General features: G+C 44.2%; 1 protein-coding gene, 1 long non-coding RNA gene and 1 pseudogene across 3 annotated transcripts; all 3 read right to left on the bottom strand.

Annotated features, from left to right (window-relative positions):
* Positions 1-16,025: 16,025 nt before the first annotated feature.
* On the bottom strand, positions 16,026-23,056 carry LOC121555280 (annotated as a pseudogene).
* On the bottom strand, positions 22,705-57,609 carry LOC121555272 (activating molecule in BECN1-regulated autophagy protein 1). Of its 2 annotated transcripts, none has more exons than XM_045223556.1 (18): positions 57,192-57,609; positions 47,108-47,351; positions 46,683-46,741; positions 46,354-46,537; positions 45,800-45,972; positions 45,497-45,563; positions 43,679-45,390; positions 43,209-43,295; positions 42,805-42,990; positions 40,868-41,049; positions 40,343-40,453; positions 39,580-39,768; positions 38,031-38,185; positions 29,638-29,777; positions 29,131-29,241; positions 28,705-28,898; positions 28,329-28,463; positions 22,705-24,895 (listed from the first exon to the last, which is right to left on the bottom strand). In XM_045223556.1, exons 2-18 carry the CDS (start codon positions 47,240-47,242, stop codon positions 24,255-24,257), a joined length of 4,461 nt encoding a protein of 1,486 aa, XP_045079491.1. In that variant the 5' UTR covers positions 47,243-47,351; positions 57,192-57,609; the 3' UTR covers positions 22,705-24,254. The 2 variants fall into 2 exon arrangements, with proteins under 2 accessions (XP_045079491.1, XP_045079492.1); XM_045223557.1 differs by having other exon boundaries at positions 28,329-28,460.
* Positions 57,610-58,237: 628 nt separating this feature from the next.
* On the bottom strand, positions 58,238-60,675 carry LOC121555297. Its single transcript, XR_005997872.1, has 3 exons — positions 60,496-60,675; positions 59,917-59,980; positions 58,238-59,145 (listed from the first exon to the last, which is right to left on the bottom strand). It is a non-coding gene; the product is annotated as an uncharacterized LOC121555297 (long non-coding RNA).
* Positions 60,676-64,824: the final 4,149 nt, after the last annotated feature.

Raw genomic sequence — 64,824 nt, 5'->3', positions numbered from 1 at the left:
CGTAGTACTTGTTGGAGCGTACATTGGTCACCTTGACTTTTTCTCCAACCGATGCTCTGCAGCGGCGCGCCTGCTCCCTCCAGAGACAGACCTTAATGGAACTTGTTTTGTCTCATCCTATTTTGACTACCTTCCCTTGCTTTATTGCCAAGTTGCCCACAGCTTTTCAGATGTGCGATGGGCATAATCAAGGCGTTTGATGCATGCTGAGATCGAAGAAGAGGATTACCCTTGTTGCTTTTCCCTCTCCCTTTCCTCCCTGGACCTGGTGCTGACACTTCATCCTCGGATTTGCCCACATATTTTCTATTCTGTCCATTTGCTGCAGGTGGCTCATTTTCAGATGATTCAATTGTTGGGTTCTTAGGCTGTTCTTTTTTGCAGTTCTGAACAAAGGGACGCAGGAGGCCCTGAACAGCAGAATCATTCCTTTGTATCTCCCCCATCACTCTCTTAATCACTAATCACATTAATAGACGTATCCATTCCCAAGTGGTTAATGATAGTTCTAGGCATGTCTACTCTCACGGTTTTAGTCTTTTTACCATGTGTAATTTCTTTCAAAAGGTGAACCATAATTTTGTACTCTTCCTTTGCCAGCTCATCTAAAATGCCAGTGAGCGCTGTACGCCATTCATGCTCTGCATCACTTGAAGTCATCTCTGGGAAAAGGCAAAATACAGTCGCTAGTGAGTCTACACAACCCTTGCACAGTCTTCACATTTTCCTGCCTTAAAATTAAATTTAACAAGGGAATAAATTCAATTTTTTCCCCTATCGATCTACACAACCTACCTAAAATTATGGAAATCTGTCCAAATTAATTTAAAAAATAGAAATGTAAACGAAGATGTCTTGATTGCGTATGTATTCACACCCCGGAGTTAATACTTGGTGGAAGTTAATACACATTTGGCAGCCATTAAAGCGCAGAATAATTTTGTATAAGATTCTACCAACTTTGCAAAACCTTTAGGGCAACATTTATCCATTGTTTTTGTCAAAATTGCTCAAGCTCAGTAAATTTAGTTGGGAATCATTGATGGACAGCAACATTCAAACCTTCTCTGATTTTCAAGCAGATGTAAGTCAGGACTGAGATTGGACAATTCAGGAACACTCAACACCTCTTGGAAAGCCATTCTGGTGTGTCTTTGGCATTAACATTTCGTTTTTTACTCTATCCCAGGGTTAGGTTTTGAGAAAACTGAGGCAGGTTTTTTTTTTTCTACTCATTTGTCTCCCCAATTTCATGATATCCAATTGGTAGTTACAGTCTTGTCCCATCGCTGCAACTCCCGTACGGACTCGGGAGAGGCGAAGGTCGAGAGTCATGCGTCCTCCAAAACACGACCCTGTCAAGCCACACTGCTTCTTGACACACTGCTTGCTTAACCCAGAAGCCAGCCGCACCAATGTGTCGGAGGAAACGCCGTACAACTGGCGAACGTGTCAGCGTGCATGCGTCCGGGCCGCCACAGGAGTCGCTAGAGCGTGATGGGACAAGGACAACCCGGCCGGCCAAACCCTCCCCTAACCCGTATGACGCTTTGCCAATTGTGCGCCGCCTCATGGGTCTCCCGGTCATGGCCGGCTGCGACACATCCACATCCTTTTTACCTCATCATTGCTCCTTTCATGGTTCTTTTGATCCTGACAAACTCCCCAGTCCCTGCCAGTGACAAGCATACCCATAACATGATGCTACACAATATTTAGTAAGACTTGGGCAATAAAAATTTTCATGCTCATTAAATCTCAATTACACAATCATTTATTGAATCTTAGGCTAAATTAAAAAGTCACTGGGTCAATAATACAACAAAATGTATCAATACATTTTATTATGGTAAAGTAAATAAATCAAATAAACTCCGTACAGTTGTTTCAGGTATGCCAACTAAACATGCTGTCCCTTTGTTTTAAAATGGAGGAGCTCATCTAGATGCGGCACTCCTAGTGGCCAGTGATTTTAATGCAGGAAAACTGAAATCCGTTTTACCTCATTTCTACCAGCATTTCACCTGTGCAGTGCATTTCACCTGTGCAACACACACAGAGACACATAAAAAGCCTACCAAACTGGCTAAATGCTTTCAATGCTCGCTTCGAGGCAAGCAACACTGAACCATGCGTGTGAGCACCAGCTCACACAGTCATCCAGCTCTCCGTAGCCGATGTGAGTAAGACCTTTAAACAGGTTAACATTCACAAAGCCGCAGGGCCAGACGGATTATCAGGACGCATACTCAGAGCATGCGCTGACCAGCTGGCAAATTTCTTCACTGACATTTTCAACCTTTCCCTGACCCAGTCTGTAATACATACGTTCAAGCAGACCACCATAGTGCCCAAGAATGCCAAGGTAACCTTCCTAAATGACTAAATGCTTTGAAAGGCTGGTCATGGCTCACATCAACACCATCATCCCAGAAACCCTGGACCCACTACAATGTGCATACCGCCCAAACAGATCCACAGATGACATAATCTCTATTGCACTCCACACTGCCCTTTCCCACCTGGACAAAGAAACACCTACGTGAAAATGCTGTTCATAGACTACAGCTCAGCATTCAACACCATAGTGCCCTCCAAGCTCATCACTAAGCTAAGGTCCCTGGGACTGAACACCTCCCTCTGAAACTGGATCCTGGACTTTCTGACGGGCCACTCCCGGTGGTGAGGGTAAACAACGATACGCTGACCCTCAACACGGGGGCCCCTCAGGGGTGCGTGCTTAGTCCCCTCCTGTACTCCCTGTTCACCCGCGACTGCACCTCAACAACAGTGGTAGGACTGTTCACCAATGACGATGAGACAGCCTACAGGGAGGAGGTCAGAGACCTGGCAGTATGGTGCCAGGACAACAACCTCTCCCTAAATGTGGGCAAGACAAAGGAGCTTATCGTGAACTACAGGAAACGGAGGGCCAAATTCACATCGACGGAGCTATAGTGGAGCGGGTCGAGAGCTTCAAGTTCCTCAGTGTCCACAACGCTAAGGATCTATCATGGTCCAAACACACCAACACAGTCGTGAAGAGGGCACGACAATGCCTCTTCCCCCTCAGGAGGCTGAAAAGATTTGGCATGGGCTCTCAGATCCTCAAAAAGTTATACAGCTGCATCATTGAGAGCATCTTGACTGGAGCATTCCCGCTTGATATGACAACTGCTCAGCACCCGACCGTAAGGCGCTACAGAGGATAGTTTGTATGGCCCATTACATCACTGGGTTCCAACTCCCTGCTATCCAATACCTCTATACCAGGCGGTGTCAGGGGAAGGCCCTCAAAATGGTCAAAGACTCCATCCACCCAAGTCATAGACTCTTCTCTCTGCTACCGCACGGCCACTCTAAAATGTGCAGTTTTGTCACACAATACAATGCCACAGCTGTGTCAAATTTTGAGGGAACATGCAATTGGCATGCTGACTGCAGGAATGTCCAACAGAGCTGTTGCCAGATAATTGAATGTTCATTTCTCTACCATAAGCTGCCTCGTTTTAGAGAATTTGGCAGTACATCCAACCGGCCTCACAACCGCAGACCACGTGTAACCACGACCAGGTGCTCCACATCCGGCTTTGTCAACTGTGGGATCGTCTGAGGAAGGGGGGTGCTGAGGAGTATTTCTGTCTTTACTAAAGCCCTTTTGTGGGGAAAAACTAATTCTGATTGGCTGGGCCGGGCTCCCCAGTGGGTGGACCTGGCTCCCAAGTGGGAGAGCCTATGCCCTCCCAGGCCCACCCATGGCTGCACCCCTGCCCAGTCGTGAAATCCATAGATTAGGGCCTCATTTATGTATTTCAATTGACTGATTTCCTTCTATGAACTGTAACTCAGTAAAATCTTTGAAATTGTTGCATGTTGCGTTTATATTTTTGTTCAGTATAGTTAACCAAATAGCTATAGCTATCTGCATTGACCCTTTTTGCACTAACTCTATTTGACTATTTTTTGCACTAACTCTATATCAAATCAAATCACATTTTATTGGCCACATGCGCCGAATACAACAGGTGCAGACATTACAGTGAAGTGCTTACTTACAGCCCTTAACCAATAGTATATTTATTTTTAATAAAAAAGTAAAATAAAACAACAACAAAAAAGTGTTGAGAAAAAAAGAGCAGAGGTAAAATAAAATAACAGTAGGGAGGCTATATATACAGGGGGGTACCGGTGCAGAGTCAATGTGCGGGGGCACCGGCTAGTTGAGGTAGTTGAAGTAATATGTACATGTGGGTAGAGTTAAAGTGACTATGCATAAATAATTAACATAGTTACACTGACACACTCACACATAGTTACACTGACACTCCAACACATACACTCACACATAACACATACCCACAGGCACACATTCGCCACACACACACTTACACACGCTGCTGCTACTGTCTATTATCTATCCTGTTGCCTAGTCACTTTACCCCTACCTACATGTACATATCTACCTACATTTCCTCGTACCCCTGCACATTGATTTGGTACTGGTACCCCATATATATAGCCAAGCTATCATTGCTCATTGTGTATTTATTCCTTGTGTAATTTTGTTTTTTCTATTATATTTTGGGTATTCTGCATTGTTGGGAAGGGACCGTAAGTAAGCATTTCACTGTTAGTATATACACCTGTTGTTTACGAAGCATGTGACAATTAAAATTGTATTATAAAAAAATGTTTAAACACACACACACAGTATTGTATAGCTAACCTCGTGGGGATACACCATTCAGTCCCATTCAAAATGCTATTTTTCCTAACCCCTAACCCTAACCCCAACCTTAAACCGAAAACCTAACGTTAACCCTTAACCTAGCCATAGCTCCTTTATTTCACTTATGTATAAATCGATCTGTGGACACCGTAGATCAAAATGGCTTGAATTGTGCGATAGCCCTGGTTCCCACGGTGTGACGTAAGTGTGATGAGTGTGATGGAAAGGAGTCAGGCGCAGGAGGGTTATCACCGAATACAGAGTTTATTCCTTCGTAGACACACAAATGCGCTCAAATAGCGATCAACGAAACAGGCACAGGGGAAACCATCATCCCTGGCAAATACACTGTAACGGATATCCAATAATACATAGGAACAGGGGAAAATCTACCCTGGCAACAATATGTTACGAGTAGCTCCACCGAGCTACACAACTCTCACAAATCACAATCACCCACAAGGACAAGGGGGCAGAGGGAACACTTATACACAGACTAATTAGGGGATATGAACCAGGTGTGTGTGATTGACAAGACAAGACAATTGTGATGATGATTGGGGCGGCAGTGGTTAGTAAGCCAGTGACGACGAACGCCGAAGCCTGCCCGAACAAGGAGGGGAGGCAGCCTCGGCCGAAGTCGTGACAGTACCCCCCCCTTGACGCGCAGCTCCAGCGGGACCAGGAGGACGCGGAGCAGGGCGAGCCGGATGGCGACGGTGGAAATCCCGCAACAGGGAGGGATCAAGGATATCCCTCACCGGGAACCAGCACCGTTCCTCTGGACCGTACCCTTCCCACTCCACGAGATACTGAAGGCCCCCCACCCGACACCTCGAATCCAGGATGGAACGGACAGAGTACGCCAGGGCCCCCTCGGGATCCAGAGGAGGTGGAGGAACCTCCCGCACCTCAGACTCCTGGAGTGGACCGACCAACCACCACCGGCCTGAGGAGAGACACATGAAACGAGGGGTTAATACGGTAATCAGGGGGAAGTAATAACCTATACGTGACCTTGTTGATTCTCCTCAGGACTTTGAACGGCCCCACAAACCGCGGGCTCAGCTTCCGACAGGGCAGGCGGAGGGGCAGATTCCGGGTCGAGAGCCAGACCCGAAAACCCGGTACGAAGACCTCACTGCGGGGCCTCACTGCGGTGACGGTCAGCGTTGGCCTTCTGGCGATGCACTGCGCGCTGGAGGTGAATGTGGGCAGCGTACCCAGTCATCTACCGCAGGAGCCTCTGTCTGCCTCTGGTGCCACGGTGCCAGAACCGGTTGGTAACCTAAAACACATTTGAATGGTGTTAGGTTAGTATAGGAGTGGCGGAGAGATTTCTGGGCATATTCTGCCCATGGCAAGAACACCGACCACTCCCCCGGCCCGTCCTGGCAGTAGGACTACAGGAACCTACCCACATCCTGATTTACCCGTTCCACCTGCCCATTTGACTCGGGGTGAAACCCAGAGGTCAGGCTGACAGAGACCCCCAGATGTTCCATGAACGCCTTCCAAACCTTGGACGTGAACTGGGGACCTCGGTCAGACACTATATCCTCTAGCATCCCGTAGTGCCGGAAGACGTGAGTAAACAGGGCCTCCGCAGTCTGCAGGGCCGTGGGGAGACCGGGCAGAGGAAGGAGGCGGCAGGACTTGGAGAAGCGGTCCACAACAACCAGGATAGTGGTGTTACCTTTGGAGAGGGGAAGATCAGTCAAAAAATCTATACTAAGGTGAGACCATGGTTGTTGTGGAACTGGTACAGGTTGTAGCTTACCCGCTGGGAGGTGCCTAGGTGCCTTACTCTGGCGCACACCGAGCAGGAGGAGACGTACACCCTCAAGTCCTTAGCCAAGGTAGGCCATCAGTACTTTCCGATCAAGCAGCACACTGTACGACCGATACCTGGGTGACCAGAGGAGGGTGACGTGTGCCCAGAAGATCAGACGATCACGGATAAGAGCAGGCACGTACCGCAGCCCAGCTGGACACTGCGGTGGAGATGGATCTGTGCGTAATGCCTGCTCTATATCCGCGTCCATCGCCCATACTACCGGCGCCACAATGCAGGAGGCCGGGAGTATGGGGGTGTTGTCTCTGGGCCTCTCCTCTGTGTCATACAGCCGGGACAGTGTGTCTGCCTTCACGTTCTTCATACCCGGAATGTATGACAGTGTAAAATCAAACCGGGTGAAGAATAGGGTCCACCTGGCCTGGCGAGGATTCAGCCTCCTCGCTGCCCGGATGTACTCCAGGTTACGGTGGTCCGTCCAGACGAGGAAAGGGTGTTTCGCCCCTTCGAGCCAATGCCTCCACACGGTCAAAGCTCGGACAACAGCCAACAGCTCCCGATCACCAACGTCGTAGTTCTGCTCCGCCGGGCTGAGCTTCTTAGAGAAGAAAGCACAGGGGCGGAGCTTGGTGGCGTGCCCGAGCGTTGGGACAGGACAGCGCCTATCCCTACCTCGGACACATCCAACTCCACTACGAACAGTAGTGATGGATCGGGGTGGGCCAGTACCGGAGCTGAGGTGAACAGACCCCGCAGTCTCCTGAAGGCCAGGTCAGCCTCAGCAGACCAGCGGAGCCGGGACGGCCCACCCTTCAACAGGGATGTAATGGGAGCTGCAACCTTGCCAAAGCCCCGGATAAACCTCCGATAGTAGTTGGCAAAGCCAAGGAGGCGCTGCACCTCCTTAACCGTGGTTGGAGTCGGCCAATTACTCACGGCTGAAATGCCATCTCCCTCAATCTCCACACCTGAGGTGGTAATGCGGTATCTGAGGAAGGAGACGGACTGCTGGAAAAACATACACTTCTCTGCCTTGGCATAAAGGTAATTTTCCAACAGTCGGGCCAGCACTTTGCGAACCAGGGACACATACTCGGCGCGAGTAGCGGAATACACCAGGATGTCATCGATGTAGACCACCAGACCACGACCAAGCATGTCCCGAAACACCTCGTTCACAAAGGACTGGAAGACGGATGGAGCATTCATCAAACCGTAGGGCACCACCAGGTATTCATCATGCCCAGGAATGAGGGGGAGAGGATAACTAAATCTAATCGTCTCCTTGTTCAGTGATCGATAATCAGTGCACGGGCGCAGACCGCCGCCTTTCTTCTTCACAAAGAAGAAACTCGAGAAGGCGGGTGAAGTGGAGGGACGTATATACCCCTGGCCCAGGGACTCGGAGACGTATGTTTCCATAGCCTCCATTTCAGCCTGCGACAGGGGTTACACATGACTCCTGGGAGGTAGAGCGTCTACCCAACGGTTTATCGTGCAACCCCCAGCCCGATGAGGTGGTCATTTAGTCGCAAATCAAGGTTTTTGGGGGGAATGCGCACGGTGGAGGTACCGTCTGGACTTTCCACCGTGGTTGCACCAACGGAAACATCTAGACACCTACCCTGACACTCTCGCGACCACCCCGTGAGAGCCCTCTGCGGCCATAAGAAGGTGGGGTTGTGGAGTGCTAGCCAAGGGATACCTAATTCCACAGGGAAAGCAGGAGATGCAATAATCGAAAAAATAACCTGCTCATAATGTGTCTCCTGGGTGATCATGGTGACTGGTATGGTGACTTCCGTAACAAACCCGGACCCTAATGGTCGACTATCGAGTGCTCTGATGGGGAGTGGAATGGATAGGGGAACCAATGAAATGCCTTGACGGCGTGCAAATGCCCTGTCCATAATGTTCCCAGCTGCGCCTGAATCGAATAGCGCCTTACACTGGGGAACTACCATGTGATCGGGAAAGTGGATAGGTAGGGTACAGTGCGCAGCAGAGGGCTCTGAACAAGTGTGGGTGTTCGATACCTGGGGTGATGTGAGAGTGCCCTGCCTGCCGCCTCCAGAACCAAAAGAACGTTGACTACTACGTGTGGTGTACTGTCCCTTCGTGCCACCAGAGTAGCACTGTCGCTGTCCTCCTCCGCTCTCTCGGCCGGCGGCTCCACCCAACTCCATCGCCTCGGGATACGAGTCATCCGGGGTGGAAACGGGAAGACCCCTACCAGGACGTCCTCTGGCTGCCAGCAGGTTGTCCAAACGAACGGCCATGTCCACCAGTTTATTGAAGGACAACATGTTGTCCCAGCAGGCTAGCTCCCGTCGGACGTCCTCCCACAGATGGCCCCGGAAATGGTCGATCAGGGCCCGCTCGTTCCACCCGGACCCCGCTGCCAGCGTCTGAAACTCCAACGCGAAGTCATGCGCGGTCCTCGTCCCCTGCCTCAGGTGGACCAGCCGCTCACCCACCTCTCGACCCTCGGGCAGGTGATCGAAGACCGCCTGAAAGAGGCGAGCGAACTCCCCGTAGTCCTTCAACGTGGCTCCTCCTTCGTTCCACACCGCGTTGACCCACTCCAGGGCTTTCCCACATAGGCAGGAAACGAGGACGGACACCTTCTCCCGCTCCGATGGCGCCGGCCTGATGCTGGAGAAGTACAGCTCCATTTGGAGGAGGAATCCCTGCCACAGCGCCGCCGTCCCATCAAACGCCCGTGGTCGGGATATCTGGATCCCTCCGGGTGCTGGGGTGTAGGTGGTTGGATCCGGTTGGCCAGCTGGTCTCGACAGATCGGGTCCCCTCCTCTCCAGGCGTTGGACGACCTGAAGAACCCGATCCATCGCGTCCCCCAAGCTGGCCAGCATCGTGGAATGCTCTTGGACCCCTGCCACGACTCCAGGCATGCGCTCTTCTCCCGCTGACTCCATATCAGGTGGGTGATTCTGTGATGATTGTGATGGAAAGTAGTCAGGTGCAGGAGGGTAATCACCGAATACAGAGTTTATTCCTTCGTAGACACACAAATGCGCTCAAATAGCGATCAACGAAACAGGCACAGGGGAAACAAATACACTGTAACGGATATCCAATAATACATAGGCACAGGGGAAAATCTACCCTGGCAACAATATGTTACGAGTAGCTCCACCGAGCTACACTACTCTCACAAATCACAATCACCCACAAGGACAAGGGGGCAGAGGGAACACTTATACACAGTCTAATTAGGGGATAGGAACCAGGTGTGTGTGATTGACAAGACAGGACAATTGTGATGATGATTGGGGCGGCAGTGGTTAGTAAGCCGGTGACGACGAACGCCGAAGCCTGCCCGAACAAGGAGGGGAGGCAGCCTCGGCCGAAATCGTGACAGTAAGATGTGAAATCTGAAACCACTTGAAGTCGGGATGTCACCCCTACCATTTCATTCGGTCTTTCGTTTATCCATCAACTCCTGGCTGAACTCTACGTCACAGGCTTTTCTAGTGTTAACTATGGAATGCCGTTTGGGTCTTTGCGTGTCAAAAAAAGATATACGTCAAATAACACTATTTGACGCGTCAAATTAGCTTTTAATTTGACACGTCAAATAATACAATTCTATTATAGAATATTGTGTTTGCTGAATTTGCATGTGCAAGCCAAGCGCCACCACTACGATCAGTAGCACTGTCAAAGCTGGACAAAAAAAAAAGTCTGCAAACAAGCACACACCGGCCACCAACGATGTGTTTACGTTGGTAATAATGCATTATTTGTTCGACCGAATGGGAAAATGTCTGTGTGAGCATTTGAAATAAGATCAGGATCAAACGCGCAGGATCAGAAATGTTTGCAAATATCTTTGATACAGATGTTATTAGCAACTTCTGGGGTAGCTAGCTAGCTAGCTTTAGCTTGGTAACGTTACCTAGCTAGCACCAATGCAACTAATGTTAGCCTGAAAACAATGACCAATAGAAACTGCAGTCATTTTCAATATTCTTAGCAATGATTTAGGAATCCATGTGAGTAAGTATTAGCTAGGTAGCCACTTGAACTTGAAATGTAACTTCAGTTCATGAAAATAACTAGCTAGCCAGCTACTTAACACTGTTGCCCAAAGCTAATGTTATAAGCAGCCAGTAAACTTCATCTGGCTGGTGAGGCTTGTCACCGGCAGTGTTGCCAACTCCTCAGTAAGGAAAGTAGCTATTGGCTGTCCTAAAAGTCGCTAAATGACGTCATCACCTAATTTGCATGATTGGCCATGTGCATGTAATTGTGATGGACGCTGTAGGAGAGACGAATAACGTTGTGGGAGAGACAAAAAATGAGTAAACAGCTGCGCGAGGACTGGGCCGCCAGTGAGTGCTTTGGGACGGGAGTGGGGCCCGCAGCACCCGCTGCTCGTTGAGAAGAGTAAGAACGATACGTGCTTTCATGTCAGAGTCTCCAATAACACAGGAAAAAGTTGCTAGATTTGACGCTAGTCGCTTTATTTAAAATGTGTCGCTAGATGGGTCTGAATACTGGCTAAATATAGCGACAAAGTCGCTAAGTTGGCAACACTGGTCACCGGCAGTGTTGCCAACTCCTCAGTAAGGAAAGTAGCTATTGGTGGTCCTAAAAGTCGCTAAATGCCGTCATAATCTAATTTGCATAATTGGCCATGTGCATGTAATTGTGATGGACGCTGTAGGAGAGAGGAATAACGTCGTGGGAGAGACAAAAAGTCAGTAAAAAACACCCTAAATATGTTTTGAACTACAAATTAACTTTCTTCTGTCGATTCTTGTTTTTTTTTTATGTCACAATTCCAACCCTCCTCCTTTATCCGGGCTTGGGACCGGCAAAAGTGACCCAAAAGACACACTCTGGCGGAGTTACTTAGTTTTTTATTGTATTATTTAGTTTATTTAGTTTTTTAGTTTAGTTTTCTTATGTTTGGTTTGGTTTTTAACCTTATGGTCCACTTAGGAGCCTACAACAAGTCACAGTAAAACATGAACATTTTTAACCATAACATTTAAAACATTTTTTTGTATACAATCTAAATGGACCAAAAATAGACAACAGAAAAAACTGTCAGTGGCAATGTGAGAAAATGATGGTAACTAGTCTGGCCCTAATTCAGTTGAATTGTTTGTTTTTTTCAGACCCCCCTCCACACACACACAGGCTGTGCTGCTCACAGAAAGAGTGGGTCATAGTCATTTTGGTCAAGGCTCTCTATGGCAGGTTCAACAACTGAGGGAGCTGACATAAATGAGTAAGCAGCTGATGTGCCAAAAAGCTGCAAAACATTATCAGGCAGCTGGTGCTCATAGCAAGCCTCACCAGACAGCTTCAGTCCATATCGAATGTACAGGATGGAGTTAAGGGTCTGCAAGGACATCCGATTTCTAAGTTTGCTTTTTACCCCACTCATCTGGCTGAATACTCTCTCGACTTCAGCATTCGAGTGTGGCAAGGACAACACAGACACAGCAGCCATGGCAAGTTCTTGAAACGGGTTGATATCAGCTGCATCCCTGAACTTCCAAATCTCACTCCAGAAGCCCAGTGTGTTTGTTGTCTCATTCCATTTACTAAGATGGATGGCACACCATTGCTGGACAATCTTGTCTATCTCTGCAGGGGAGTAGCCAAGGAGCTTGGCTATTTTTTCTATTTCTCCAGGGCTCTTATTGTGCTTTAGAGTTTCCTCCACATTGAAAACTGACATGTACTGCAATGCTTCGATGTTGTCCGGCAGTCTCACCCTCAGCTCATTAGTGAGGGAGATGGTGAAGGCTACACACCGCTTTCGGACATTGTTTTCATCCTCAGGCGCAAGGTGGAGCTCAGCTGCCTTTGACTCAAAAAGGTAACCAAGGTATGGTTTGGGACTGATGTATCCATCTATTGGCCCTTTGAATACATCAACATTTGCCAGTAGATTCAGCACCCTGCTGCTCACAGACTTGATCAGGCTACCCAAGCTGTCAAGTAGCTTAAGAGGATCTACTTGCTCTCCCTCAAAAGCCTTGATGGCCAACTGTACCTCACCCAGCACTGACTTCAAAAAAGTCAGATACAATATGTTTTGAGGATCACTGTACATGGAGTATAAAACCTCAGCCATGTAGCAGTGTTCACTGGACTTGGTGAATGTGAAATGCAGCCTAAGCTCCTCCCACTGGTCCAAATTGCGTGAAACCGCGGGTTCAATTGAGAGCCAACATGTGGCACACACCTTGGTTATCTTAAAAGGTTTCTCCCCACAGTTGATGGTCTCATATATGGCCTTGTAGACCTCCCTGCGCTTTGGAGACACTGAATACCAGTTATAAGTCTCTCGTACAAAGTACTCCACACTACGGGGGATGGTGTCATTGGAAGCATGACTTACAGCAAGCTGCAGAGAGTGGCACACACAGCGAATAAGAACCAGATCTTTGAGGCCATACTCCTCCTTCAGCACTTTATGGACCCCATTGTTAATCCCCGTCATAACAGAGGCATTGTCAGTCCATATCCCCAGGAGTTTCTCTTTTTTAAGACAACACTTCGAGGAAAACCACAACAGCACGGGCTATAGATTTGGCATCTCCTCCCTCCAACTCAACAAGCCCCAGAAATGTTGATACAATTGTCTGCTTGGTGTCACTTAAGTACCTTATCACAACCCCCAGGTACTTAGATTACATACATCCGTGGACTCATCGAGGAGGAGGCTGAAACACTGGTCACCCACATCTGCGACCAACTTTTTCAGAAAGTATGGTGCTAGAACACCATTAATCCTTTCAGTGCACTTTGTCCTGTGCATTTTGAAGTGGGTAGCAGCAGTGGAGTCTGAGAAAGCAGCTCTACATGCTTCTCCAATGTGATCACATGCCAGCATGGAACAGTGTTCAGCGATAGCTAATGCCATGGTGGCCTCAGCCTTTTTTGCAGAGTCAATTTTTTAAACCATAAATGGCAGCTTGTTTTGGGTGGAACTGTTATAAGGCTTTGCCTTTTGAGCATGTTTTTGAGTTGTCATGTGTTTTTTTACATCACTAAGTTTGGCGTAGAAATCAGCCCTACAATACAGGCAGTATGCCCGTGTATCATCTCCAATAAACGGCTTCAACCAGCCTTTGAATTCAGGGTTTGATTCCCACTCCTTTCTGTATTTTTGAGTGTACAGCTTAGACTGAGACATGAGCTATCCAGCTAGATGTTTAGCTTATGTCACAGAGAGGCACACAAACAGTGGACAAGGTGAGTAAGTGACTGAGGCTGTGTGAGTCAGATGCAGTGATTTATTGTTGTGCAGTGATTTATTTTAGACAAAGAACATTTTACATTTACATCCCACCCTGAATGTAAGCCAGGGCGGGATCAGCCAGCGGCAACTTCCCGCATGCGCGATTCATTTGCAGTCTGGACGCGGAGGGGTGAACATCTCCTGCTCTGACTGCAGCTGGGAGGGACTGCTGCGCGAGGACTGGGCCACCTGTGAGTGCGTGGGGCCCACGCAGCACCCGCTGCTCGTTGAGAAGAGTAAGAACGATACGTGCTTTCACGTCAGAGTCTCCAAAAGTCTCCAATAACACCAGAAAAAGTCGCTAGTCGATTTTATGAAAATGTGTCGCTAGAAGGGTCTGAACTCACCGGACCGGGTTGTGTGTTGTGAAAATAGCCACAATAAGGAATAGCCACAATAGTGGAATTTGCGGTTTGCCTTCCAAATAAAAGTACCTCTTTGAAAGTGACGCAGAAGGTTACAATTCGTGAAATCATTCAATATGTAGACTAGATAATGTTAAACAAGGTTGGAACGTGGAGCAATGAAATGGGGTATCAGTCTACTCAAGTGACACTCACAGAACACAACTGTGAAGAGTTTACGCAAATATTAGCGTTGTAGCTCTTATCGCAGGACTGTGACTGTGTGAAATCACCTCCGCAGTCAGCCTATTGTGCATATTGACATTCATATTGCACTGTACAGCCTTACCTAAGGATTGGGGATCAATTAAATGGGGTGTCAGTCTACTCAGTACCAAGAGCTTTTTCCCCAACGTCCTCTTCAGAGTTATCAGACTCCAAAACATCCAGGTTGTATTGTTTTTCCTCTGGAATAGTGTTCAATACACATAGTAGGGTGACTGGTACAATAAATGTGGTTCACAGTGGTTTCAGAGTCCTGCAAAAGAGCTACGACGCTAAACATGTATGAACGTGTTAATTTGTTATGTGACGAGTCATATTCAGGTCTTGATTGGTCACCAAGCTTATTTGACGCATCAAAGTGTTATTTGACGTGTATCTTTTTTGACACGCAAAGACTCAAACGGCTTTCCATAGTTAACCATAACAGCCTACCTGTAGCCCATTTCTTCTCAACAAGTTTCATCTACATTCGATCTGACGTAGGCCTACAACACCGTTTGCAGCGATTTGAGTGAACATTCAAAAATCTAGTGTCAGTAATACACATTTAAAAAAATAGTTTTAGGAAATGGCAGTATATCTTAACTACAATATTACATTATCACAAACATAAGCAGAAGGCTGACATAATTGTTAGCAGAAAAAGGAAGCGCATTCTTTTAACAACAATATACAGTGAGTAGAAACATTTGCTTAGTTTGCACATCAATAAATGAGTTGACTTGGAAAAGGACCATCATTGAAACTAATGTGCCGCTTTGATTCGTTTTGTTTGATTTTCTATAATATAATATGTTCTATAAAATACTATTTTACAAATTTACAATTACCTTAGTAGTCCATCAATAAAATAGGTCTTCCTCAAATAATAAAATGTTTGGCAAAGGGTTATAATAGAGTAGTTCACACCATCCGCAGTTCACACTTGTGTTTCTATACTGACACCTCAGCAGGTTCTTAAAGGTCTTTCTGAATGTGATGTTACACAGTGCGTAACACGCTGGGGTGACGGTGCTATTGATATAACAGCCAGTAGCCCATGGTCCAAACTCTGTTTGGAACGCAGAAGTAACAGTAGGTGCCAATGATGGCCATTACGCTGTATGGAGTCCAGGTGAGAATGAAGGCCAGGAGAATAGCACAAATAGTCTGTCACATTCCGCAACTATCGGTCTCCTCTTCGCTTGGGTCTTACTGAAGCTGGGCTGACTAGTTGTATTGGAGACATTATGGATAGAGCTTGACTGGGAGACGTTGGTAGCAGAGCTGTTCTTATCCCCTGTGTGGTAGAACATGACCCTACTGTTGAACATCTGCAGTCTTGGTTTATCTCACTAGGTAAGTGGTCTGGGGAGTGGGGGACACCTGATGTGGGGATGACACCGTTATTGGCCTGCTCTGTAGAGTCTTTCAGCGCTTTCGAGAGGGGGGAGTTGATGATCCCCTGCTTAGGGCAGATACATGATCTCCGCTTCGATGTAAATAGCCCAGTTGCTCTTTGGCTCAGTGTCTGTCTGGGTTGAGACACAGTGCCCCCTCCTCAGAAGGCTGCTGTGTTTTGGTCATCCACTAGAGGTCCTCGCTCTTCTACTCTGCACCTTCAGTGTGGCAACTGCAGCTGGCAAAGGAGATGCGCATGTATAGGACGATCATAATGGCTGCGGGCTGGTAGAATGCAGGGAGCGTCATTCCCAGTGTGCCCGTGGGGTTGGACAGAAGCTGGATATAGCACTCCCCGTCAGGGACGATGCGTTTGCCCAAAAGGGACTGCCATAGAGGATGGCTGGGGCCCAGGGGAACAGAGACAGGCTGCTGCGATCATCAGCCCAGCCAGTCTGGTGGTCCGTCTGGCCGGGTAGGTTAAAGGCCGGGTCACGCAGAAGTAGCGGTCGAAGCTGTTGATCAGGAGGTTCATGACTGATGCGTTGCTGACCACGTAGTCCAAGGCCAACCACAGGTCACAGATGACTAGGGGCCAGTAGCCCTTGACGATGTAGAGGGTGTATAGGTTCATGGAGAGCAGGCTTTTGATGAAGTCAGCACACGCCAGGCTGAACAGGAAGTAGTTGTTGACCATCTGGAGGTGGCATTTGACTTTGATTGACAGCAAAAACAGGAAGTTGTCCAGGACGGTGATGAAGCTGAGAGATGGTCACTATGACGATGAGGATCAGCTAAGCAGTGGTGTACCGGCAGCCCGGTACACAAACCCCAGAGGTGCCCGCCTTATTGCTATTATAATCGAATAGGAAACAAGTATTTTTGCATCATACCCGTGGTATATTGTCTGACATACACACGGCTGGAATGCTGTTTCAGCCAATCAGCATCCAGGACTCAAACTACCCGGTTTATAATAAATGGTTTCAATGTCCTCTTTTCAGTTTTGGACACCATGGATAGCCCATCCACAATTTTCACAAAGCAACAACTTTTGTTATCAATTCATAGATCAATAATAATTAATAGATTATCCTTGAAAGGAAAGGAATTGCATACAATACACAGTATTTTTATTCTATGGTAATACATAAATCTATAGCCTATGTTTACCAAAAGCTAATAAACTCTGAATCTATAGATCAGTCAAATGGTACAAACCAAGTATCACAACCCCTTAATAACAACGCCTTTGTGAAGTTTCTTATTGTTTACAGTAATCCCTCGTTTATCGCGGGGGTTACGTTCCGAAAATGACCCGCGATAAGTGAAATCCGCGAAATAGAAAACTTTTTTTTTTTTACAATTAGCAACTATTACATGTATACAAATACAGTGACTCACGTGTAGGCCGTTTCACTGCTCTTCAGACTGGGCCGCTGCATCCTGACTGCGCTCTGCAGTGTTCTCTTCTTCTGAAGCCCGCGGTGCAGGTGTGTTTGTTCGGGAGAAGAACATAGTGATAGGCAGCTGTTGTCGCTCTTTTTTCTTCTTTGCAAAAAGATCCTTGTACACCGACATGCCACCATCGATTACGTTGGAGAACTGTAACGAACGGCTCATCAAAGGGTCCCATTTCATTAGGAGATGTTCGAAATTACAAGATAATTTGGCCAACTTAATGTAAATTTGCCAAGCTGTTTTATGTACGTACACATAACTGCACGAGACGACAAAATGATAGCACAATTCGTAGCATGTTTTGATACAAGAAGCGGGAGTGAGTTTTTAGCGAATCAGAATGCAGAGCACAATGCACCAAAAAAAAAAAAATGCATTATGAAAATCCGCGAAATAGCGAATCCGCGATAAGTGAACCGCGAAGTGGCGAGGGATCACTGTATTTGCCTTTTTCCATCGCCAACATTACATAGGATCTTTGGTGTTACTATATATGCTATAGAACTTGTTGGATTTTTAGTGTAATCTCAATTTACCTTAAAAGAACCCAAAAATCCACTACATTCAAATCTATATCAAATCAACCTTCCAAACATAGGAAGCATGAGGCAAGACCAGAGACTATTGTACACTAACAAAGGAACAAAACCAATAATTTGTAATTGATTAGTATAATCAACCAGTCACTGTTTTTTGGCTACATACTAGCGCCAAGAGTTTTAGTAGATTTAGGATAAGTAGTAGAGTAACTAGTGTGAACCATACAGGCACTGAGCAAAACCTCTACCGCTCTCCCTCATATGAACTAACCCATTTCGCCAAAGCCTCTGCCTCACATGGTTTAAAACAAAATAAGGCTCACAAACAGCTCAGAGACTGTGTGAAATGTGGTGGCCCTAAAGGGGCAAAGTAGTGAAAGATCTAAATTAATCAAAAACCAAGGCTGACATTAAACATTATTGGAACAATGCTATAATCACTGTCATTGTATCATTGGGCAAAACTGTTTCACACATACTGCATATCACAGATGACCCCACAGGTGCCTCAACACAAAGAAATGGAGTGTAAAACATGACATTCATAAGATAATCCCAAATAAGTATAGGGGGACCTTTATCTGCATTCTTCCCAAGTAAAAGGAAGAACGCAATCTGTCACTTTAAAAGGAGTAAACTCTCCCCTCTTGAGATCAAATGTGGTGTTCCACAAGGATCCATTCTTGGACCTCTATTATTTCTAGTTTAAATGAATTACTGCCTGTACGGGTTGGTGTGAGGTGTGACCCAGGTGCGGTGCAGGATAGACAGTAGGCAAGGATGGTGAAACAAGGATCTTTACTGGTTGTCCAAAAGCCAGGATACAAAACAACGGACTATACACGAAAACAAATGAGGAGCACATACAGTGGGGAGAACAAGTATTTGATACACTGCCGATTTTGCAGGTTTTCCTACTTACAAAGCATGTAGAGGTCTGTAATTTTTATCATAGGTACACTTCAACTGTGAGAGACGGAATCTAAAACAAAAATCCAGAAAATCACATTGTATGATTTTTAAGTAATTCATTTGCATTTTTTTGCATGACATAAGTATTTGATCACCTACCAACCAGTAAGAATTCTGGCTCTCACAGACCTGTTAGTTTTTCTTTAAGAAGCCCTCCTGTTCTCCACTCATTAACTGTATTAACTGCACCTGTTTGAACTCGTTACTTGTATAAAAGACACCTGTCCACACACTCAATCAAACAGACTCCAACCTCTCCACAATGGCCAAGAACAGAGAGCTGTGTAAGGACATCAGGGATACAATTGTAGACCTGCACAAGGCTGGGATGGGCTACAGGACAATAGGCAAGCAGCTTGGTGAGAAGGCAACAACTGTTGGCGCAATTATTAGAAAATGGAAGAAGTTCAAGATGACGGTCAATCACCCTCGGTCTGGGGCTCCATGCAAGATCTCACCTCATGGGGCATCAATGATCATGAGGAAGGTGAGGGATCAGCCCAGAACTACACGGCAGGACCTGGTCCATGACCTGAAGAGAGCTGGAACCACAGTCTCAAAGAAAACCATTTGTAACACACTACGCCGTCATGGATTAAAATCCTGCAGCACACACAAGGTCCCCCTGCTTAAGCCAGCGCATGTCCAGGCCTGTCTGAAGTTTGCCAATGACCATCTGGATGATCCAGAGGAGGAATGGGAGAAGGTCATGTGGTCTGATGAGACAAAAATAGAGCTTTTTGGTCTAAACTCCACTCGCCGTGTTTGGAGGAAGAAGAAGGATGAGTACAACCCCAAGAACATCATCCCAACCGTGAAGTATGGAGGTGGAAACATCATTCTTTGGGGATGCTTTTCTGCAAAGGGGACAGGACGACTGCACCGTATTGAGGGGAGGATGGATGGGGGCCATGTATCGCGATATCTTGGCCAACAACCTCCTTCCCTCAGTAAGAGCATTGAAGATGGGTCGTGGCTGGGTCTTCCAGCATGACAACGACCCAAAACACACAGCCAGGGCAACTAAGGAGTGGCTCCTGCAAAATCGGCAGTGTATCAAATACTTGTTCTCCCCACCGTAGGTCTCCAAAAAACAAGCTGACAGCAAACAATACGAAATACTAACTCTGACTGGAAAAAACACAATGACACAGGGAGAACACTTCTCGAGTACCTGTAACTCCGTCACGTGACACTGATACGTACTGCTTGACATCAAGGAACTTGCAGCGAAAACTGAGCAAGGGAACACAGGGCAGTGAGGGCATAAATACACAGGTGAATCAGATAGCCACAGGTGACACCAATAGGCAGATGATTAGTCCCGACTGTGAGTGAGGAGGTGCCTAAGGTTGTCGGAGGATGTCACCTAGTGGGTCGCTCCGGAACTGCGACCCACTCCTGTAACACCTGCCAAACACAAGTAAGTACAGAGGGACAACGCTACTTATTAAGATTAATCAGCAGTATTCCCAACTTGTACTAAACATTTAAAAACATGTATATTGGGAGTCTGGAGTATGATTTGTTTGACAAAGCATTAGTGTCTAAATGCAGTGCCATGTATCAAATTAGTTTATACTACCACTATGTTGAATGCACTTTAATTTCTTCCATTCCACAGAACTCAAACCACTGTTATTTGCATATATGAGATGTAGAATACCAATTATATTTCACCTTAAGAATAGGATTTGTTCCCTGTGGGTAAAGCATACAATAACCGTATAGATGACATTCGGTTACTCAAAGGCCCAGTGCAGTCAGAATTCTGTTTTTCCTGTGTTTTGTATCATATAGTAAAACTAACACTGTAAAAGTGTAAAAAAAAGATTAGTGTTATTTCTTGATAGTTGCTGGTTGAAAATACAATCTACACAGGACCTTCTAATGAGCAGGTTTGCATGGGCAGGAGTTTCGGCTTTCCATGGTGACATCACCATGCGGTAAATTGGTTAAAGGTGCAATATGCAGAAATCGTTCCGCCATTTCCTGGTTGCAAAAAATCTAATAGTTTGCCTAATATCAGTTTATGTGAAAAAACAAGCAATGCATAGTGTAGAGAATAATTATACCACCTAAACCACTGTGAATATATATTTTCAATAACTGTTTGAAGCTGGTGTACAAAACCGAAAGTAAAAGACGCAGAAACTAACAGGAAGCATAAAAATAGTGCACATAGAACAGATCTACTGCTTCGTAGACTTGCTTTCAATGAGAATGACAGATCTATAACTCACATTTCTATTGCAGCTTTAATATACCAATTACGCTAGTCTCCCGAGTGGCGCAGTGGTCTAAGGCACTGCATCGCAGTGCTAGCTGTGTCACTAGAGATCCTGGTTCGTATCCAGGCTCTGTCGTAGCCGGCCGCGACCGGGAGACCTGTGGGGTGGCGCACAATTGGTCCAGGGTAGGGGAGGGAATGGCCGGCAGGGATGTAGCTCAGTTGGTAGAGCATGGCGTTTGCAACGCCAGGGTTGTGGGTTTGATTCCCACGGGGGGTATAAAAAATAATGTATGCACTAACTGTAAGTCGCTCTGGATAAGAGCGTCTGCTAAATGACTAAAATGTAAATGTACAAAAAGAGTTTCAAACCTCTCTGCCAATAACAGCAGGTTTTCAGTTTTCCCCTCCCACCATTCCCAGACAGTCCTAGGAAAATTCTTGCTTGAGAAATAGTTTTTTTGCTATAAAGATATTTTTGCCCATTTTTATGGAAATCTATTACAGTAAGGTACTTAATTGTTACACAGAAATGGGTATAAAAGCAGCTGCATTGGGCCTTTAAGGTGTTCAAAACCGCAGGTCATATCTATACAACTTACTGTAGCTTTCCATTAAGAACCGATAAGATTGCCATCTCTTCACAGAACATTGTTACATTTTTTATCTTTATGTCAACAAATCTCTTTTTAATTACATCACAGAAAAGTAAAAGCCAATGAAGTGAACAAACTTGATAGTTTGATATAGGGGTTTTGTAATATCAGGTGAGACAGTTTGTATACCATTGATTTGCATTGTTAAAAGTGTAGTTGTGGACTTACAGTATGCGTATCATTCAGGATGAGGGACATATGGGAGGCAGCGCTTTTTCACACAAAACAGACAGACACATGAACAGCCGACAAACATTTTTAAAAATCTTAATGAATCAAGTAAAGCCAGGAGGAGCATTCAGATAGTTTGCTTCTTTCTCACCTGCCAGGCAATTTGACTTTCTACTAATCAGAAAGACAGTTGTAGCAGTTTTCATACATGCAGCAAACAGCTTGCTTGGAGTCGCACACAGGACTCGCTGCACAGCTCAAAAAACAACCAATCGGGGCACTTGCTCCATTCGCGCTCTCGCTCTACTCATAGGTCCTGTACTCTCAATGTCGCAATGTCAGTTAATTTTTCTTAACCCCCCCCCTCCGGAAAACAAAACACACAAATCCCACCTAACTTAAACTCTAACAATATAATAACCCTACAAAGCGATTAAAATGTGAATAGCTAAGCAATATGGGTTTTAAAAATAAAAGTTATACTGTGCAGGGCATTTATTTTTCTTGTCTGTAAGCACCCGACGTGGTCAGGGGGCTTTAGTGAAATGATATGCTAAGGACACTCTGCCTGTCACAATAGGCCAGGCACACCCCTGAAGACATTACAGTACAAAAACTCTATCTAAATGGTGATCGAGAATTCACGTTTCAAAAAAAATAATCCTGGTTCAGCACGGGGACAGATTGAGTTTATAATCGAAAGCTCTCTCGCCCCGACGTGCCCAAGTGACAAACCACATGATTAGGGCAAAGTAACTTTGACTAAGAGATGCTACATATACCAGCCTTCTGACCCACCCACCCACCCACGATTATAGTTAAAAGGCAAACTTGCTCTCCTTCCCTCCTCCCCCCACACACTTACAAATGCACACGCATACACACTCACAGAGACAAGCATACACACACATAACAGCTCCACTTCAGTGCTTCTTAAGCGCTGGGTGTGTTGGTGCTGGGTTTTGAAGAAGAAGCTCAGTGAAGACCCTCTCCCTGTTGACAGACAGCTACAGCTGAGCCAATCCAGCTAGCCCCCTGCTCGCTCCTCCTCAGAGTCTTTGTGGGAAGGGTCACTGGGCGTAATTCAAGTCAACAGTCAGCTTTGTTTCATTGAATCCTAGTGGTAACGTCTCGGCTCTCACGGTGTCCCTGGAGCACCAGTGGTGAGTGCAGGCGACAGGGGGCTCTGGGTCTGGTCTGGGTCACCATCGCACTTTTGGAGGTTTGTGGAGTGGGTGACCAGATGGTAAACAAATCCTGACCCAGGCCTCACCGCACGCCTCTTGGCACCAAACCCAGTCACTGTAGTGCAACAGGAGAGGAATGACGGTGCTGCCTCTTAGCATGACACAAGCCTGTCTAGAGAGCTGTCTAACTCTTCCCCAAACAGGTGTGCAAGTTAGTTTTTTTGTTTCCCCTTCTCCCCCAATGCCGATTTGTCCATACTTCGCAAAGACTTTTGTGCCGATGGCGTTCCCTTTTTTCGTCGGAAAACGATGCAGCATTATTGAAAACATGCAGTAGAACAATAGCACAGTATCAATACAGTCAGAAATGATCGATTAGACATTGTAACATTACATCCACCATTTTGTATACGTTCACTGTATCCTGCTTGAACTTGAAGCAATAGGGGGCTTAGTCTTGTAACTTCAAATCAGATGCTCTGTACACTTGGGGACTCATGGGTAATATGACCATGATCCTTTTGGGGGGACCTCTGACATAGTCAATCTATAATGAAAACAGGCAGCTGCAGATTCTCTCTTGAAAAGGCATGGCTTTAGTCATGCCACACGCATCATATCATGACTCATACAACGATAGCATTATTTTCCCGCCAAGCATTATCATCACATTACAAATACAAAAAAAGAGGCTTCAAAATATAGCAAACGCACACTATTTCATGTCAAATTCAATCACATGGCACCAGAACGCTGCACTGAAGAAACACCTTTTTTTTTGTTGTTCTTTACAATTACCCTTACATGGCACTTTGAATGGAGGAACCTTGTCTATCGGTCACGCCTATGCGAAGAGAAGGACTGAAAAAAACTCACAATTCAAGTAAAAGCCCTTTCTGACATGGAATGATCATACAGCTAAGGTCCATTTTAAGTGCAAATGTAAGTGCACACCAATACAGAGGGGGTCAAAATGCCACTGAAGCTGATGTCCCTTCTGTTCAGGGCTGGAGACCACGCAGAGTCTGAGAAACCATTATTTGTGAGATAAGGCTTTGAGGAGAAGCGCACCTGCTAGACAGGGCCACACGGAGTCCCCTTAGGGTTCCTGATACACCGTCTCTCGGCCCAAAGCATCGTCACTAGCATCAGTCCCCCACTGTCTGCTCTGGGGAATTCTCTCCCTCTCTTGGGCAATAATGGTCAAGCCTCACAGGACTCTACCTGCTGTAAGGGTCGCCTCGGTAACCATCTCTGCTGCTGCTGCTATTGTTATCGTTGCCGTTTGTGCCACTGCTGGGAGGGTAGGAGCTGCGAGAGGAGGAGGAGGAAGAGGAGAAGAGCAGGGAGGAAGAGGGGCCTGGCTCAGAATTGTCCATTCGGCTGGCTACTTCAAACACATTGTCGATGTCCATGGCCACTGAGAGCCCAGCCCCCGTACCTGAGGCTAGGCTGGGGGGTTGTGGTTGGGAGAGAAAGGGCGGCCCCCACACCGGGCCTGGGCGAGGCTCTGTGGGAGCGGAGGGGTGCTCCAGGCTGAGACGCAGGGTCTGGGTCTGGGAGGGCTGTGGCTGGGTAATGGTGAGGGGGCAGGCGGTGGCGGTGGAAAGGGAGGCTGTAGAGGGGCTGGGGACGGCCAGGTTGGGGTCACTGCTGCTGGGCCGCCTGGCTGCGGCGCCGGCCCAGGTCTGGGAGCCGCGGTGGATGCGATGGCTGACGATAATGTTGTTGCCGAAGCCGCCCATGGAGGCCATGGTGGTGCTCTGCTCCCGCTGGACCACCGCCGTCATGCCGCCCTCTGCGATGAGCCGGCGGATGCGCGCCAGGGCGTCCTCTCCCGGGGCATACTCTGGGGCCTCGCCTGGATAGAGGAGGGAGGGAAGGAGAGAAGATATGAGCGATGATAATGAACTCTTTCAAGCTGCTGATTGTTTTTTTCAGTGGTGACTTGCAAAACAATGTAATGCCAGGGAGAAAGTTGGCCCCAGGGGGAAAGTTAATATGTCAGTTTGTTCCTGGAAACCCCAGTGTTCAATACAGCTGGCTGCTAGAGGAGGATGGTTATGAGGAAACCGTCGGGGACCATAGGAAATTACTCCCTGAGAGAGGGGAGAGATTTGATTCTGCCTGCTGCTGCAGGTCATAAATGACTGGTCCTTTTAGCGAAACGAGACCCAGTCCAGCCTTCTACTCATACAATGGAGGATATACCTTTCACTGATTCCCTCCTCTGCAAAACAGACAGTTGAACCACCCCTTTCTGACCATTTTACCATTTGCTGTCATAATGACTATATACAGTGCATATAATAAGTATTCACCCCCCTTGGTATTTTTTTCAAAGTGGGATTGAAATATATTTCATTATAATTTTTTTTTTTTTTAATCATGATCTAGACATAATAATCAAAAGAAAATTCGACACATTTTTACAAATTAATAGAAATTTATAGAAAATTGATTAGGCAAGCCTAAATTAGTTCAGTAGTAAAATGTGGCTTAACAAATCACATAATAAGTTGCAGACTCACTGTGTGAAATAATAGGGGTTGACATGATTTTTTTATGACTACCCCTTCCTCTGTCCCCCATACATACAACATCTACAGTTGAAGTCGGAAGTTTACATACACCTTAGCCAAATACATTTCACTCTGACATTTCACTCAACTCAGTTTTTCACAATTACTGACATTTAATCCTAGTAAGAATTCTCCGTTTTAGGTCAGTTAGGATCACCACTTTATTTTAAGAATGTGAAATGTCAGAATAATAGTAGAGAGAATGATTTATTTCAGCTTTTATTTCTTTCATCACATTCCCAGTGGGTCAGAAGTTTACATACACTCAATTAGTATTTGGTAGCATTGCCTTTAAGAAGGACAACCATCTCTGCAGCACTCCACCAATCAGGCCTTTAAGGTAGAGTGGCCAGATGGAAGCCACTCCTCAGTAAAAGGCACATGACAGCCTGCTTGGAGTTTGCCAAAAGGCACCTAAAGTACAGACCATGAGAAACAAGATTCTCAGGTCTGATGAAACCGCAGGGTTCTCCAGAGGGTGGTGCGGTCTGCTGAATGCATTATCGCGGGCAAACTGCCCGCCCTCCAAGACACATACAGCACCCGATGTCACAGGACGGCCAAAAAGATAATCAAGGACATCAACCACCCGAGCCACTGCCTGTTCACCCCGCTATCATCCAGAAGGCGAGGTCAGTACAGGTACATCAAAGCTGGGACCGAGAGAATGAAAAACAGCTTCTATCTCAAGGCCTTCAGACTGTTAAATAGCCATCACTAACACATTAGAGCAGGGTTCTTCAATTCCGGTCCTGAAGGGCCGAAACACCTCTGTTTTTCATCCTCTCCTTCTAATCAGGGGCTAATTCAGACCTGGGACACCAGGTGAGTGCAATTAACTACCAGGTAGAAATAAAAAACAGAAGTGTTTCGGCCCTCCAGGACCGGAATTGAAGAACCCTGCATTAGAGGCTGCTGCTGCCTATTGAAATCACTGGCCACTTTAAGAAATGGAACACTAGTCACTTTAATAATGTTTACAGTCACTTTAATAATGTTTACATATCTTGCACTACTCATCTCATATGTATATACTGCATTCTATTCTATAATATTCTACTATATCTTAGTCCATGCCACGCTGTCATTGCTTGTCCATATATGTATATTTTCTTAAATTCCATTCCTTACTAGTTTTGTGTGTATTAGGTATATGTTGTGAAATTGTTAGATATTACTTGTTAGATATTACTGCACTGTCGGAGCTAGAAGCACAAGCATTTCGCTACATCCGCTATAACATCTGCTAAACACGTGTATGTGACAAATACAATTTCATTTGTGCCGAGCAAATTTTGCAGTTTTAAAACACATTTTCTTCCAATTCTATACATTTTGCAATGTCTAATGTGTATTCATGTGATATTTGACCAACTCAAACATTAAACAATCTATGGGCTAAAAAAACGTTAGCTGACATGGGCTAGTTTAAAAATGTATGCACTCACTAACTGTAAGTCGCTCTGGATAAGAGCGTCTGCTAAATGACAAAAATGTAATGTAAATGTAAATCTGGACATTTCTGACACGTTACAGTGCATTCAGAAAGTATTCAGACCCCTTGACCTTTTCCACATTTTCTTACGTTACAGTCTTATTCTAAAATGGATTAAATAAAACATTTTCCTCATCAATCTACACACAATACCCCATAATGACAAAGCAAAAACAGGTTTTTAGACATTTTTGCAAATGTATTAAAAACAAAAAACAGTTACCTTATTTATATAAGTATTCAGACCCTTTGCTATGAGACTCGAAATAGAGCTCAGGTGCAGGCAGGTAAAAGGCAGATGACAGCCCGCTTGGAGTTTGATAAAAGGCACCTGAAGGACTCTTAGACCATGAGAAACAAGAATCTCTGGTCTGATGAAACCAATAATGAACTCTTTGGCCTGAAAGCCAAACGTCATATCTGGAGGGAACCTGGCACCATCCCTATGGTGAAGCATGGTGGTGGCAGCATCATGCTATGGGGATGTTTTTCAGCGGCAGGGACTGGGAGACTAGTCAGGATCGAGGGAAAGATGAACGGAGCATAGTACAGAGAGATCCTTTATTAAAACCTGCTCCAGAGCGCTCAGGACCTCAGACTAGGGTCAAGGTTCACCTTCCAACAGGACAACAACCCTTGAGAGGATCTGCAGAGAAGAATGGGAGAAACTCCCCAAATATAGGTGTGCCAAGCTTGTAGCATCATACCCAAGAAGACTCGAGGCTGTAATCGCTGCCAAAGGGTCTGAATACTTATGTAAACGTGATATTTCCGTTTTTTTTTTTTATACATTTGCAAAAATGTCTAAAAACTAGTTTTTGCTTTGTCATTATGAGGTATTGCGTGCAGATTGATGAGGGGAAAAAAACAATTCAATCAATTTTACAATAAGGCTGTGGAAAAAGTCAAGGGGTCTGAATACTTTCCGAATGTACTGTAAATCTTTAAAAGAAAATATACATTTTCTTCCACCTTGACATTACAGAGTATTTTGTGTAGACTGCTGACAAAAAATGACAAATCCATTTTAATCACACTTTGTAAATGTAACAGAAATTCAAGGGGGGTGAATCCTTATGATACCCACTGTAAAAGTGTTTCTCCTACCCTTCAATTGAATTTTGATAAAACGAAGGGAAAGACTGCTATAAAACCATGTAGAATGTACAATAACAGGGGTCTTTAGGGAGAGTAGTAGCTGGGACTGGGAGGATTACCGGTGTTGGCTGTGGAGGTGCCGGCTTCTGTTGAAGCGTCCCCCATGGCACTGTCCTCGGTCCGACTGGTTTGTGGCTGCTCCAGGCCTCCCTGGGTCTCACGGCTTGTGGACGGGACCTCTTGACGGGCTTCTACTGAGATTAGTAGTGAGAGAGAAATCATTGATACATTAACATTTCCTCAACAAAACTAAATTGCAACACTAAACTGCACAGTAAGTCAGACATTTGTTGAAGGTTAACATCTGTGTAAAACACAAAAAAATACTTGTCCTGCTGACTCTTAATTGAAAGGCAATGTGTCCTTGAGCATGGGTCTGATTGGATCTCAGTGTTTTATTTTCGCACAGGGAAACAATGAGAAGTCTCCTCCTACCATAAGCAGCAGCGTGGGAGGTGCTGGGCCCGGAGAGGTCCATCTCTGTCTGCGTCTCGGCGTTCTGCAGCTGCACGATGGCTGTCTGAGTGCCCTGTGAGGTCACCGAGGGGGCGGGCTGTCGGGGCTGGAGGCCAATGGCATTCATCAGACCCATGTCCCTGTCAAGTCTCCAGCTGGTGCGACTGGAGACCCTTGGAGTGGACAAACACCACAGAGAAGATTGATATATTATGGATGGATACTCATTACACAGTTTAGAGTTGCAAATTCCAGAAACGTCCCCAAAATCCCACGTTTTTAAAGTTGGAGGATTTCTGGAAAACCTGGGAATGTTGGGAAAGTTTCTGTAATTTTACACAGTTCAGTGCACACAGCGAGCAGGCCAGAGAGGACATGTAAGAGAAAGAGGTGTCAACTGCTCACCCTGGTCGATCTGTACCGCGGGTCCTGCTGGTTCCACCACCGCTGTTACTGACTGTGAATATGGGCTCGGCGCTCGCTTCGGCCGGGCTCTCTCCGTCACTCCGGTACAACCTGGAGAACAGACAGACAGCACGACATCATTTATCATTGGCACCGACGATGTCGTCATTATCAGATCTCTCCACTGAGGAGAGATTCCTTCATGTAATCATCACAGACAATGACCTCATTACAGACCAATAATTGACCCTCTCCAATCCAGACGCTTCCTGTTTATACTGGCTATTAGAATAATAAAATCAGAGGCCAAAATGAATCCAAATGACCGCCAGCATTGGAGGTGGTGGTAAGGACTGCACTGAACTCAAGATACCGGGAATACACATTCGCACACAAAGTGTATATTGATGACAACAAAGCAAACAAAAAGTCACCCATGCACTGTCCCGATAGGGCCCAGTCTATCAGGTATACGCATTGCAATGGACAAACAGGAGCACTACTCACACGGGCCTGCAGATGACCAAGTCCCCTTTGTTGGTGCCGTAGGCCAAGCCCATCCCCGGGTCTGGAAGCCATCTGGCTGAATTGATGCTGACGTGCCGCCGCTGGTCCGGAGCCATGGGGTACACCACATTGAACACCATCTAAGGAACAAATAGAGAACCCAAACAAACAAACATCAACAATTGCAAACATCAACAAGTGTACAAGTAATGGTAAATCAAGAACAGATGTCTTACTGGAAAGCACGGGGCCATTGGAGAAATTTGAAAAATAAGAAAATATAATATGTCTATCTACTGTCTATGTTCCAACTGATCTAACATTTTCATGTTGTTTTCGAAGAATTTAATGGCTTTATAATGTCTGTAATGGCCAGACAGACAGTAATTTAAAAGCCATTGAAGAACTTATCAGTAGTTTTATGGTGCTGCTACAGTGAATAGTAGGGCTGGGAATTGCCAAGGATCGACCTCATGATATGATATTATCACAATACTTAGGTGCTGATTTCATATTTTTGCGATTCTCACAATTCTATATGTATTGCGATTCAATACTGTGATTGTATTGCGATTCCATGGTCTAAACATATTTCTCACCATATGTCTGCTGCAGAGGGACAAGAGAGAGCCATGAAAAAACAAAAATGGCTCCATATTTAAAAAGAAGATGGAGAACAAGATATGAAGTAAAAATACTTTTGGTGCAGGTACAGCCAACTAGAGCAAAAATAATATTGCGATATTGTCAAAACGATACATATAAATAATATCCTGATATGCAACTTTACTGTATAGATGTTTTACGCCATCACTAGTGAATAGGTGGAATATTATTGTTATTGGTCGGATTCGACCAGTTCTATGGGAAATAATGGGTACTTAAAGCTGCAATATGTAGCTTTTGGGGCGACTGACCAAATTCACATAGAAATGTGAGTTATAGATCTGTCATTCTCATTGAAAGCAAGTCTAAGAAGTGGTAGATCTGTTCTATGTGCGCTATTCCTAATCTTCCTGATTTTAAGTTTCGTTTTGGCGTCTTTTACTTTCGATTTTGTACACCAGCTTCAAACAGCTGAAAATACAATATTTTTGGTTATGGAAAATATATTTCTCAGCGGTTTAGATGGTACAATGATTCTCTACACCAGTGGTCCCCAAACTGTGGGGCGTGCCCAGTCAGCAGAGGGGGCGCGCCCCCCCCCCCAAAAAAAAAACTAACTCAGTCCAGCTTTCAACTTACTGAAAGTTGTAATAGTAGAATCCACAAGGTGCAATTTCGAAATTGGGTAGTGCATCATCAGTTTCCCTCTTGTCATCTCAGTCATTGCATACCTTAGAGAGATATTTATTTATACAGTGCATTCGTTAAGTATTCATGCCCCTTGACTTTTTCCACATTTTGTTACATTACAGCCTTATTCTAAAATGGATTCAATAGACCTGCAAATGTATAAAAAAAAGAAAACTGGAAATATCACAATTACATAAGTATTCAGACCCTTTACTCAGTACTTTGTTGAAGCACCTTTGACAGCAATTACAGCCTCGAGTCTTCTTGGGTATGACGCTACAAGCTTGGCACACCTGTATTTGGGGAGTTTCTCCCATCCTCTGCTGATCCTCTCAAGCTCTGTCAGATTGGATGGGGAGCGCCGCTACACAGCTATTTTCAGGTCTCTCCAGAGATGTTAGATCGGGTTCAAGTCCGGGCTCTGGCTGGGCTACTCAAGGACATTCAGAGATTTGTGCCGAAGCCACTCCTGCATTGGCTTGGCTGTGTGCTTAGGGTTGTTGTCCTGTTGGAAGGTGAACCTTGGTCCCAGTCTGAGGTCCTGAGCGCTCTGGAGTAGGTTTTCATCAAGGATCTCTCTGTACTATGCTTCGTTCATCTTTCCCTCGATCCTGACTAGTCTCCCAGTCCCTGCCGCTGAAAAACATCCCCATAGCATGATGCTGCCACCACCATGCTTCACCGTAGGGATAGAGCCAGGTTCCCTCCAGATATGACGTTTGGCTTTCAGGCCAAAGAGTTCATTATTGGTTTCATCAGACCAGAGAATCTTGTTTCTCATGGTCTAAGAGTCCTTTAGGTGCCTTTTATCAAACTCCAAGCGGGCTGTCATCTGCCTTTTACCTGCCTGCACCTGAGCTCTATTTCGAGTCTCATAGCAAAGGGTCTGAATACTTATATAAATAAGGTATCTGTTTTTTGTTTTTAATACATTTGCAAAAATGTCTAAAAACCTGTTTTTGCTTTGTCATTGTGGGGTATTGTGTGTAGATTGATGAGGAAAATGTTTTATTTAATCCATTTTAGAATAAGACTGTAACGTAACAAAATGTGGAAAAAGTCAAGGGGTCTGAATACTTTCTGAATGCACTGTAACGTGTCAGAAATGTCCAGATCAACTAGCCCATGTCAGCTAACGTTTTTTAGCTAGGTTTTTTATCCCATAGATTGTTTAATGTTTGAGTTGGTCAAATATCACATGAATACACATGAGACATGGCAAAATGTATAGAATTGGAAGAAAATGTGTTTTAAAACTGCAAAATTTGCTCTGCACAAATCAAATCAAATTGTATTTGTCACATACACGTGTTTAGCAGATGTTATAGCGGGTGTAGCGAAATGCTTGTGCTTCTAGCTCCGACAGTGCAGTAATACAGTGGGGGAAAAAAGTATTTAGTCAGCCGCCAATTGTGCAAGTTCTCCCACTTAAAAAGATGAGAGGCCTGTAATTTTAATCATAGGTACACGTCAACTATGACAGACAAAATGAGAAAAAAAAATCCAGAAAATCACATTGTAGGATTTTTTATGAATTTATTTGCAAATTATGGTGGAAAATAAGTATTTCATCTTCAATGCCCTTGCTGATGGAAGGAGGTTTTCACTCAAAATCTCACGATACATGGCCCCATTCATTCTTTCCTTTACACGGATCAGTCATCCTGGTCCCTTTGCAGAAAAACAGCCCCAAAGCATGATGTTTCCACCCCCATGCTTCACAGTAGGTATGGTGTTCTTTGGATGCAACTCAGCATTCTTTGTCCTCCAAACACGACGAGTTGAGTTTTTACCAAAAAGTTATATTTTGGTTTCATCTGACCATATGACATTCTCCCAGTCCTCTTCTGGATCAACCAAATGCACTCTAGCAAACTTCAGACGGGCCTGGACATGTACTGGCTTAAGCAGGGGGACATGTCTGGCACTGCAGGATTTGAGTCCCTGGCGGCGTAGTGTGTTACTGATGGTAGGCTTTGTTACTTTGGTCCCAGCTCTCTGCAGGTCATTCACTAGGTCCCCCCGTGTGGTTCTGGGATTTTTGCTCACCGTTCTTGTGATCATTTTGACCCCCACGGGGTGAGATCTTGCGTGGAGCCCCAGATCGAGGGAGATTATCAGTGGTCTTGTATGTCTTCCATTTCCTAATAATTGCTCCCACAATTGATTTCTTCAAACCAAGCTGCTTACCTATTGCAGATTCAGTCTTCCCAGCCTGGTGCAGGTCTACAATTTTGTTTCTGGTGTCCTTTGACAGCTCTTTGGTGTTGGCCATAGTGGAGTTTGGAGTGTGACTGTTTGAGGTTGTGGACAGGTGTCTTTTATACTGATAACAAGTTCAAACAGGTGCCATTAATACAGGTAACGAGTGGAGGGCAGAGGAGCCTCTTAAAGAAGAAGTTACAGGTCTGTGAGAGCCAGAAATCTGTTGTTTGTAGGTGACCAAATACTTATTTTCCACCATAATGCAAATGATTTGATTTGATTTGATTTGAAATTCATAAAACATTCTACAATGTGATTTTCTGGAAATGTTTTTCTCAATTTGTCTGTCATAGTTGATGTGTACCTATGATGAAAATTACAGGCCTCTCTCATCTTTTTAAGTGGGAGAACTTGCACAATTGGTGGCTGACTAAATACTTTTTTTCCCCACTGTATCTAACAAGTAATATCTAACAATTTCACAACATATACCTAATATACCTAATACACACAAAACACCGTACCAGGTGGTGATACAGCCCGACAGGATGCTCTCAATTGTGCATCTGTAAAAGTTTGTGAGGGTTTTAGGTGCCAAGCCGAATTTCTTCAGCCTCCTGAGATTGAAGAGGCTCTGTTGAGCCTTCTTCACCACACTGTCTGCGTGGGTGGACCATTTCAGTTTGTCGGTGATGTGTACGCCAAGAAACTTGAAGCTTTCCACCTTCTCCACTGCGGTCCCGTCGATGTGGATAGGGGGTTGCACACTCTGCTATTTCCAAAAGTCCACGATCATCTCCTTTGTTTTGTTGACGTTGAGTGAGAGGTTTTTTTCCTGGCACCACACTCCCAGAGCCCTCACCTCCTCCCTGTAGGCGGTCTCGTCATTGTTGGTAATCAAGCCTACAACTGTTGTGTCATCTGCAAACTTGATGATTGAGTTGGAGGTGTGCTTGGCCCCGCAGTCATGGGTGAACAGGGAGTACAGGAGGGGGCTGAGCACGCACCCTTGTGGGGCCCCAGTGTTGAGGATTAGCGAAGTGGAGATGTTGTTTCCTACCTTCACCACCTGGGGGCGGCCCGTCAGGAAGTCCAGGACACAGTTGCACAGGGCGGGGTTCAGACCCAGAGCCTCGAGCTTGATGATGAGCTTGGAGGGTACTATGATGTTGAATGCTGAGCTATAGTCAATGAACAGCATTCTTACATAGATATTCCTCTTGTCCAGATGGGATAGGGCAGTGTGCAGTGTGATGGCGATTGCATCGTCTGTGGATCTATTGGGGCCGTAAGCAAATTGAAGTGGGTCTAGGGTGACAGGTAAGGTAGAGGTGATATGATCCTTGACTAGTCTCTCAAAGCACTTCATGATGACAGAGGTGAGTGCTACAGGGCGATAGTCATTTAGTTCAGTTACCTTTGCTTTCTTGGGTACAAGAATGAGTAGAATTGCTTTTTTGGGTACAAAAATGAGTAGATTTGCAGGAAATAAGCTTTAAACCTAAATTGCCATCCAAAACAGCAATTGTCCAAGAAATATGCTTCATATGTTGATTTTCTACATTGTGAAATTAATGACACACCATGACGATGGCCACACATGTTTAGATAAGCATGAGATTCCCTTTTTTCATCCTATTTATTGAATATCGGAGAAATTATCGGCCGATACAGATATAGCATTTGAAGGTCAATATCGGCCAATAATATCAGTGAACCGATATATCAGTCGGGATCTATATCAAACATAAAATGCACATTAAAGGGAACCCTTCAAGTATGGGTTAAAGCTATGTAGTTGTGCTTCAAGTCTCTACACAGGGGTTAAAGCAAAAAAAATCCCATGACTGAAACTTAAGTCGATCTCAGATTGATTGTCTGGGAACAAGTTAACCTCCCCTTTCATGTAAGAAAGTTATGGCCACCCATGCTTTTAGGGAAAGAGGATCCTTTTGTACATGCATTAAACTGCGAGTTTGACCAATTCCAGTCCCTTTGCTTAAGGGGTCTGGGATCCTTCCCGGGATTATTTTAAATAAAATATTTACTAAATAAAATAAAAGTAAAAAACAAAATAAAAATTAACACAATAAAATAACAAGGCTATATTCAGGGAGTACAGGTACCGAGTCAATGTGCGGGGCTACAGGCTAGTTGAGGTAATTTGTACATGTAGGTAGGGGTAAAGTGACTATCAGAGTTACAATCGGGTTCTTGGTCACCTCCCTGACCAAGGCCCTTCTCCCCCGATTGCTCAGTTTGGCCGGGCGGCCAGCTCTAGGAAGAGTCTTGGTGGTTCCAAACTTCTTCCATTTAAGAATGATGGAGGCCAGCTGTGTTCTTGGGGACATTCAACGCTGCAGACATTTGTTGGTACCCTTCCCCAGATCTGTGCCTTGACACAATCCTGTCTCGGAGCTCTACGGACAATTCCTTCGACCTCATTGGTTTGGTTTTTGCTCTAACATGCACTATCAACTGTGGGACCTTATATAGACTGGTGTGTGCGCCTTTCAAAATCATGTCCAATCAATTGAATTTACCACAGGTGGACTCCAATCAAGTTTTAGAAACATCTCAAGGATGATCAATGGAAACAGGATGCACCTGCACTCAATTTCGTGTCTCATAGCAAAGGGTCTGGATACTTATGTAGATAAGGTATTTATGTTTTTAATAAATTTGAAACAAATTCTACCAAATTGTTTTCCCTTTGTCATTATGGGGTATTGTGTGTAGATTCCTGCAGATTTTTTATTTTTTCAATCCATTTTAGAATAAGGCTGTAACGTAACAAAATATGGAAAAAGTCAAGGGGTCTGAATACTTTCCGAATGCACTGTAGGTCCTGGATGGCAGGAAGCTTGGCCCCAGTGATGTACTGGGCCGTACGCACTACCCTCTGTAGCGCCTTATGGTCGGATGATGAGCAGTTGCCATACCAGGCGGTGATGCAACCGGTCAGGATGCTCTTGATGGTGCAGCTGTATAACTTTCTGAGGATCTGGGGACCCATGCCAAATCTTTTCAGTCTCCTGATGCGGGAAAAGGCTTTGTCGCGCCATCTTCACGACTGTCTTGGTGTTTGGACCAATTCCAAATTAGCAATAAGCATTATCACCTGAAGCACAACTGATGCAGCATAGTGGCTATAAAAAGTTACATAGGCTGAATGATGGGGTTTGTCTATCTGCATTTACCCCATTGGACACAACATCCTAATTGTAATTATTATTTTATTATAAATATGAATATATAAATAATTCTTAATTATATATTTTTGTTTCTATTAAAAAGTATGTCATTGCCCTTTTAAGACGACATTGACCCTTTAAGAGCTATTTTGCGCAGCTGTGCCTAAACCATGCTTGAAACTCCGGTTGAAAAACTGCATCTGTAAAACGATGCCACATGAAGGAGTAGAGAAATAAACATGGTGGTCCCCTCATGGCCAAAACTGCTTTCAAAATACAATTGCCAAAGCTGCTTTCAAAAGTGTTTTCCCGCGATTGCATTAAGAATTGTTGTGCATTGACTGCTTGTCACAATACATGTTTCCCTCCTATGGCTCTCGCAACTTGAATGCGCCTCGAAAGGAATGTTTATCTTGCGCAGAATACACAACAAGCCAACTAGGTAAATAAGTAAATGATTCTACACTGAACAAAAATATAAATGCAACATGTAAAGTGAATATCCCAGAAAATGTCCATACGCACAAAAACTGCTTTACTTAGAATTGTATTAGGTATATGTGTATTAGCTATATGTTGTGAAATTGTTAGATATTACTTGTTAGATATTACTTCACTGTCAGAGCTAGAAACACAAGCATTTCGCTACCCCCGCAATAACATCTGCTAATACGTGTATGTGACCAATAAAATTTGATTTGATTTGATTTGAAAAGCTTATCTCAAAAAAGTTGTGCATAAATTTGTTTACATCCCTGTTAGTGAGCATTTCCCCTTTGCCAATATAATCCATCCACCTGACAGCTGCAGCATATCAAAAAGCTGATTAAACAGCTGATCATTACACAGGTGCACCTTGTGCTGGCGACAATAAAAGGCCACTCTAAAATGTGCCGTTTTGTCACAACACAATGCCACAGATGTCTCAAGTTTTGAGGGAGCGTGCAATTGGCATGCTGACAGCAGGAATCTCCACCAGAGTTGTTTTAATATTAATTTCTCTACCATAAGCCAACGTAGTTTTTGTGAATTTGGCAGTATGTCCAACCGGCCTCATAACCGCAGACCACGTGTAACCGCAGACCACGTGTAACCACGCCAGCACAGTACCTCCACATCCGGCTTCTTCACCTGTGGGATCGTCTGAGCCTTCTTACATCTCCTAGATATAGGACACTTCCAAACCTTATTCCTTATGATGTATTTTTTTTACTGTCTTTTTTGCCATTTATGAATGTGTTATTCAATGCGTTTCTATAGGCTATAGTAGTAAAGGCTAAAATCAATATTTTATCAAATTAGTTTTTTAAATATTTTTCTTGGATACCTAAAGGGGTCCTAAAATTCCAAATCAAATAGCCAAATTATCCATGGTATGCCTCTTAACCCCCCCCCCCCAACAGCTTAGACTTTTACAGGTTTTAACCCCAGTCTCTACAGAGCTGGTAGTATCAATTATCATACTATGTTCTCCCTCATTGTTGACCACCACAGCCACACACTACTGACATAGGTTAACAGCAACATGTAACCAGGGTCATGTTCACTATGTCATGCAAAATAAACAAAAAGGAGAGTTTCTTATTGGACAAGTCCGGGTAGTCCATCCATGTTTCAGTCCTTTTTCTTCCGTTTGGTGCCTAATGAACACAACCCTGGTCTTTCCCTGCATCAAGAGGCTATGTCTGTCTTTCTCACCCTGATGGAGGTCTCTCCGCCGTGGGGCTGCTGCAGCCGGAACACTTGCGCCACCATGTGGTCAGTGGAGGGATGTAGCAGGATCCTGCGGGAGGCCAGGCCCACCATCACGTAGCAGCCCATGGGAGACAGGCTCACCGAGATGGCATTGGGACCTGTGGGAGAAGGAAGACAAAACTGACAAGGTTAGGCAAGATTCTTCTCGGTTAATATTGTAGTATAGTTTAGGTTCACTAACAATATGCTCTTTAGTGCACTAATTTACTAGATTCAATGTTTTATACTGAACAAAAATATAAACGTCCCATGTTTCATGAGCTGAAATAAAAGATCCCAGAAATGTTCCATATGCACAAAAAGCATATTTCTCTAACATTTTGTGCACAAATTTGTTTACGTCCCTGGTAGTGAGCATTTCTCCTTTGCCACGATAATCCATCCACCTTACAGGTGTGTCATATCAAGAAGCTGATTAAACAGCATGATCATTACACAGGTGCACCTTGTGCTGGGGACAATAAAAGGCCACTCTAAAATGTGCAGTTTTGTCACACAACACAATGCCACAGATGTCTCAAGTTTTGAGGGAGCTTGCAATTGGCATGCTGACTGCAGGAATGTCCACCATAAGCCGCCTCCAATGTCGTTTTAGAGAATTTGGCAGTACGTCGAACCGGCCTCACAACCGTTAACCACGTGTAACCACGCCAGCCCAGGACCTCCACAGCCGGCTTCTTCACCTGCGGGATTGTCTGAGACCAGCCACCCGGACAGCTGATGAAACTGAGGACTATTTCTGTCTTTAATTAAGCCCTTTAGTGGGGAAAAACTAATTCTGATTGGCTGGGCCTGGCTCCCAAGTGGGTGGGCCTGTGCTCCCAAGTTGGTGGGCCACCCATGGCTGTGCCCCTCCCAGTCATGTGAAATCCATAGATTAGGGCCTAATTAATTTATTTAAATTGACTTATTTCCTTATACGAACTGTAACTCAGTAAAATCATTGAAATTGTTGCACATTGCGTTTATATTTTTGTTCAGTATAGATTCTCTAGTTCAGTGTCGCAAACCTCTCCTCAAGCACCCCCAGCCGTTCCACGCATTTGATGTATTCCAGAACTAGCACACCTGATTCAACTAATGAGGTGATTAGTTGAACAATTGAATCAGGTCTGCCATCACTGGAATACCTAAAATAAGTGGATTGGCTGGGGGTATTTGAGGAGAGGTTTGGGAAACACTGCTATAGTTGTATCCTGGAGGTCAAGTCCATGACGGCAAGACTTACTAAATAATATATAGTAATAAAGTATGAAAATGTATGCACTAACTGTAAGTCGCTCTGGATAAGAGCGTCTGCTAAATGTAATAATATGCATTTTAGCAAACTCTTTTATCCAAAGCAACTTTTATCCATGCGTGCATACATTCTTTACGTACAGGTGAATTGATCCCACTGGGAAACAACCGGGAATCGAAAACCCACTATCCTGGCGTTGCAAGCGCCATGCTCTACCAATTGAGCTACAGAGGACCACGTGACATTACTTACCAAATCTCTTGGTGTAGAGCATCTCCCCCAGGTTGTGCGGGGCCAGGGAGTACACGGCCAGGATGCCCTCGTCAGGGAAGCCCCGCTGGCTGCTGGGTATGAACACGGCCAGGAGCTGCCCGTCCGCTGAGATGTCACAGCTGGCGTCGTTATATATCTTACAGTTTGGCACCAGCACATTCACAGAGGCTGGAGGGGTGGGGAATACACACAAGCACACACAATAATTCAGTACTACAGTTTAATTCTGCACAAACACTTTGTTATTCTATCCTTGTGGGGACCTAAAATGTATTTCCATTCAACATTTTCCTAACCCTAACCTTAACCCAAACCCTAACCCCTTACCCTAATTGTAACCCTAACATTAAACCTAACCCCCTAAGCTTAAAATAGACTTTGTCCTCATGGGGACGTGGGAAATGTCCCCACGAGGGAGAATTTTCATTGTTTTACTATCCTTGTGGCGACTTTTGGGCATTTTAGGTCCCTACAAGAATAGAAGAACTCACCCACCCCCCCCCCACACACACCCCCCCACACACACGATGTCAATACTACAGTATAATTCTACCAAGGTAAACAAAAATGGCTGTTCAGACAATATGAGAGCTGGGGCTCGTTTAGGAGAATGTAACGTTACAGAATGGTCAGAGAAATGCATTATGTAGAACAGATACGACTGTCTGTCAGATAGAATATGGAATCATGGCAGCTCGATTCATTCTATTTCTACCTGCAACGTTCTGAACATTTCACATACCGTTGCTAATCTCAGGCAGGTCGAACTTGGTGAAGTCCCACCACTGCAGCCGGTAGGTTGTGTTGGCTATGTTGCTGGCCACCGCCGACTGTCCGTCCCCGATGGAGGCACCTGAGAGACAGGAGGAAAGGCATTTTGGTCAGTGGATAGAGCATTGGAAGTGAAGTAGGAAGAGGACTGTCTACCATTATTGCAGACAGCAGAAATGAACACAATCAAATGGATAACATTGAGATGTATGACAGAAGTCAACTAGTCACTTGTTGCGCACTTCAACTGTACTGTGCTGGCTTGGACATCCTCTTTTTCACCTTTGCAGAATGGTTCCACCAACTATAATTGATGGGTAATCAGGCCAGCTCAAATACAGCTCAGCTTGGCACAGTAGTAGGTAAAGGGTATTACAGTGCTCTCCTCTTATAGACTACTATAATAGTGAGGACATCCGTACAGGACAATTTGATCACTACCAACCAGACGCTCTATAAGCAGAGTGCACTTTAGTGAGACAATCTTGGTTATTACCTGCTAAGACCCTGTTGACAGAGGAGTGAGTGGCCAGGCCAGGCTGTCCCCTCTCGTGGAAGATCCCAGCGTATGGCAGATACTCAGGCAACAGGAACCGCCGGGGAACGAAACGCCCCAGCGATGGAGCGGACATCCTGGCGTTGCGCGGTGTTCTGTGCCTCATCCGGTCTCCGTTATCACTGTTAAACACACACACACACAGCAGTTATTGGGAGAAACAGAGGCTATTGGGAGACGTGTGGTGAAGCTAAGGGTTCAAAGTAGGATCACTGTACTCAGATCGCAAAATATAAAATACAAAATATATGGTTCTTATCTTTTCCAAAAAGATGGCCTGAGACATCTACTTAACCCCTTTTATCTCCTCCTTTACTTATTTGAACAGAATACCATTTTGAGGTCTGAAAACAACTGGCAAACTTTGATTGAAGAGCGTAATATCCCTTTAAAGGTGGAATCCTTAGTTGCTACATCCATTTTTGGACTTATAAATTAATTATATATACACATTGATTATTGAAGAATATAAATTATAAATGCCTCATGAGCTTAGTTCGATTGTCATACCTCATCAGAACCTCAAATATAAGCTTGTTTTACTCCAATGTTTGTAAACATGAACTTGTACAGTGATTTTTTTGTCGACATTTAGAAAGTTCACATAGAAAACAGACACGACAATTGCCTGCTACAGTGCAGTCTTGTGTCGATAAAAACAGCTGGATGTAATGACATTATACCTAAACAATAAAACTTCCGCAAAAACCTAAAGTGAAATAAAATTAAGTGGTTGAACTGTTTCCTTTATCCATTTAGGCAAATTGTGCATTAATAAAATTGGCGACAGCCCTACCACCGATCTGTTTCAGGTCTCAGGTAGCCCAAAAAGCATGGATAGAATGCAGGAATACCTTCAATTATTCGTTTCAAATCATCATTTTATTCGAAAAACAGTTTCCATCATCATTTGTCGCAATAAAGAAAAATCCACCCCTGTCGAACAGGTAAAATGTTTGTTGATCATTAGAACATTTGTCCTATAGCTGCCGTTTTCATTGCACATGTCGCAATGACGTTGCTTTTGTCGAATAAACCTGGGTCAATGGAAACCTGCGTACTGAAAATATAAACTTTGTATAGCCTCAAAACATGGTTAAAAGTATAATCTTGATATCATGGATGGTCAGTCCTTACTTCGATATCTCTGTCTATGAATTTGAAAGTGGTAACATTTCTCCAGGTCCATCCCTCAGCTTTTTACCAAAACAGAGGTGGGGTGATCGCTTTGTTATCGTTTCAATTAAGGATTCTATCTTTAAGGGGCCAGGGCCCGGTTTCCCATCATTAGAACCTTCATAGGAGCATCGTTAAATCTCTGAGCTGTTTCCCAAAACCAGCGTTATTAACATTGCACTTGAAAACGCTCGTAATCTAGAACAGCTAAGTGCGTCGTTAGATGCTTTTTTTGCCCTTCCGTGTTACTTTATACACAGAAGATCTCCGCTAAACATAGAAACACACGGTTTATCCGTCTCTCTGAGACCGCCGATAACTTCAGAACAAAGTTGACTACAAATACAAAGTTGCGAATGTCTTTGCAATTTGTACAAACAAGCGACGTATAAAAATATATATTTCATGATGTGTAGCCTAACACGTGCGCAATGATGTGCCAAATCTGTGATTTAGTGCATTTTATTAGAGCTTTAGAATAAGCCGCCTCAATATCTGCAGCCGTAGCTGGTAATATCTCTCTAGGAGCTGATCCATAGTCAGTATCGTGAAATAATTATAATTTTTAAGGTAAGATTTGAATGGAGAAAGCTGATCCTAGAGCAGCACTCCCTTTCATTTGATCCTATCAGTATCGACACATGCCTCAAACGACACACTTAGCGAACGTTCTCTCTGCGTGGTGTTTGCCGCCAACTCACTCTAGCTCCTCAAAGTCCACGTCGCTGTTCTCCATGGCGGCCGAGGGGTTGCCAGCAGGGCTGTCCGATGAGGAGGAGAGGGTCCTCAGCCGGTTCTGCTGGTAGCGCAGCGAGCGCTGGCGGATACTGTCCCGCCTCGACAGGTACTGGATCATCCTCTGGGCGTAGTACGCAGCTGGGGACAACCTGCAGGAGAGATAACGGCAGAGAGAAGGGGTCAATGGGGGTTTACAGCTGTAGGATTCATACTAGGCTTGCAAAATTCCAGAAACTCCCCCCCAAGTTTTCAGGTTGTTAACACACCTGGACACTTAGGGAAAGTTTGTGGATATTTTCAACCTTACTCAATGGGTTTTTATCCTATCAAAGATTATACAATTTTTAATTGGGGTTAAGGTTGGTACCTGGCGGGGTCTGGGTAGATAGGGTGGTCTCGGGATCCTCCCATGTCGTAGCGGGAGAGAGAGAGGAGGGAGGACTCCAACAGCCTCCTGTGAACAAACCCACCAAACAATGGATCAGCAATTAAATCTCCTCTGCAAAGGGAGTCTATTTGTTTTATACAAATACAACTATTTGGACAATATAAGTATATCATGGAAATACTGAGTAAAGCAGACCTGTAGTCACTTGCTGTAATGTTATCGTGCCAGAGTGGATCACTAGATAAAGTGAGCCGAGTGGTGTTCAGTAGATACCAAACTGAAGAAAACGGTCCGAAACAGAGTGGTACTATCTGAGCTCATTCAATAAGAAGCTCATTTTCATTTTCAGTTTCAAAATGTTTTGCTGCGGTGTGCCTTACTAAACAGGACCCTGGTCTGAGAGAAAAACACCACCGCAGAGACTACCAAGGCCTTTCTCATAACTCTACCTTCTCAGAGAGTCCTCGTCCGGGTTATCCACAGGCATTTCCTGGCTTAAGGCCTCTGGCGGTGCGTCGGCGGAGCGGCTGGAGGCGGCCTGGCGGTAGACACGCTCCCACTGGCCCGTCTCCTGGTTGTACACCAGGCCCACAGTCTGCTCCCCGGGCTGGGCAGAGGACGACGCAATGGTGGGGAAGGGCATGGCTGCAACGTGAGGGCCTGGGGAGGGCTGCAGCTCGCTGGGATCAGGGGGCTGGGCTACCCTCCTCTCCCTCTCTTGGGGATGGGGGTGTGGATCCCGGCTCTGTGGGGATGCATGGGGATCCTCATAGGCAGGGCTGAAGGGCTGCCGCCAGGGAGAGCTGGAGCCCTCCTGGGTGGAGACAGCGGAGGTGGAGGAGGCCGGGCTGGTGCGCTCCCAGCGTTGGGAGTCGTGGTTGAAGGTGAGCAGGTTGTGGCAGGCCCGGCAGCGGTTCAGGTGGCCCCGGGAGGAGTGGGCCGCGCTAGAGGAGGGAGGGGGGTTGTTCTCGGTTAGGGCAGGTGGGGGTGGCTGGGGCTGGTAGTGGGAGGACGAGGAAGGCCCGGGTCTCACCGGGTCCATGTTGTTGTTGAGCAGCTCCTGCGTCTGCTCCTGGCCACCCTCCCCTCCCCCGACATCCCCGCTGGCGCCACCCAGCGGCGACTCCAGGTCCTGCATGCGGTCGCACTCCATGAAGTAGCGGCTAAGGTTGCACTGGAGCACGTTGCGGAACAAGGCCGGGTTGCTGCGCGTGCCATCCCAGAATGGGTGGTGCCCGCTGCTGGTGCCCACCCCTCCTCCTCCTCCACCACCACTTCCTCCTCTCTGATTGGCCACGGGGCTGGAGCCAGGTTCGGCGCCCGGCTGCGGGGGGAAGCCTCGTCCCTCGGTCGCGGAGGTGTAGACGGGGGACTGGGAAGAGCCGTCCTGCTGCCGCAGCACTGACAGCAGGCTGACAGAGGACGAGCTGGTCCGGGGGGGCAGCATCCCACCCCCTACACCACTCATAACCCCTCCGCTGCTCCCCCCACTTCCGGCCCCGCTCTCTGAGCTTCTCATGTTCAGCAGGCTGCGTGTCCAGTCAGGTCCGGGCAGCGGGTGGGATGGGGGTTGGTGTTGGTGGCTGGCGGGCAGGGGCAGCTGCTGGCTCAGGGGCTGGCTGGCCACGTGGGTGGTAGGCACGGCGCGGTGCAGGGAGCTGCCGGCGCTGTAGTAGACCGTGGTGAAGGCCGAGGGCCGCTGCTGGGCCCCAGTGGGCTCCGAAGGCTGCCGGGGCTCCGTACGGGCCGAGGAGAAAGTAGAGGTGTGGGGGACTGGCTGAGAGGCCACCTGGGGAGGCTCGGGGGGGACCACAGGCCTGGAGTTGGAGGGACCCTCGCCCAGAGAGGGGCTGCGGTTGGCCGTGCAGCGGCTGCAGAGGCACACCATGCCCAGGTGCTGGGTGCAGCCTGGGTAGGGCGGTCCACGGTTCTGCGATGCTGGGTACTGGCCCAAAGGCATGCTGGGGGGCTCGCCGCTGCCCTCCCCACCAGGGCGGGAAGAATCCCCCCCAGCCTGCGCCCCCGACGAGCGTGATGACAAGATGTGCAGGAAGTTGTGGAGGATTGGTGTGCGGCGTACAGGCTGGGAGGGCATGAAGGAGCGCTGGCGGAAGTGGGGCATCTCCACGCTGTCCATGGGGATCTCTGAGTCATCATCATTCTACAGAACATATTAGGGTATAGTCATGTTGAATGTTTTAGGGTATTAGGATACAGCCATGTTTTAAAGGTTTTGAGAAGATTATTTTATTTCTAGACGGCCTCACCTGCTGGTTGGTGGGGTTCACAATAGCCGTCAGAAGATTGTGCCCCAAAGGATCAAACCTCACCAACCTGAAAGAGATAGAGCTGAGCTTTTCATAAACTCAAAGATATCCTAATCATAACATTACCATACTATTATGATACAACATTTTCACTACACTAGGGGTTGTTACATGTGAAAGGAACATAAATGTTAAGACATTTTGCATTTTCCTGACACAAATTATACATATTTAAAATCCGAAATATGTGTCACACAGAATGAAATAGAACACAATATTAAATGTGTCTAAATGGTGTCCCACCTGACTCTTTCAGTCTCGCTGCCGGTTTTGACCACGGCGAAGGGCTCGGGCCGGCTCCAGTCCCAGAAGTGGAGCTCGTTGTTGGTGGCGATGAGGAGGAGCTGGGCGGTGGGGTGGAAGGTAAGCGAGGCAATGGCCACGTTGCTCTCTGTGAACCAGCTCTCACTGCCACCCTGCAGAAACAAACACAAGAAGGGGGTTTAATAGAGAAAGAAACAAGAACGGTACGGCAACACTGGATAGAAAACGTTTGCATGATGTTTACGGGACGCAAACTACTGTGATCAAGGTTTATCAACTAGACTACCAATAGCAACACATTGAAGATGGAAAAGCTTCCTTATGACACCTGGAGCCGCCACAAACCACTCGGACCGAGGCGAGTTCCCTGGGGGACTCCTCAACATGTATTTCTGGCGAGACTGTGCTGTGTATGAGAGTCTTACACCCTAACAGAACAATAAAATATACCTATGCAACTTAGCAAGCGGGGACCTGAAACTTGTCCTATTCATCTTAATAGGGGTCTGTGTTTTATAGAAGGCACCACTTACATGCAGGTCCCAGATGCGGACCTCTCCGTCAAGGCACCCTGAGGCCACCAGGCCAGGGATGGTGGGGTGAAAGGTCACGCACCAGGGCGTGCGGCGGTGGCCCACCAGCGAATGGAGGCACTTTCCAGTCTTCACCTCCGTGATGTAGATGTTGTGATTGACGTGAGTGGAAGCCATGAGGGTCCTATCAGAGTTGATAGAAGAGGGGGAGAGAGAAAACAGGGGCATGGAGTGAATGGTACAGCTGCTGTTGAAATGTTCAAGGAAGCCCTGCCTCTCAAATGCTCTCATGAATCCATTCATGCGGCCGGGTCAGTTGAGTTCCTTACCGGTCTGGGCTGAAGGCCAACAGGAACGTCGAGCGAGGGCTGTCTGGCAGCTCCACTTTCTGTGTGAGGCAACAAACATCACTTAACGCCAGAGCCTTACATGGAGGTAGCACATTGATTATTAAAAGCAGACAGGATTTTTTAACTTCTGACTTGATTCAAGTCAAATTGTGATGCATCAACTGCATATTATTAGGGATTTTGAAGAACAACTCCCAAATAGACTAAAGATGATGAAGATAAGCACAGGGCATTGTTTCCATGGTGACGAGTTACATACTGCCCCAGATCAAAACGCCTACTGCAGCAAGTGGGCAGCGAGAGCAGTGAGAGATGGATCGCCTACTACTATTCCATATCTGTCGAAAACCAAAGCAGTTTGGGCTAATCCCTTGACTGGGATAGTGGGATACTTTGGCTGTTACCTGACTCTGCCATTTCATCCAGCGGACCTTCTCCTCCACCATCTGCTGCAGGAGGTGCTGCGAGCCAAAGGCCTGCGAGCCGCGCTCCCGGCTGGACAGGATCCGCACAGAGTTCCTCTGATGACGAGAGGCCATGGTTCTCCTCCCGTACAGGCCGGGGCCACGCCACTGCTCTACCACTGGCCTCAGCCTGCTCTAGGGAGAGTCACTTCTGCTGCTGCTAGCTCGCCATGCAGAGTCTAGGCTGGGGTGGAGAGGGGAGGGAAGAGAGGGCCAAGAAGGAGATTGTAGTTTAGTTGTTATGGTGGGGTAGGCATAGGTTTTGCAAAGGGAAAGAGAAAGAGAAGGAAAAAAAGAAAGGTTGCGTAGTAGTTGACTTTATTGAAAAGTAACAGAAAATAAGAGAGTTTGACAGAGAAGATCATGAGGGTGTGTGCTGTGTGATGAGGGGGCAGTTTAAGGCCTGAACTTTATTAGTAGCACAATTGGCCTAGATAGCCTATTATGTAAACTGACAGCTAGAGGAAGCATTCCCCAATGAGTGCTATGGAACTATTTAGGAGATCAGCACTAAAATAAGAACATGCAAGTTTGCAGCTCGCTGGCTAGCCTACACATGCAGCCAAAGTCAAAACCTCACATCTGGAAGGTTGCCTAAACGTTGCACTCTTTTACAATTTTGTCATATTCTGGTCACAAATTGGCAAAACACCACAGCCAATGCAAAACAGTACTGCTTTAGCACTCCCTTAACCCATAAGAGTCTAAGCCCGGGGATGGGTGGGTGGGGGGGGGGGTACTACTAAGCTATATGGAATTGTTTTAGGAAGGTCATACCAAGGATAATTTTGCTATTTGATTTTGAATTTTAAGACCCCTTGAAGTATAAAAAAAAAACTTACTGCTGTTACAAACACATTGAATAACATATTCACTACATGGAACAGATAGTCCCAAAAGATAAATCTAAAGGAAGTTTGTTCTGAAGTGACTATCCTATATCTGAGAGATATAAGAAAGATCAGGAAATATATATGTATTTTTTTTTTTACATGTATTTAACCCCTTATTTTGGGCACTAAACAATCTCCATATACACTTCCATTCATTTTTTCAACTGGTACCGGGGGACCTTCAGACGAGTCTTGTAAGGCCCGTGGGCGTTCTAGAGCAAAACATGTACGTGTTCGTGAGAGTCTCACCTTTACGCAGAGGGGTCATAGTGTGTAGCCCAAACTGTTCGGATGCTACAGACAGAAGTTGGCAGATCTGCTAAACCTACTTCAGACGGGTCCCAAGACGCTTGTGGGGGTCGTAGAGCAAAACGGAGAACACCATTGTGTTCGTGAGAGTCATCTTTCCATAGAGGGGTCATAGTTTGTAGACCAAACCGTTCGGACGCTACAGACGGTTTTGTGAGAAGACCGATTTTTGGGATGTCTCATGGTCAGACAAACACCGCTCTAGTGCTGTCACCGCAAATGCCGAAGTGTTACATAGGCGGATGCAGTGGATTGAGACGCATCCAATGCAAAAAAAACATATCTCTAGCTTAAACTGAAGGATTTTTAAGGTCATTTTTGTATTATGCTAATCATATTTCCAGGTGGGCGCGGACATCGACCTTAGGGTTAACAAGCATTGTTTACCTTGGGCTTGGAAACCCAAAGGCATTTTAAACAAGGGGAACATATTTCCAACACTGGGGCGGGAGATTTTCCTATAAACAAAGATGACAAACACAAGAGTCAGATTGGGAATACACAATCCTTGGCAGGCGGCGCAACATTATTTTAAAACCATGACGGGTGGGCCTAATTGGAATTCCAAGTAAGACAGACATCCAAATCGGGTCCAAACACAGATCATCATTGTGCTCTGGAATTTTCATCAAGTCGCTTTCCAGGACTCCAAAGAGTGGCGTTTCATAAACTCTCTCTGTGGCTTGACTTTGATGTAAATTACAACAAGATGAAACAACTGGGGTTGCTTTTGAGGCCTGTGATGTATGTATTTGTGCTGAGTATATGGTGCTGAGTCACAAAAGCAGACTTTGAAGAGTCTGGTTATTTCTCAAAGTACGCAATGTATGTGGTTTAAAAAGCAACCCGAATACACGACACCACTTGACCTACAAACATATTATTATGCAACTGTGGTATTGCATTATTACAACTCCAATACCGTTAGTCTGAGAATGCCAAGTGATAACCATGTCATGAAATTTACAGTGAACTATCTATTATGGCTAAACAATGGTGTTGTGGTTTTTATCAAGATGATGCAAACCTTTACAAGCTGATACTAAACACTTAGTCCGTATTCAAGGAATGCTGACATTTCAGCGCTACTGGCACTGACTAAACACAGGCATGGTGCCTAGGTACATGTCTTTATCAAATAGGCAACTGCAGGTTTTCGAGGTAAATGTCTGCTCTCAAACGGTCAAATAGTTTGTTAATGGTTGGCGAGAAAACAGATTAGCAACAGCAACATTTGTGACAGCTTGGAGAAATACTCCATTTCAATCAAATAAGAATGATCATTCTGATTGCTGAAATGCTCAACTAACAAACAAAATATTAAACCACTAAAAGTCTAAACAAGGACCTCCAGTATCTTTTCAAAATAGACAGTCATAAGTGGCTGACTACCTTGGAGGTCAGCTTTAGCTTCCATTGTTAACCATGTAGCTAGGCTAACTTCAAATAAGAAGTCTTGGTAAAATGATTAATATATCTAGCTAACTAAAACCAGTTTGCTTATTAACAACAAACAAGTAATTAGCTAGCTAGCTACAGTGGCTTGCGAAAGTATTCACCCCCTTGGCATTTTTCCTATTTTGTTTCCTTACAACCTGGAATTAAAATTGATTTTGGGGGGGTTTGTATCATTTGATTTACACAACATGCCTACCACTTTGAAGATGCAAAATATGTTTTCTTGTGAAATAAACTAAAAAAACTGAACGCTTGAGCGTGCATAACTATTCATCCCCCCAAAGTCAATACTTTGTAGAGCCACCTTTTGCAGCAATTACAGCTAAAAGTCTATTGGGGTATGTCTCCATAAGCTTGGCACATCTAGCCACTGGGATTTCTGCCCATTCTTCAAGGCAAAACTGCTCAAGCTCCTTCAAGTTGGTGGGTTCCGCTGGTGTACAGCAATCTTTAAGTCATACCACAGATTCTCAATTGGATTGAGGTCTGGGCTTTGACTAAGCCATTCCAAGAAATTTAAATGTTTCCCCTTAAACCAGTCGAGTGTTGCTTTAGCAGTATGCTTAGGGTCATTGTCCTGCTGGAAGGTGAACCTCCGTCCCAGTCTCAAATCTCTGGAAGACTGAAACAGGTTTCCCTCAAGAATTTCCCTGTATTTAGCGCCATCCATCATTCCTTCAATTCTGACCAGTTTCCCAGTCCTTGCCAATGAAAAACATCCCCACAGCATGATGCTGCCACCACCATGCTTCACTGTGGAGATGGTGTTCTCAGGGTGATGAGAGGTGTTGGGTTTGCGGCAGACATAGCGTTTCCTTGATGGCCAAAAAGCTCAATTTTAGTCTCATCTGACCAGAGTACCTTCTTCCATATGTTTGGGGAGTCACCAAACGTGTTTGCTTATTTTCTTCTTTAAGCAATGGCTTTTTTCTGGCCACTCTTCCATAAAGCCCAGCTCTGTGGAGTGTTCGGCTTAAAGTGGTCCTATGGCCTCTCTGATTAATGGCCTCCTTGCCTGGTCCGTGAGTTTTGGTGGGCGGCCCTCTCTTGGCAGGTTTGTTGTGGTGCCATATTCTTTCCATTTCCTAATAATGGATTTAATGGTGCTCCGTGGGATGTTCAAAGTTTCTGGATTTTTTGTATAACCCAACCCTGATCTGTACTTCTCCACAACTTTGTCCCTGACCTGTTTGGAGAGCTCCTTGGTCTTCGTGGTGCCACTTGCTTGGTGGTGCCCCTTGCTTAGTGGTGTTGCAGACTCTGGGGCCTTTCAGAACAGGTGTATATATACTGAGATCATGTGACAGATCATGTGACATTTAAATAAAGTCCACCTGTGTGCAATCTAACTAATTATGTGACTTCTGAAGGTAATTGGTTGCACCAGATCTTATTTAGGGGCATCATAGCAAATACATATGCACACACCACTTTTCCGTTATTTATTTGTTAGAATTTTTTAACAAGTTATTTCTTTCATTTCACTTCACCAATTTGGACTATTTTGTGTATGTCCATTACATGAAATTCAAATAAAAATCAATTTAAATTGCAGGTTGTAATGCAACAAAATAAGAAAAACGCCAAGGGGGATGAATACTTTTGCAAGGCATTGTACCAATTATTTAAGAAAACGGCTTGGTACCGCCTTAAATTTGTTTTCAATTTGGATATTGGTTTGATATTCAGAGTTTGCTCATCAATACCTCTTTGATAGAATATCCTAGCTAGGATGAATAGAGTGATACATTTATAATCAGATGACAGAGAGCAACGCAGCTACAGCGTTTGTTTTCACCATTCCATTCAGTTTTTAAAAAGTGACTTTCCATTGGTTTCGATGGGGGAATATTATGCACTTTAAGACTAAGGGACCGTCTTAAAAGTGCAATCAGTTAACCTGGCATTTACTGAAAACCTACATTTTGTCTCAATTAAATGATCTAGAGATCTTAAACCAACGTTATATTTTTTTCTCACAATTACATTTTGAAATTTGATCTAGTTAATTTTTTAATGAATTTTATGCAAAATACAAGGTCAAAAAACAAATAGACCTGTGATCTTTCTCACTCATACGTAACCTACTATGTACGCTACTTGCATGTACTTGAGAGCTAAATTCACTTGTAGCAAAGTCACTGTTGATTTTTTGGTCAATTAATCATATATTTGTGGATTTTGATGTGTGCTTGGGGTTATTGTCTTGCTGGAAGATCCACTTGTGGCCAAGTTTCAGCCTATTGGCAGAGGATTCCAGGTTTTTGGCTAAAATCTCCCATACTTGGTAAAGTTCATGATGCCCATGACCAGTAGAAGCAAAATAGCCCCCATAACATCAAAGATCCACCACTATATTTTACAGTAGGTACGAGGTACTTTTCTGCATATGGTCTAAGCTCCCTCCCAATGTGTTCTCCAATCTCATAAAACATTTTAGATAAAGGCTGTGTCGATGTCCTCGCAAGTGGAGGGTGCTGGAGTTTTACTTTGACATCTATCTTTGAGATGTTTTTTTAGATATTGTGTTTCACAAGTAATACAAAAAAAAAACATCTCAAAAGATAGATGTCAAAGTAAATGGAACCTGTTTTCAAAACTCCAGCACCCTCCCCTTGCAAGGACAATGACACAGCCTTTATCTAAAATATTTTATGAGATTGGAGAACACATTGGGAGGGATCTTAGACCATATGCAGAAAAGTACCTCGTACCTACTGTAAAATATAGTGGTGGATCTTACACAGGTGCACCTTGTGCTGGGGAAAATAAAAGGCTAAATGTAACCACGCCAATCCAGGACCTCCACATCCGGCTTCTTCACCTGTGGGATCATCAGAGGGGGGAGGGCGGGGTGCTGATGAGTATTTCTGTCTGAAATAAAGCCCATTTGTGGGGAAAAACTCATTCTGATTGGCTGGGCCTGGCTCCCAAGTGGGTGGGCCTATGCCCTCCCAGGCCCATCCATGGCTGCACTCCTGCCCAGTCATCTGAAATCCATAGATTAGGGCCTAATGTATTGATTTCAATTGACTGATTTCCTTACATGAACTGTAACTCAGCAAAATCTTTGAAATTGTTGTGTTTATATTTTTGTTCAGTATAATTTCCCCAATTTTTGGAACATACAATATAGTTCAGTATTTTAATTATTAATGTAATAGTATTTTTTGCTCATTTTTATCAAGGTGCCAATAATTTGAGGTGACTGTACATATTAAATATGTGTTGAATTTCAAAAACATCTGGATATAACCTACAGAAAATAAGATCTGCATGTACATTAGTAACCAAAACAGTAACATTACAAATATTTCTAGAGAATCAACGGGGAGGAATAAAAACAAAACAAAACATGTACCTTTGATAAGAGGTCAAGGAGCCCACTGCACTTGATATTTAGCTTATATGGATTGTGAGCTATTGATAATTAGATCCATCACAGGAAATATTCATGCAAAATAAAAATAAAAATGTCTAATGGGCGTACCTATGGGCGAGGAAGGTCAGTGACCCAACATCAAGTGGTTGTAGATGTATATGTCATTTGAACTGGAAGCTATTGAAAATTAGATCTGTACGTGAATTAACCCTTTACACTTGTACCCGTAAAGGGGTTGAAAATGGCACTGATAACAACTTATATTACAACGCAGTGGCTATACAGTAACATTATCGTCAGAGCTCAGGCTCTGCGCTTGACAGCCCTTTCCTAACTTGAGCACCGCACGCGACAAGAAGTTGCCCCCATCCATCCCGCAAAATTGGGCACATTTTACAAATGTTTTGTTGTCTGAGTGAGGGAAATGCTGTAAAAGAAGTGGACTCTATGTATTTTGAAAGATGAGATGTTGAGGATTATAATAAATGCTACTTTGATGTAATACAAGCAAGCCAAACACCTGTGAGTCCAAATGTGCACATGGCGTCATACCCTGGATTGTTCTGAACAGAATGAGCCTGTTTGTCTATTGTAAAGAACATTTGCCGCAGAACACGCACCTGAATGCACTCATGACTCCTTTCTATGACTCCTTTCTATGCGCGTTATGATCTGTTTCTCTGAATTGCCTTGTGAAAGCAATCATATTCTATAACTTAGCTAGTCATGTTGGCAATAGAACAAGCTTTCAAATGATGCCCACCTGACCCAGATTGTGATTTATAATGGGCCGTTTTTGGATTAGGTAAACACCTACAGTAATTGTGTGATTGCGGGGATGCAGGGTTTTGTTCCAAACAAAACTACAAGTGTGCTTGCTCTAGTTCCTCAGTGGCACAGCTAGGAGAGCTTAAAAAAAAAAAAAAGTTGAAGACTCTTCTTTGAGTCATAAAAGTGCATTGGAAATACTTAGGAACTGGGCACACTTGAGGTGTGTGGCCACTTGGAGACACCAGTTAGTCCTCTCACTCAAACCCTTGTCACTTTTTTGTCTTATGTTGCACCTACTCCACATTTTCAAGGAATATTCTTGAATGATCAGAGGCCGTCTGCACTCTTTTAAGGTCCTTACTACTGAAAAGTGTCTGTTCCAGGTGCGTAGGAGTCAAAATAAGAATACTGGAAGAAAAAGACCGCACACTGTCGAAAAAAAACTGAGGCTTGAATGCAAAATAAGGATGTTTATTGAAACATAATGGTGCGTAAAGAACTTATCATAGTGCAAGAAAGTGCATAAATAAAGGTGAAAACAAAACAAACGTTTCGGCCTCAGGCCATCATCAGTGTAAATTGTCAGCACACACACCTGGTTTCCATTTCAATGATAATTGCATATGACTGGGCAAGAAAATACATCAGAAAATCTATAAATCAGTACCTAGTACAATAGAATGCATGATCTAGATTATATACTAAATATACAAAAGCGGACACAGAAACATCATCAATTATTGCTTATACATAGACCATGTGAACATTTCCTCAGAATAAATCAAACCAGATTGTAAGAGTAGGGAAATAAAAATAGAAACCAGATGTGTGTGCCGACAATTTACACGGATGATGGCCTGAGGCTTAAACGTTTGTGTTTTTTGTTTTCACCTTTCATTTATGCACTCTCTTGCACTATGATATATATTCTTTGGGCACCAAGATTTGTCAATAAACATCTTTATTTTGCATTCAAGCCTCAATTTTGGATCTATTCCTTTTTCCGACAGTGTGTGGGTCTCTATTTCTTCCAGGGATATTCTTATCATGTTACTGAATGTTACTTCACATTGTGGTTTTACATCTCTATTTAACCTTGATAGGAAGCTTTTGAAAAGTATCCTTGTAAATGGTTCAAATATATCACCCTTGGTAGTTAAGAGGTAATAAAAATGTTGGGCCCTTCAGCGACTGGGGGCCATACACAGTGTGTATAATCTTCATATAGGGCTAAGGCTCATGAATGGGAATGAAGGGAAAATAGCGAACTCGGAAAGAAGCACGGCCGATGGAAAAGTTAGGAACATGTCCGAAACCGATAGCACGTCGGGAGAAGATGAGAGCACAGACGAGGAAGAAGGAAGGAAGGAGGATGTGGAACATGAATCAGATGGCGGTGGGAAAGAGGACGCCTAGTGTTGAGAATACCTCATCATATCTGTTGGGAGTCTGGTTTCTGGGAGTACTGGCGCCCGAATTGACAAATTTGTTGGACGTATCCAAGATGGTGGAGAGAGGTGTGAGTAAAGGAGGTCAGGAAGATTGGCCTTGATTTTTTGTGTTTCTGCTGAACAGAAGAAGCTTGTGTTGGATCTCGGGAGAATGGATGCCTGTGCTGTGTCATGCTTTGCGCTAAGGAAAAGAGCACCTGTCAAGGGATTAATTTCTGGAGTCTCTGAGGAAGTAGGCATCAAAGTGCTGAAGAGTATTCCTGGAGCGGTTGATGCACGTAGGATGAATCGTTGAGTCGATGGCAAGAAAGAGAAGAGTTTGTCTATTCTTGTGTTTTTTTGTGGAGTCCCTCCCAACCCGAGTGAACCTGGGGTATGTGCACTTTCCTGTAAGAGCTTATATTTCCCGGCCTTTGCAGTGTAAACGGTGTAGAATGTTTGGACATGTAGAAAATGTCTGCAAGTGGAAGAATCTGAGATGTGGAAGGTGTGGAAAATAAGGTAATGGTGAATGTAATGAAGAAACTGTAAAGTGTTGCAACTGTGGTGGAAATCTTCGGAGTGCCCGTCGAGGGCTAAAGAGAATGAAGTTGACAAAGTCAGGGCCGTCCAGAGCATTTCATATGCAGAGGCAATCAAAAGGGTTGAGGGAACTAATGGTTCTTCTAAGGACTCCATTGTGTTGGATAGGCATTCACTGCAGGCTGCAGAGTTGGCCTCCCACCAGCAGGAGCCAGAGATATTACGTGTAAAGAAGGTAGACTTTGTGATTTTTATGGCAATGGTGATCAATGGCATGGCTAAAGTGGAAGGAAGATTTACATTATTGTGGATGCAGCAGAGCGGTTCCTGGGACTAAAGGATTTCTCAGGAAAGGAGTTACCATGAGGCACTGTCGCGAGCAGTGCTACCCTCTCAGGCCCAAGAGCCCGGGGAGGGAGCTATTGAAGATTTGAAGGAGTGGGAGATAGTTTTGTAAAAAAATATATATATATAAAAAATAGTGTATGTGGATTACTCAATCCCAACCTCCATTAAACCCCACCGAAGAAAAATAATGGGATTGCAACAAAAACATTTGCTTACACGCAATCACCAGTATTGCACTTTTACGATGGTCCCTAAACTACGGGAGCGCCAGAAAGCAGCATATTGCCTCAGTTAAGGAAAGAGTGCTACCGTCATCTGATCCTAGGACCTTCCGTCGGAGAGCTATTGACGATCGTACTCCGAATTGAAAGTATAAACTACTGCGGTCAGCTTGCTAATGTTAGCTAACTCAAGAAATGGTTATGAAACAACTAGAGCTAACCAGCTAGCTATCAAATGGTCAGCTAATCAAATAAACAAATGTAGCAAGCAAATATTAACTAGCTAGAAAATGCCAGAAAGCTCGTTAACTACGTGTCATATTCGGTGGACAACACACAACCAATGTGCTTTCAAAATTATAGCTAACAACCAGAAACCCAGCTAATGACTTGCAAATATTTTCTCATAGCTAACGTTAGCTAATTTGTCAGTGTGTGTATGTGGCTACCCAGGGGAAACGGCTAACTAGCTACATTAACCCGCTAAACTTGGTAAATAGCCAATACAAAAAAGCTGGTTGGTAAGTACCTAGCTAACGATAGCTAGCAATCCTAGTTGCCAGTCCCGGATATTAGCATAACTAGCTACCTAGTTATACAGAAATGTTAGAACATAGATATGAGACCTAACAAACAATCTGCTAAAAGTCTGCAGAGGCCATGGCCTACCTTTATTTCTTGTATTTTTGTTGAAATGTGTCATCGTAGGCGGACCCAACTAAAGATAGCTGAGACTAGTTAGCTAACAGTTAGCGTAGTTAGCTGACTCGCTAGCAAGCAAAAATGTACCGGGAGTACTGGCTACACTTAGCTTTGACACATTAGTGAATTTACCAATATGATTGACAAATAACAACCTATTATACTTGCGATTGATTACATTAATATCCTCTGGAAAAGCTATTTCAACATAATTTCTTGCATGGCGCTAATTCGTTGTGCTAGCTATCCGTATACTGTTTCCCAGATCAGGAAACTGTAGAAACAGGCAGTCACATGAGCAGAGCCCAGATCGTAAAGAACACAATGACTAGATGCGCTAAGTCATTAATGAGAATATTATTTGCCGGTGCCTCTATTTAATCATTTTTACTCAAATGACTTGATTTGCAGTCAATAATCTGACTTCCTAATGAAAAGAAACCAACTTTATTTATTTTTTGTACTCTTATATAAATTACATTAAATAAATTGCTTTTGCTGGGAGATGTGGAGGAGTGCCCCTTTCTGTCCAATTAGGTCATTTCTGGCCACTGTAAGAACCCCTTTTGGCTCAAGAAAACTCCCAGAGGCAAAACTTCTGTATAGGCACACAAGCCATTTTCATTATCAAAAGATAAGAGGCAATGTAAAAGCCAGCTCAAACAGACACATGACTGAAATACATTTAATGTATTTTCTGCCCTGCATTTAATTTATTGCAGATTTGATCCCTGCGCGCTAGCGGTGAATATTTTGCAGAAACATAATGCTATGTTGCATATCTCACTGCTTTCTTCCATGCGCTGTGCTCTCCTGACACCATATAATCAACACTTCAACACTACAATCCCAGTAAACCCAGGGAATATGGTGTCGATAATATATATTTTTTAATCTATTAGCAAATACAAATTACAAGTGCATAACTATATCGTACTTTTCCATGAAGAACATTTTTAAAAGTATTAATCATTTTGTTGCAATGTTTTCATAAACCATGTCCAATATTTTATTAGCAATTAAATAAAAGCCTCACGTTGATGCTCGCACTGTGCAGTTCCAAATAATCCAAATTGTGGCAGCCTAAATCACAAATGAATGTTTTGCATGAAAAAATAATCTAGTTACGCGCAATATAGCAGGATTGGGATTTTAGGCTGCCATCCTTTGGTTTATATTGGAACTGCATAAACTCATTTCAGCAGTAGGCTTGTATTATAACTGTAGAGTGGGGGGGGGGATAATATGTACAAACGCAGGCACCAAACACGCTTAAAAATCATGATATAATATTTGTGGTAATAAATCAGATTCCAAGGTCAATTAGCTACCGGACAATATTACACAAAAACAAATACACCCCCTGTAGTAACAACACTTCACAATTTTACACACATGTACATACCAGCATACAATCCTTTCTCCAACTAAATATTCACAATGTTTGCGAGTTATATTACACATTACTAGGATGTTAGTCCATCCATAAAGATTAGAAATTAAACAAAATGAAACTGTAGGTGCAAACCCGTCTATGACTTCACTCTTTCCCAAGCGTGTTCTTATGTATATCTTTATCAATTGTCATGATGCATTCTATCTTGGGTCATTGGGCTCCCAAGCCAGGTATGTAGACGTCTTAATACACTGAAAGATCTCTCACAGCTGCTAACTGGGATGGTCAGCGCGGCCTGTATGATTGCCTTCAGTGATGGAAACATCAGGGTCTAACAATTTATACACACAGGACATGTCAGAAGTGGCATCTTTCTTTTTTTGAGAGGTAATGTTTAGCAAGGACTACTTCCTCTGGCTTGAGAGGAATATACCATGTTTGTCTTGCGTGGGCCTCCCTTCGCTCTGTTCTCGCTCTGTCCTGTCTGCTCCCCTCTCTTCCTTGCTATCTGAAGTTCTGGGTCTCCTATATTATTACAGAGAACGCATAGTATCAGTGCCGTAGCAATATGGAGTATTCTGAACAGACAAACACACACAATATGAACAACAGGCAAATAATGTGATCATTTGTTCCTTAATGAAATTAGCAGTTCACTCAATCTTAAACCTGATTAACATTCAACAGTTTTACCGTTCACTAACCACAACACATTTACATTTTAGTCATTTAGCAGATGCTCTTATCCAGAGCAACTTACAGTTAGTGCATACATTTTCATACTGGCCCCCCGTGGGAAACGAACCCACAATCCTGGCGTTGTAAGCGCCATGATTTACCAACTGAGCTACAGGGGACTACAATACCTGTGTCCTCTCTCTGTTGCTTTAGCAACAACATCGAAACGCGTGCAACCATGGGGCAAAACAGATGAGGTTGGCTTGGATTGTTAACATGTAAGCTATATTAAGTCTTCAATGTTTATTGAAATCAAATAACATTTGCATAATAACCATTTGTTGTTTTAAATATTTGTATCGACATGAAATCAGTCAAAACACCTCAAAACAAGACATGGTATCAATAACATGATGAAGCATACTGAAAGCCACTTATGATTCCCCACATGGCAGTGTCATTCTTGCTAGCTAGCAATCTGGCCATCCAAAATCACAACAGGCTGATTTATGCCTCATGCAAGCGCGCACATCGTTTTCGTGACGTTGTCAGCCAACCCATCGATGTAGCTAGATGCTAAATAATTGTATTGTAAACACACACAATCTATTCACTTACTCCTGCAAATACAACAACCTTCTGTGTTTCCTGAGCTGCATCTTCAATTCCGTATGTCCATCTTCTATAAATTGGGAGAAAAAAAAGGTTAACTCAGCTATCCAGCTTTGTTTTTTCAACAGATAACGTTAGCTAGCTAATTGAGCTGACGTTACCAAAATTAGCTAACGCGTCATGTTAGCCTTAAGTTAGCTAGCGATCTTTATTAGTATTGTTTTTGCATATTTGGACAGTACTTGATTATACAGTAATTGGTTAGTTAGTGATACTTTGTCGGGTGGTGAACAGAGCTCCAGCAGATGGATTCAGTGTCCAGATAGCTAATCAATAACTGTACTGTCAAAACCCTGCTCATAAAATTTGCTTGGTTGCTAATGAAGCAGCACTGCTAGCTAGCTAGTAGACTGGGTAGCCCCTCATGTTAGTTAGCTTAACGTTATCTGTCATTGCAGCTTTTGAGTCAACATGTTGAAATGTAAGTTACTCGAATCTGGCTTACTGTGAGGTCAATAACTCTGAATAACATCATAATGGTGCTAGCAAAATGCGCTATAGTAATAGCAAGCTAACAAAGTTTACCTCCGGTTCTCCTTCTCATCTTTGCGCTCTCTATCTCAGAGAGTGAACAGTCGCCCGTGCGCGCCGAAATATAACTTGTTTGGACGAATCAAAAATGACTATGGAAAAGGACTTTGACTTCGCCTCCTTAAGTGCCACCTACACAGAAATTGTGGTTTTAGGCAGCCCTAAAAAGGCAGGCCAGGGCTCATGTCTGGAGTATTCATTGCAGTGTGTAATGCAGTGTAGCCTAGCTTGTTTTACACCATCCCAGTTGAGCAAAATACTCGGGGCTGAGACAAAATCATTCGGGGCTCAAGCCCGGGTTTCGTGACGTCTATGATCCATACAGTCCACCATTCTGGCCTCTCAGGCAGTGTTTGAGTGCGAAGGCCAGTGATGGAATCCTTCTTGGCCAGCAGGTCTAGAGCCATCTGCAGGCCGATGGCCTTCATGTCGTTCTTGCTGAGGGCAGAGGTCATGTACAGTACATTTCATTTTTTTTTTTTTTTTTTTTTTACGTGTATGGAAAAATTCTGGGTGTTTTATTTCGGCTCATGAAAAATGGGACCAACACTTTACATGTTGCGTTTATATTTTTGTTCAGTATATTTTATAATTTCATGAGGGGAAAACATTATTTTAAAGGTAATATGTGTAATAATGCTCCACCTTGAGGAAGTTAGGCAAATTGCAACAACACTTATGATGACTATAAACAACTCTTCCCCGCATCCCATTTCCCCACAACATAGTTTTTATTTTATTTTTAGTTAAACATGTAAAACACACAAAAAAAAAACAGAACAGCCAGAGGGATTACAGAAATACATAAGGAAGTGCGAAAAAATTAATAATAATTATACAAATCCACATTATATAAAATCAAATACAGACATGTAACAAATACATTTTTTTGACATTTTGTTTTGTATACGTTTTAATGATGCTAAATAGTTTTCTAAATCTGATAAAACAAATTAAAAAAGGGCCTTTTCTTTCATAAATTTAGATTTATGTATGAAACATTTTCCTAATAAAATAAAGAGTACACGGGAAACTGTTGATCGTGAAAAACCCAGGAGCGTACTACTACCATACCCCGTTCAAATTCACTTAAATATTTTGTCTTGCCCATTCACCCTCTGAATGGCACACATACACAATCCATGTCTCAATTGTTTCAAGGCTTTAACATCCTTCTTTAACCTGTCTCCTCCCCTTCATTTACACTGAAGTGATTTAACAAGTGATGTCAATAAGGGATCATAGCTTTCACCTGGTCAGTCTGTCAGGGAAAGATAATGTTTTGTACACTCAGTGTGTTTTTGCTGTTTTAAGAACATTCTGAATTTCTATTCGACGGTGGGATCAAGTTCTATTGTGTGATATTCCATTTTAGACTTAATACTCAATATTTGGGTCTGCCCTGTAATTGAATTTACTGTAGAATCAAAGCTGAGGTTTTTGGCTTGTCACACCATAGATTGTGTAGAGATATATTTGCTGTCACCTACTTACAGCCCTATGTGCAATTTAATAGATGAATTATATAATATTCCTAATTTAATCATTTTCCCGTTTTGATTGTGTTTTCAAAAAAGCAATACTTGATTGAGAAATTAACATCCTCCTAGCTGACTTAGAAGACCCTGAGTGTGCAAATCCTGCTGTGCCTGGTGCATCACACAGTTGGAGTGTTAGGAAAGAACTCTCACAGGATAGGTGGAGGGAGTCCAGGCCTGAGATTGTAAATTCTCTGCTGGCTGCAGAGCATGCTTCTCAGAAGATCTGTCAGTCATGTATCAAGAATGGTCCACCACCCAATGGACATCCAGCCAACTTGACACAAATGTGGGAAGCATTTGAGTCAACATGGGCCAGCATCCATGTGGAATGCATTCAACACCTTGTAGTCCATGCCCTGACGAATTGAGGCTGTTCTGAGGGCAAAAGGGAGTGCAACTCAATATTAGGAATGTTTTGTACACTCAGTGTATTTTGACTACAGAGTAAACTCTCCTCAAAGGCAAATGCTTCCAGCTTCCACAATTACAGACAGTGGTTGCAAAAGGAAAGACACTGTGTAAACATTCCAATAGTGGATTTGACTGAATTCAACTAAGACTAATTCCATAATGTGGAATGGCAGATTGCTTCATATTAAAGGAAATGTGCAGGAAAAAGCTCTGCCAAGATTTTGTTATTGCACTCCCCTACAGAAGTATTTAGACAGTGATGCTAAAATGTTGAATTTGATTCTATACTCCAGCATTTTGAATTGCATTGTCTAGAAGGAACCTGCAAGTAAGCATTTCGTTGGATGGTGTTAACATCAGTATACTGTACATAGGACTAATACAACTTGCAACTAGTCCCACCACTTGACGATGTCATAAGTATTTAGACTCATGTATGTATTAAAGTTGTCAAAAGTTTAGTATTTGGGCCTATATTACTAGAACACAATGACTACATCAAGCTTGTGAATCTACAAAGTTGTTGGATACATTTACAGCTTGTTTTGGTTGTGTTTCAGATTACATTGTGCCCAATAGGAACTGAATGGTGAATAATTTGTCACTTTGTAGTCACTTTTATTGTAAGTAAGAATAGAAGATGTTTGTGAACACTTTTACATTAATGTGGATGCTCCCATGATTATGGATAATCATGAATGAATGGTGAATGATGAGGAGTGAGAAAGTTAGAGGAACAAAAATCATACTCCCACCCCAAAAAAAACAGAAGCATCTTATTTCCTCAATTAGAAAGAAAATGACTCTCGTCGTCATTCACCATGCAGTTCCTATTGCGCAAAACATAACCTGAAACAACCAAAACAAGCTATAAATGCATCCAACAAGTTTGTGGAGTCACACGCTTGATGTGGTCATTGTGTGCAAGGAATATGGGACCAAATACTAAACTTTTGACAACTTTAACCCACTAAGTGATATGTGTCCAAATACTTGACATCTTAAAATGGGGGTTTGGGGGGTGGGGGGTGGGGGGGTATGATTTTATAAAATAAAAGGTGACATTCTGTACTGTAACCTCATCAATCCACTGGTCCTTATCTCTAAAATAAGATATGCAAAAAAGGATCAGACTTAAACGTGTCACATCTGCTCCTGCAACGCCCTCTACTGCTCATCCTGTGTCTCCTTGACCTGCCGCCACTCCCCCAGTACTCTCTCCCTCTCCCTCTCTCTCTCTCTGTGTGTGTGTGTGATTGTGTGGGCGGAGACAGGTGTGCTGGAGTCAGAGCAGATCCCCACCAGCTGCAACCTGTTCCATAATCAAGACCTCTACAAATACTCAGTCCTGCCACTTCCACACTGCCAGATCGTAATCTCTGCTCAGTCAGTATACGGTTCTAGGCGTCTGTCTCCAGTCCCACGTCTCGTCATCCTGCTACTCTGTCCTGGATTCCCCACTTTACTACTCCCTTGGATTCCCCTCCGGACCTGCTCACCCTGTCTCAACCTCCCTCGTTCCAGCCTCTGCCTCCGCACCTGGTTTCCAGCAGTTTCCCCTGACCTGCACTCCATCTCCCCCCTGTGTTTCGATAAATACCTTGGTTACTTAATCCCAGTCTCCTCGTCTGAGTCTGCTCTTGGGTTCCCCTGTTCCACTCTGCGTAACAAAAGGGGCATTCAGAAGTTGATACAGCCATTTTTTGACTTATACTAATGATATGTACCCATTGATTCTTGAAGATTATAACATATTAATGCCTCATGAGTTTAGTTCAACTGTCATACTCCATCAGAACCCAAAATATAAGCTTGTTTTAGTCAAATGTTTGCAAACAAAGTAAATGTAAAAAACACTGTATAGCCTTAAACATGGTTAAAACTATTATTTAAATATCATTGATGGTAAGTTATTGCATCCATAGCTCTGTCTATAAATTGAAAGTGGTTTTTACCTAAACAGGGGAGATTTTTACCAAAACGGGAGGGGAATGTGCTTTATTGTTTCAACTACCGATTACGGCTTTAATAAATAAAATGCTATAAATTAATTACAAAGCCACTGAATAACAAGGAATTGAAAATGTATGCACTCACTAACTGTAAGTCGCTCTGGATAAGAGCGTCTGCTAAATGACTAAAATGTAAAAGTAATTGTATAGATTAATCTATCCAATCGCTCATCAATACCTGATTGTTCCTCCTCAGTGACTGGCCCAAAGGTTTGCACTGTCTGGCTCTTGATGCACTGGCCCTTGGAGCTGAAATAATTATGAATAAAAAGGTTTTTAATTCAGAAGATTTGCTGGAGTTCTGACTCTCCTTTCGTTAAATATTTATTTTCCTTAGAGACAGACAAGAACAGTTAGAG

This window comes from Coregonus clupeaformis, chromosome 11 (genome assembly GCF_020615455.1).
Source record: "Coregonus clupeaformis isolate EN_2021a chromosome 11, ASM2061545v1, whole genome shotgun sequence".
In the NCBI taxonomy this organism is placed as follows: domain Eukaryota; kingdom Metazoa; phylum Chordata; class Actinopteri; order Salmoniformes; family Salmonidae; genus Coregonus; species Coregonus clupeaformis.
The sequence above is the reverse complement of the archived record's forward strand: the minus strand, read 5'-3'. Positions and strand labels throughout refer to the sequence as shown.

Coding starts and splice junctions, on each gene's coding strand:
- LOC121555272 (XM_045223556.1), bottom strand. CDS start 47,242: ATGGCCTCTCGTCATCAGAGGAACTCTGTGCGGATCCTGTCCAGCCGG. Junction 43,296..43,678: donor GACGAGGACTCTCTGAGAAG/GTAGAGTTATGA, acceptor GTTTGTTCACAG/GAGGCTGTTGGAGTCCTCCC. Junction 41,050..42,804: donor GTGGACTTTGAGGAGCTAGA/GTGAGTTGGCGG, acceptor TGTGTTTAACAG/TGATAACGGAGACCGGATGA.